This window comes from Diachasmimorpha longicaudata, chromosome 18 (assembly GCF_034640455.1).
Source record: "Diachasmimorpha longicaudata isolate KC_UGA_2023 chromosome 18, iyDiaLong2, whole genome shotgun sequence".
Classification (NCBI taxonomy): Eukaryota; Metazoa; Arthropoda; class Insecta; order Hymenoptera; family Braconidae; genus Diachasmimorpha; species Diachasmimorpha longicaudata.
In genome coordinates, this window is record NC_087242.1 from 1,483,063 (window position 1) to 1,555,151 (window position 72,089).

Consider the following 72,089-nt stretch of genomic DNA (forward strand, 5'->3'; position numbering starts at 1 on the left):
CTTTTTCTCGAACACAAATCGTTCCCACATAAACTTTGCGCATTACACTCGTGTAGTTCGACGAGACGAAGCTATTGCACGCGGTTTTCTCGGCCTACGACAATGTGTACTCAAGTTATATGCTATCATATCGAACCCGACTATCAACTTCTATGATTGAGTTTTTCGTGAGCAGTGGTCGCGAAGAAAACGATGTTGCGTCAGTTTCCTTGGTTATTCGACGTGCTGAAACCGAATATGATGCCAGATTTCGTCTAGGTGCAGCCAAAAAAAGTGATTCCCAAGATGTCGTAAAAACGCATATGTATAATCGACTTTTTCTCGAACACAAATCGTTCCCACATAAACTTTCCGCATTACACTCGTGTAGTTCGACGAGACGAAGCTATTGCACGCGGTTTTATCGGCCTACGACAATGTGTACGCAAGATATAAGCCATCATATCGAACCCCAATATCAACTTCTATGATTGAGTTTTTCGTGAGCAGTGGTCGCGAAGAAAACGATGTTGCGTGAGTTTCCGTGGTTATTCGAAGTGCTGAAACCGAATATGATGCCAGATTTCGTCTAGGTGCAGCCAAAAAAAAGTGATTCCCACGATGTCGTAAAAACGCATATGTATAATCGACTTTTTCTTGAACACAAATCGTTCCCACGATGTCGTATAAACGCATATGTATAATCGACTTTTTCTCGAACACAAATCGTTCCCACATAAACTTCCCGCATTGCACTCGTGTAGTTCAACGAGACGAAGCTATTGCACGCGGTTTTATCGGCCTACGACAATGTGTACTCAAGTTATATGCCATCATATCGAACCCGAATATCAACTTCTATGATTGAGTTTTTCGTGAGCAGTGGTCGCGAAGAAAACGATGTTGCATCAGTTTCCTTGGTTATTCGACGGGCTGAAACCGAATATGATGCCAGATTTCGTCTAGCTGCAGCCAAAAAAAAGTGATTCCCACGATGTCGTAAAAACGCATATGTATAATCGACTTTTTCTCGCACACAAATCGTTCCCACATAAACTTTGCGCATTGCACTCGTGTACTTCGACGAGACGAAGCTATTGCACGCGGTTTTATCGACCTACGACAATGTGTACTCAAGTTATATGCCATCATATCGAACCCGAATATCAACTTCTATGATTGAGTTTTTCGTGAGCAGTGGTCGCGAAGAAAACGATGTTGCATCAGTTTCCTTGGTTATTCGACGGGCTGAAACCGAATATGATGCCAGATTTCGTCTAACTGCAGCCAAAAAAAAGTGATTCCCACGATGTCGTAAAAACGCATATGTATAATCGACTTTTTCTCGCACACAAATCGTTCCCACATAAACTTTGCGCATTGCACTCGTGTACTTCGACGAGACGAAGCTATTGCACGCGGTTTTATCGACCTACGACAATGTGTACTCAAGTTATATGCCATCATATCGAATCCGAATATCAACTTCTATGATTGAGTTTTTCGTGAGCAGTGGACACGAAGAAAACGATGTTGCATCAGCTTCCTCGGTTATTGGACGTGCTGAAACCGAATATGATGCCAGATTTCGTCTAGGTGCAGCCAAAAAAAGTGATTCCCAAGATGTCGTAAAAACGCATATGTATAATCGACTTTTTCTCGAACACAAATCGTTCCCACATAAACTTTCCGCATTACACTCGTGTAGTTCGCAGAGACGAAGCTATTGCACGCGGTTTTATCGGCCTACGACAATGTGTACGCAAGATATAAGCCATCATATCGAACCCGACTATCAACTTCTATGATTTAGTTTTTCGTGAGCAGTGGTCGCGAAGAAAACGATGTTGCATCAGTTTCTTCGGTTATTGGACGAGCTGAAACCGACTATGATGCCAGATTTCGTCTAGGTGCAGCCAAAAAAAAGTGATTCCCACGATGTCGTAAAAACGCATATGTATAATCGACTTTTTCTTGAACACAAATCTTTCCCACGATGGCGTAAATACGCATATGTATAATCGACTTTTTCTCGAAGACATATCGTTCCCACACAAACTTCGCGCATTGCACTCGTGTAGTTCGACGAGACGAAGCTATTGCACGCGGTTTTCTCGGCCTACGACAATGTGTACGCAAGTTATAAGCCATCATATCGAACCCCAATATCAACTTCTATGATTGAGTTTTTCGTGAGCAGTGGTCGCGAAGAAAACGATGTTGCGTCAGTTTCCTTGGTTATTCGACGTGCTGAAACCGAATATGATGCCAGATTTCGTCTAGGTGCAGCCAAAAAAAAGTGATTCCCAAGATGTCGTAAAAACGCATATGTATAATCGACTTTTTCTCGAACACAAATCGTTCCCACATAAACTTTCCGCATTACACTCGTGTAGTTCGACGAGACGAAGCTATTGCACGCGGTTTTATCGGCCTACGACAATGTGTACGCAAGATATAAGCCATCATATCGAACCCCAATATCAACTTCTATGATTGAGTTTTTCGTGAGCAGTGGTCGCGAAGAAAACGTGGTTGCGTGAGTTTCCGTGGTTATTCGAAGTGCTGAAACCGAATATGATGCCAGATTTCGTCTAGGTGCAGCCAAAAAAAAGTGATTCCCACGATGTCGTAAAAACGCATATGTATAATCGACTTTTTCTTGAACACAAATCGTTCCCACGATGTCGTAAAAACGCATATGTATAATCGACTTTTTCTCGAACACAAATCGTTCCCACATAAACTTCCCGCATTGCACTCGTGTAGTTCAACGAGACGAAGCTATTGCACGCGGTTTTATCGGCCTACGACAATGTGTACTCAAGTTATATGCCATCATATCGAACCCGAATATCAACTTCTATGATTGAGTTTTTCGTGAGCAGTGGTCGCGAAGAAAGCGATGTTGCATCAGTTTCCTTGGTTATTCGACGGGCTGAAACCGAATATGATGCCAGATTTCGTCTAGCTGCAGCCAAAAAAAAGTGATTCCCACGATGTCGTAAAAACGCATATGTATAATCGACTTTTTCTCGCACACAAATCGTTCCCACATAAACTTTGCGCATTGCACTCGTGTACTTCGACGAGACGAAGCTATTGCACGCGGTTTTATCGACCTACGACAATGTGTACTCAAGTTATATGCCATCATATCGAATCCGAATATCAACTTCTATGATTGAGTTTTTCGTGAGCAGTGGTCGCGAAGAAAACGATGTTGCGTGAGTTTCCGTGGTTATTCGAAGTGCTGAAACCGAATATGATGCCAGATTTCGTCTAGGTGCAGCCAAAAAAAAGTGATTCCCACGATGTCGTAAAAACGCATATGTATAATCGACTTTTTCTTGAACACAAATCGTTCCCACGATGTCGTAAAAACGCATATGTATAATCGACTTTTTCTCGAACACAAATCGTTCCCACATAAACTTCCCGCATTGCACTCGTGTAGTTCAACGAGACGAAGCTATTGCACGCGGTTTTATCGGCCTACGACAATGTGTACTCAAGTTATATGCCATCATATCGAACCCGAATATCAACTTCTATGATTGAGTTTTTCGTGAGCAGTGGTCGCGAAGAAAACGATGTTGCATCAGTTTCCTTGGTTATTCGACGGGCTGAAACCGAATATGATGCCAGATTTCGTCTAGCTGCAGCCAAAAAAAAGTGATTGCCACGATGTCGTAAAAACGCATATGTATAATCGACTTTTTCTCGCACACAAATCGTTCCCACATAAACTTTGCGCATTGCACTCGTGTACTTCGACGAGACGAAGCTATTGCACGCGGTTTTATCGACCTACGACAATGTGTACTCAAGTTATATGCCATCATATCGAATCCGAATATCAACTTCTATGATTGAGTTTTTCGTGAGCAGTGGACACGAAGAAAACGATGTTGCATCAGCTTCCTCGGTTATTGGACGTGCTGAAACGGAATATGATGCCAGATTTCGTCTAGGTGCAGCCAAAAAAAAGTGATTCCCACGATGTCGTAAAAACGCATATGTATAATCGACTTTTTCTTGAACACAAATCTTTCCCACGATGGCGTAAATACGCATATGTATAATCGACTTTTTCTCGAAGACAAATCGTTCCCACACAAACTTCGCGCATTGCACTCGTGTAGTTCGACTAGACGAAGCTATTGCACGCGGTTTTCTCGGCCTACGACAATGTGTACGCAAGTTATAAGCCATCATATCGAACCCCAATATCAACTTCTATGATTGAGTTTTTCGTGAGCAGTGGTCGCGAAGAAAACGATGTTGCGTCAGTTTCCTTGGTTATTCGACGTGCTGAAACCGAATATGATGCCAGATTTCGTCTAGGTGCAGCCAAAAAAAAGTGATTCCCAAGATGTCGTAAAAACGCATATGTATAATCGACTTTTTCTCGAACACAAATCGTTCCCACATAAACTTTCCGCATTACACTCGTGTAGTTCGACGAGACGAAGCTATTGCACGCGGTTTTATCGGCCTACGACAATGTGTACGCAAGATATAAGCCATCATATCGAACCCCAATATCAACTTCTATGATTGAGTTTTTCGTGAGCAGTGGTCGCGAAGAAAACGATGTTGCGTGAGTTTCCGTGGTTATTCGAAGTGCTGAAACCGAATATGATGCCAGATTTCGTCTAGGTGCAGCCAAAAAAAAGTGATTCCCACGATGTCGTAAAAACGCATATGTATAATCGACTTTTTCTTGAACACAAATCGTTCCCACGATGTCGTAAAAACGCATATGTATAATCGACTTTTTCTCGAACACAAATCCTTCCCACATAAACTTCCCGCATTGCACTCGTGTAGTTCAACGAGACGAAGCTATTGCACGCGGTTTTATCGGCCTACGACAATGTGTACTCAAGTTATATGCCATCATATCGAACCCGAATATCAACTTCTATGATTGAGTTTTTCGTGAGCAGTGGTCGCGAAGAAAACGATGTTGCATCAGTTTCCTTGGTTATTCGACGGGCTGAAACCGAATATGATGCCAGATTTCGTCTAGCTGCAGCCAAAAAAAAGTGATTCCCACGATGTCGTAAAAACGCATATGTATAATCGACTTTTTCTCGCACACAAATCGTTCCCACATAATCTTTGCGCATTGCACTCGTGTACTTCGACGAGACGAAGCTATTGCACGCGGTTTTATCGACCTACGACAATGTGTACTCAAGTTATATGCCATCATATCGAATCCGAATATCAACTTCTATGATTGAGTTTTTCGTGAGCAGTGGACACGAAGAAAACGATGTTGCATCAGCTTCCTCGGTTATTGGACGTGCTGAAACGGAATATGATGCCAGATTTCGTCTAGGTGCAGCCAAAAAAAAGTGATTCCCACGATGTCGTAAAAACGCATATGTATAATCGACTTTTTCTCGAACACAAATCGTTCCCACGATGTCGTAAAAACGCATATGTCTAATCGACTTTTTCTCGAAGACAAATCGTTCCCACACAAACTTCGCGCATTGCACTCGTGTAGTTCGACGCGACGAAGCTATTGCACGCGGTTGTATCGGCCTACGACAATGTGTACGCAAGTTATCAGCCATCATATCGAACCCGAATATCAACTTCTATGATTGAGTTTTTCGTGAGCAGTGGTCACGAAGAAAACGATGTTGCATCAGCTTCCTCGGTTATTGGACGTGCTGAAACGGAATATGATGCCAGATTTCGTCTATGTGCAGCAAAAAAAAAGTGATTCCCACGATGGCGTAAAAACGCATATGTATAATCGACTTTTTCTCGAACACAAATCGTTCCCACATAAACTTTGCGCATTACACTCGTGTAGTTCGACGAGACGAAGCTATTGCACGCGGTTTGATCGGCCTACGACAATGTGTACGCAAGATATAAGCCATCATATCGAACCCCAATATCAACTTCTATGATTGAGTTTTTCGTGAGCAGTGGTCGCGAAGAAAACGATGTTGCGTGAGTTTCCGTGGTTATTCGAAGTGCTGAAACCGAATATGATGCCAGATTTCGTCTAGGTGCAGCCAAAAAAAGTGATTCCCACGATGTCGTAAAAACGCATATGTATAATCGACTTTTTCTTGAACACAAATCGTTCCCACGATGTCGTAAAAACGCATATGTATAATCGACTTTTTCTCGAAGACAAATCGTTTCCACACAAACTTCGCGCATTGCACTCGTGTAGTTCGACGAGACGAAGCTATTGCACGCGGTTTTCTCGGCCTACGACAATGTGTACTCAAGTTATATGCTATCATATCGAACCCGACTATCAACTTCTATGATTGAGTTTTTCGTGAGCAGTGGTCGCGAAGAAAACGATGTTGCGTCAGTTTCCTTGGTTATTCGACGTGCTGAAACCGAATATGATGCCAGATTTCGTCTAGGTGCAGCCAAAAAAAGTGATTCCCAAGATGTCGTAAAAACGCATATGTATAATCGACTTTTTCTCGAACACAAATCGTTCCCACATAAACTTTCCGCATTACACTCGTGTAGTTCGACGAGACGAAGCTATTGCACGCGGTTTTATCGGCCTACGACAATGTGTACGCAAGATATAAGCCATCATATCGAACCCCAATATCAACTTCTATGATTGAGTTTTTCGTGAGCAGTGGTCGCGAAGAAAACGATGTTGCGTGAGTTTCCGTGGTTATTCGAAGTGCTGAAACCGAATATGATGCCAGATTTCGTCTAGGTGCAGCCAAAAAAAAGTGATTCCCACGATGTCGTAAAAACGCATATGTATAATCGACTTTTTCTTGAACACAAATCGTTCCCACGATGTCGTATAAACGCATATGTATAATCGACTTTTTCTCGAACACAAATCGTTCCCACATAAACTTCCCGCATTGCACTCGTGTAGTTCAACGAGACGAAGCTATTGCACGCGGTTTTATCGGCCTACGACAATGTGTACTCAAGTTATATGCCATCATATCGAACCCGAATATCAACTTCTATGATTGAGTTTTTCGTGAGCAGTGGTCGCGAAGAAAACGATGTTGCATCAGTTTCCTTGGTTATTCGACGGGCTGAAACCGAATATGATGCCAGATTTCGTCTAGCTGCAGCCAAAAAAAAGTGATTCCCACGATGTCGTAAAAACGCATATGTATAATCGACTTTTTCTCGCACACAAATCGTTCCCACATAAACTTTGCGCATTGCACTCGTGTACTTCGACGAGACGAAGCTATTGCACGCGGTTTTATCGACCTACGACAATGTGTACTCAAGTTATATGCCATCATATCGAATCCGAATATCAACTTCTATGATTGAGTTTTTCGTGAGCAGTGGACACGAAGAAAACGATGTTGCATCAGCTTCCTCGGTTATTGGACGTGCTGAAACGGAATATGATGCCAGATTTCGTCTAGGTGCAGCCAAAAAAAAGTGATTCCCACGATGTCGTAAAAACGCATATGTATAATCGACTTTTTCTCGAACACAAATCGTTCCCACGATGTCGTAAAAACGCATATGTCTAATCGACTTTTTCTCGAAGACAAATCGTTCCCACACAAACTTCGCGCATTGCACTCGTGTAGTTCGACGCGACGAAGCTATTGCACGCGGTTGTATCGGCCTACGACAATGTGTACGCAAGTTATCAGCCATCATATCGAACCCGAATATCAACTTCTATGATTGAGTTTTTCGTGAGCAGTGGTCACGAAGAAAACGATGTTGCATCAGCTTCCTCGGTTATTGGACGTGCTGAAACGGAATATGATGCCAGATTTCGTCTATGTGCAGCAAAAAAAAAGTGATTCCCACGATGGCGTAAAAACGCATATGTATAATCGACTTTTCCTCGAACACAAATCGTTCCCACATAAACTTTGCGCATTGCACACGTGTAATTCGACGAGACGAAGCTATTACATGAGGTTTTATCGGCCTACGACAATGTGTACTCAAGTTATATGCTATCATATCGAACCCGACTATCAACTTCTATGATTGAGTTTTTCGTGAGCAGTGGTCGCGAAGAAAACGATGTTGCATCAGTTTCCTCGGTTATTGGACGAGCTGAAACCGAATATGATGCCAGATTTCGTCTAGGTGCAGCCAAAAAAAAGTGATTCCCACGATGTCGTAAAAACGCATATGTATAATCGACTTTTTCTTGAACACAAATCTTTCCCACGATGGCGTAAAAACGCATATGTATAATCGACTTTTTCTCGAAGACAAATCGTTCCCACACAAACTTCGCGCTTTGCACTCGTGTAGTTCGACGAGACGAAGCTATTGCACGCGGTTTTCTCGGCCTACGACAATGTGTACGCAAGTTATAAGCCATCATATCGAACCCCAATATCAACTTCTATGATTGAGTTTTTCGTGAGCAGTGGTCGCGAAGAAAACGATGTTGCGTCAGTTTCCTTGGTAATTCGACGTGCTGAAACCGAATATGATGCCAGATTTCGTCTAGGTGCAGCCAAAAAAAAGTGATTCCCAAGATGTCGTAAAAACGCATATGTATAATCGACTTTTTCTCGAACACAAATCGTTCCCACATAAACTTTCCGCATTACACTCGTGTAGTTCGACGAGACGAAGCTATTGCACGCGGTTTTATCGGCCTACGACAATGTGTACGCAAGATATAAGCCATCATATCGAACCCCAATATCAACTTCTATGATTGAGTTTTTCGTGAGCAGTGGTCGCGAAGAAAACGATGTTGCGTGAGTTTCCGTGGTTATTCGAAGTGCTGAAACCGAATATGATGCCAGATTTCGTCTAGGTGCAGCCAAAAAAAGTGATTCCCACGATGTCGTAAAAACGCATATGTATAATCGACTTTTTCTCGAACACAAATCGTTCCCACATAAACTTTGCGCATTGCACTCGTGTAGTTCGACGAGACGAAGCTATTACACGAGGTTTTATCGGCCTACGACAATGTGTACCCAAGTTATATGCTATCATATCGAACCCGACTATCAACTTCTATGATTGAGTTTTTCGTGAGCAGTGGTCGCGAAGAAAACGATGTTGCATCAGTTTCCTCGGTTATTGGACGAGCTGAAACCGAATATGATGCCAGATTTCGTCTAGCTGCAGCCAAAAAAAAGTGATTCCCACGATGTCGTAAAAACGCATATGTATAATCGACTTTTTCTTGAACACAAATCTTTCCCACGATGGCGTAAAAACGCATATGTATAATCGACTTTTTCTCGAAGACAAATCGTTCCCACACAAACTTCGCGCTTTGCACTCGTGTAGTTCGACGAGACGAAGCTATTGCACGCGGTTTTCTCGGCCTACGACAATGTGTACGCAAGTTATAAGCCATCATATCGAACCCCAATATCAACTTCTATGATTGAGTTTTTCGTGAGCAGTGGTCGCGAAGAAAACGATGTTGCGTCAGTTTCCTTGGTTATTCGACGTGCTGAAACCGAATATGATGCCAGATTTCGTCTAGGTGCAGCCAAAAAAAAGTGATTCCCAAGATGTCGTAAAAACGCATATGTATAATCGACTTTTTCTCGAACACAAATCGTTCCCACATAAACTTTCCGCATTACACTCGTGTAGTTCGACGAGACGAAGCTATTGCACGCGGTTTTATCGGCCTATGACAATGTGTACGCAAGATATAAGCCATCATATCGAACCCCAATATCAACTTCTATGATTGAGTTTTTCGTGAGCAGTGGTCGCGAAGAAAACGATGTTGCGTGAGTTTCCGTGGTTATTCGAAGTGCTGAAACCGAATATGATGCCAGATTTCGTCTAGGTGCAGCCAAAAAAAGTGATTCCCACGATGTCGTAAAAACGCATATGTATAATCGACTTTTTCTCGAACACAAATCGTTCCCACATAAACTTTGCGCATTGCACTCGTGTAGTTCGACGAGACGAAGCTATTACACGAGGTTTTATCGGCCTACGACAATGTGTACTCAAGTTATATGCTATCATATCGAACCCGACTATCAACTTCTATGATTGAGTTTTTCGTGAGCAGTGGTCGCGATGAAAACGATGTTGCATCAGTTTCCTCGGTTATTGGACGAGCTGAAACCGAATATGATGCCAGATTTCGTCTAGCTGCAGCCAAAAAAAAGTGATTCCCACGATGTCGTAAAAACGCATATGTATAATCGACTTTTTCTCGAACACAAATCGTTCCCACGATGTCGTAAAAACGCATATGTCTAATCGACTTTTTCTCGAAGACAAATCGTTCCCACACAAACTTCGCGCATTGCACTCGTGTAGTTCGACGCGACGAAGCTATTGAACGCGGTTGTATCGGCCTACGACAATGTGTACGCAAGTTATCAGCCATCATATCGAACCCCAATATCGACTTCTATGATTGAGTTTTTCGTGAGCAGTGGTCGCGAAGAAAACGATGTTGCGTCAGTTTCCGTGGTTATTCGACGTGCTGAAACCGAATATGATGCCAGATTTCGTCTAGGTGCAGCCAAAAAAAAGTGATTCCCACGATGTCGTAAAAACGCATATGTATAATCGACTTTTTCTTGAACACACATCGTTCCCACGATGTCGTAACAACGCATATGTATAATCGACTTTTTCTTGAACACACATCGTTCCCACGATGTCGTAAAAACGCATATGTATAATCGACTTTTTCTCGAACACAAATCGTTCCCACATACACTTTGCGCATTGCACTCGTGTAGTTCGATGCGACGAAGCTATTGCACGCGGTTTTATCGGCCTACGACAATGTGTACTCAAGTTATAAGCCATCATATCGAACCCGACTATCAACTTCTATGATTGAGTTTTTCGTGAGCAGTGGTCGCGAAGAAAACGATGTTGCATCAGTTTCCTCGGTTATTGGACGAGCTGAAACCGAATATGATGCCAGATTTTGTCTAGGTGCAGCCAAAAAAAAGTGATTCCCACGATGTCGTAAAAACGCATATGTATAATCGACTTTTTCTTGAACACAAATCGTTCCCACATACACTTTGCGCATTGCACTCGTGTAGTTCGATGCGACGAAGCTATTGCACGCGGTTTTATCGGCCTACGACAATGTGTACTCAAGTTATATGCCATCATATCGAACCCGAATATCAACTTCTATGATTGAGTTTTTCGTGAGCAGTGGTCGCGAAGAAAACGATGTTGCGTGAGTTTCCGTTGTTATTCGAAGTGCTGAAACCGAATATGATGCCAGATTTCGTCCAGGTGCAGCCAAAAAAAAGTGAGTCCCACGATGGCGTAAAAACGCATATGTATAATCGACTTTTTCTCGAAGACAAATCGTTCCCACACAAACTTCGCGCATTGCACTCGTGTAGTTCGACGCGACGAAGCTATTGCACGCGGTTGTATCGATCTACGACAATGTGTACGCAAGTTATCAGCCATCATATCGAACCCCAATATCGACTTCTATGATTGAGTTTTTCGTGAGCAGTGGTCGCGAAGAAAACGATGTTACGTCAGTTTCCGTGGTTATTCGACGTGCTGAAACCCAATATGATGCCAGATTTCGTCTAGGTGCAGCCAAAAAAAAGTGATTCCCACGATGTCGTAAAACGCATATGTGTATCGACTTTTTCTTGAACACACATCGTCCCACGATGTCGTAAAAACGCATATGTCTAATCGACTTTTTCTCGAAGACAAAACGTTCCCACACAAACTTCGCGCATTGCACGCGTGTAGTTCGACGAGACGAAGCTATTGCACGCGGTTTTATCGGCCTACGACAATGTGTACTCAAGTTATATGCCATCATATCGAACCCGAATATCAACTTCTATGATTGAGTTTTTCGTGAGCAGTGGTCAGGAAGAAAACGATGTTGCATCAGTTTCCTTGGTGATTCGACCTGCTGAAACCGAATATGATGCCAGATTTCGTCTAGGTGCAGCCAAAAAAAAGTGATTCCCACGATGTCGTAAAAACGCATATGTATAATCGACTTTTTCTTGAACACAAATCTTTCCCACGATGGCGTAAAAACGCATATGTATAATCGACTTTTTCTCGAAGACAAATCGTTCCCATACAAACTTCGCGCATTGCACTCGTGTAGTTCGACGAGACGAAGCTATTGCACGCGGTTTTCTCGGCCTACGACAATGTGTACGCAAGTTATAAGCCATCATATCGAACCCCAATATCAACTTCTATGATTGAGTTTTTCGTGAGCAGTGGTCGCGAAGAAAACGATGTTGCGTCAGTTTCCTTGGTTATTCGACGTGCTGAAACCGAATATGATGCCAGATTTCGTCTAGGTGCAGCCAAAAAAAAGTGATTCCGAAGATGTCGTAAAAACGCATATGTATAATCGACTTTTTCTCGAACACAAATCGTTCCCACATAAACTTTCCGCATTACACTCGTGTAGTTCGACGAGACGAAGCTATTGCACGCGGTTTTATCGGCCTACGACAATGTGTACGCAAGATATAAGCCATCATATCGAACCCGACTATCAACTTCTATGATTTAGTTTTTCGTGAGCAGTGGTCGCGAAGAAAACGATGTTGCATCAGTTTCCTCGGTTATTGGACGAGCTGAAACCGACTATGATGCCAGATTTCGTCTAGGTGCAGCCAAAAAAAAGTGATTCCCACGATGTCGTAAAAACGCATATGTATAATCGACTTTTTCTTGAACACAAATCGTTCCCACGATGTCGTAAAAACGCATATGTATAATCGACTTTTTCTTGAAGACAAATCGTTCCCACATAAACTTTGCGCATTGCACTCGTGTAGTTCGACGAGACGAAGCTATTGCACGCGGTTTTATCGGCCTACGACAATGTGTACTCAAGTTATATGCCATCATATCGAACCCGAATATCAACTTCTATGATTGAGTTTTTCGTGAGCAGTGGTCGCGAAGAAAACGATGTTGCGTCAGTTTCCGTGGTTATTCGACGTGCTGAAACCGAATATGAAGCCAGATTTCGTCTAGGTGCAGCCAAAAAAAAGTGATTCCCACGATGTCGTAAAAACGCATATGTATAATCGACTTTTTCTTGAACACACATCGTTCCCACGATGTCGTAACAACGCATATGTATAATCGACTTTTTCTTGAACACACATCGTTCCCACGATGTCGTAAAAACGCATATGTATAATCGACTTTTTCTCGAACACAAATCGTTCCCACATAAACTTTGCGCATTGCACTCGTGTAGTTCGACGAGACGAAGCTATTACACGAGGTTTTATCGGCCTACGACAATGTGTACCCAAGTTATATGCTATCATATCGAACCCGACTATCAACTTCTATGATTGAGTTTTTCGTGAGCAGTGGTCGCGAAGAAAACGATGTTGCATCAGTTTCCTCGGTTATTGGACGAGCTGAAACCGAATATGATGCCAGATTTTGTCTAGGTGCAGCCAAAAAAAAGTGATTCCCACGATGTCGTAAAAACGCATATGTATAATCGACTTTTTCTTGAACACAAATCGTTCCCACATACACTTTGCGCATTGCACTCGTGTAGTTCGATGCGACGAAGCTATTGCACGCGGTTTTATCGGCCTACGACAATGTGTACTCAAGTTATATGCCATCATATCGAACCCGAATATCAACTTCTATGATTGAGTTTTTCGTGAGCAGTGGTCGCGAAGAAAACGATGTTGCGTGAGTTTCCGTTGTTATTCGAAGTGCTGAAACCGAATATGATGCCAGATTTCGTCCAGGTGCAGCCAAAAAAAAGTGATTCCCACGATGGCGTAAAAACGCATATGTATAATCGACTTTTTCTCGAACACAAATCGTTCCCACATAAACTTTGCGCATTGCACTCGTGTAGTTCGACGAGACGAAGCTATTGCACGCGGTTTTATCGGCCTACGGGAATGTGTACTCAAGTTATATGCCATCATATCGAACCCGAATATCAACTTCTATGATTGAGTTTTTCGTGAGCAGTGGACACGAAGAAAACGATGTTGCATCAGCTTCCTCGGTTATTGGACGTGCTGACACGGAATATGATGCCAGATTTCGTCTAGCTGCAGCAAAAAAAAGTGATTCCCACGATGTCGTAAAAACACATATGTATAATCGACATTTTCTTGAACACAAATCGTTCCCACGATGTCGTAAAAACGCATATGTATAATCGACTTTTTCTCGAACACAAATCGTTCCCACACGAACTTCGCGCATTGCACTCGTGTAGTTCGGCGAGACGAGGCTATTGCAGGCGGTTTTATCGACCTACAACAATGTGTAGTCAAGTTATATGCCATCATATCGAAACCGAATATCAACTTCTATGATTGAGTTTTTCGTGAGCAGTGGTCGCGAAGAAAACGATGTTGCATCAGTTTCCTCGGTTATTGGACGAGCTGAAACCGAATATGATGCCAGATTTCGTCTAGGTGCAGCCAAAAAAAAGTGATTCCCACGATGTCGTAAAAACGCATATGTATAATCGACTTTTTCTTGAACACAAATCTTTCCCACGATGGCGTAAAAACGCATATGTATAATCGACTTTTTCTCGAAGACAAATCGTTCCCACACAAACTTCGCGCATTGCACTCGTGTAGTTCGACGAGACGAAGCTATTGCACGCGGTTTTCTCGGCCTACGACAATGTGTACGCAAGTTATAAGCCATCATATCGAACCCCAATATCAACTTCTATGATTGAGTTTTTCGTGAGCAGTGGTCGCGAAGAAAACGATGTTGCGTCAGTTTCCTTGGTTATTCGACGTGCTGAAACCGAATATGATGCCAGATTTCGTCTAGGTGCAGCCAAAAAAAAGTGATTCCCAAGATGTCGTAAAAACGCATATGTATAATCGACTTTTTCTCGAACACAAATCGTTCCCACATAAACTTTGCGCATTGCACTCGTGTAGTTCGACGAGACGAAGCTATTACACGAGGTTTTATCGGCCTACGACAATGTGTACTCAAGTTATATGCTATCATATCGAACCCGACTATCAACTTCTATGATTGAGTTTTTCGTGAGCAGTGGTCGCGAAGAAAACGATGTTGCATCAGTTTCCTCGGTTATTGGACGAGCTGAAACCGAATATGATGCCAGATTTCGTCTAGCTGCAGCCAAAAAAAAGTGATTCCCACGATGTCGTAAAAACGCATATGTATAATCGACTTTTTCTCGAACACAAATCGTTCCCACGATGTCGTAAAAACGCATATGTCTAATCGACTTTTTCTCGAAGACAAATCGTTCCCACACAAACTTCGCGCATTGCACTCGTGTAGTTCGACGCGACGAAGCTATTGCACGCGGTTGTATCGGCCTACGACAATGTGTACGCAAGTTATCAGCCATCATATCGAACCCGACTATCAACTTCTATGATTGAGTTTTTCGTGAGCAGTGGTCGCGAAGAAAACGATGTTGCATCAGTTTCCTCGGTTATTGGACGAGCTGAAACCGAATATGATGCCAGATTTTGTCTAGGTGCAGCCAAAAAAAAGTGATTCCCACGATGTCGTAAAAACGCATATGTATAATCGACTTTTTCTTGAACACAAATCGTTCCCACATACACTTTGCGCATTGCACTCGTGTAGTTCGATGCGACGAAGCTATTGCACGCGGTTTTATCGGCCTACGACAATGTGTACTCAAGTTATATGCCATCATATCGAACCCGAATATCAACTTCTATGATTGAGTTTTTCGTGAGCAGTGGTCGCGAAGAAAACGATGTTGCGTGAGTTTCCGTTGTTATTCGAAGTGCTGAAACCGAATATGATGCCAGATTTCGTCCAGGTGCAGCCAAAAAAAAGTGAGTCCCACGATGGCGTAAAAACGCATATGTATAATCGACTTTTTCTCGAAGACAAATCGTTCCCACACAAACTTCGCGCATTGCACTCGTGTAGTTCGACGCGACGAAGCTATTGCACGCGGTTGTATCGATCTACGACAATGTGTACGCAAGTTATCAGCCATCATATCGAACCCCAATATCGACTTCTATGATTGAGTTTTTCGTGAGCAGTGGTCGCGAAGAAAACGATGTTACGTCAGTTTCCGTGGTTATTCGACGTGCTGAAACCGAATATGAAGCCAGATTTCGTCTAGGTGCAGCCAAAAAAAAGTGATTCCCACGATGTCGTAAAAACGCATATGTATAATCGACTTTTTCTTGAACACACATCGTTCCCACGATGTCGTAACAACGCATATGTATAATCGACTTTTTCTTGAACACACATCGTTCCCACGATGTCGTAAAAACGCATATGTATAATCGACTTTTTCTCGAACACAAATCGTTCCCACATACACTTTGCGCATTGCACTCGTGTAGTTCGATGCGACGAAGCTATTGCACGCGGTTTTATCGGCCTACGACAATGTGTACTCAAGTTATAAGCCATCATATCGAACCCGACTATCAACTTCTATGATTGAGTTTTTCGTGAGCAGTGGTCGCGAAGAAAACGATGTTGCATCAGTTTCCTCGGTTATTGGACGAGCTGAAACCGAATATGATGCCAGATTTTGTCTAGGTGCAGCCAAAAAAAAGTGATTCCCACGATGTCGTAAAAACGCATATGTATAATCGACTTTTTCTTGAACACAAATCGTTCCCACATACACTTTGCGCATTGCACTCGTGTAGTTCGATGCGACGAAGCTATTGCACGCGGTTTTATCGGCCTACGACAATGTGTACTCAAGTTATATGCCATCATATCGAACCCGAATATCAACTTCTATGATTGAGTTTTTCCTGAGCAGTGGTCGCGAAGAAAACGATGTTGCGTGAGTTTCCGTTGTTATTCGAAGTGCTGAAACCGAATATGATGCCAGATTTCGTCCAGGTGCAGCCAAAAAAAAGTGATTCCCACGATGGCGTAAAAACGCATATGTATAATCGACTTTTTCTCGAAGACAAATCGTTCCCACACAAACTTCGCGCATTGCACTCGTGTAGTTCGACGCGACGAAGCTATTGCACGCGGTTGTATCGATCTACGACAATGTGTACGCAAGTTATCAGCCATCATATCGAACCCCAATATCGACTTCTATGATTGAGTTTTTCGTGAGCAGTGGTCGCGAAGAAAACGATGTTACGTCAGTTTCCGTGGTTATTCGACGTGCTGAAACCCAATATGATGCCAGATTTCGTCTAGGTGCAGCCAAAAAAAAGTGATTCCCACGATGTCGTAAAACGCATATGTATAATCGACTTTTTCTTGAACACAAATCTTTCCCACGATGGCGTAAAAACGCATATGTATAATCGACTTTTTCTCGAAGACAAATCGTTCCCACACAAACTTCGCGCATTGCACTCGTGTAGTTCGACGAGACGAAGCTATTGCACGCGGTTTTCTCGGCCTACGACAATGTGTACGCAAGTTATAAGCCATCATATCGAACCCCAATATCAACTTCTATGATTGAGTTTTTCGTGAGCAGTGGTCGCGAAGAAAACGATGTTGCGTCAGTTTCCTTGGTTATTCGACGTGCTGAAACCGAATATGATGCCAGATTTCGTCTAGGTGCAGCCAAAAAAAAGTGATTCCCAAGATGTCGTAAAAACGCATATGTATAATCGACTTTTTCTCGAACACAAATCGTTCCCACATAAACTTTCCGCATTACACTCGTGTAGTTCGACGAGACGAAGCTATTGCACGCGGTTTTATCGGCCTACGACAATGTGTACGCAAGATATAAGCCATCATATCGAACCCGACTATCAACTTCTATGATTTAGTTTTTCGTGAGCAGTGGTCGCGAAGAAAACGATGTTGCATCAGTTTCCTCGGTTATTGGACGAGCTGAAACCGACTATGATGCCAGATTTCGTCTAGGTGCAGCCAAAAAAAAGTGATTCCCACGATGTCGTAAAAACGCATATGTATAATCAACTTTTTCTTGAACACAAATCGTTCCCACGATGTCGTAAAAACGCATATGTATAATCGACTTTTTCTTGAAGACAAATCGTTCCCACATAAACTTTGCGCATTGCACTCGTGTAGTTCGACGAGACGAAGCTATTGCACGCGGTTTTATCGGCCTACGACAATGTGTACTCAAGTTATATGCCATCATATCGAACCCGAATATCAACTTCTATGATTGAGTTTTTCGTGAGCAGTGGTCGCGAAGAAAACGATGTTGCGTCAGTTTCCGTGGTTATTCGACGTGCTGAAACCGAATATGATGCCAGATTTCGTCTAGGTGCAGCCAAAAAAAAGTGATTCCCACGATGTCGTAAAAACGCATATGTATAATCGACTTTTTCTTGAACACACATCGTTCCCACGATGTCGTAACAACGCATATGTATAATCGACTTTTTCTCGAACACAAATCGTTCCCACACGAACTTCGCGCATTGCACTCGTGTAGTTCGGCGAGACGAGGCTATTGCAGGCGGTTTTATCGACCTACAACAATGTGTAGTCAAGTTATATGCCATCATATCGAAACCGAATATCAACTTCTATGATTGAGTTTTTCGTGAGCAGTGGTCGCGAAGAAAACGATGTTGCATCAGTTTCCTCGGTTATTGGACGAGCTGAAACCGAATATGATGCCAGATTTCGTCTAGGTGCAGCCAAAAAAAAGTGATTCCCACGATGTCGTAAAAACGCATATGTATAATCGACTTTTTCTTGAACACAAATCTTTCCCACGATGGCGTAAAAACGCATATGTATAATCGACTTTTTCTCGAAGACAAATCGTTCCCACACAAACTTCGCGCATTGCACTCGTGTAGTTCGACGAGACGAAGCTATTGCACGCGGTTTTCTCGGCCTACGACAATGTGTACGCAAGTTATAAGCCATCATATCGAACCCCAATATCAACTTCTATGATTGAGTTTTTCGTGAGCAGTGGTCGCGAAGAAAACGATGTTGCGTCAGTTTCCTTGGTTATTCGACGTGCTGAAACCGAATATGATGCCAGATTTCGTCTAGGTGCAGCGTAAAAAAAGTGATTCCCAAGATGTCGTAAAAACGCATATGTATAATCGACTTTTTCTCGAACACAAATCGTTCCCACATAAACTTTCCGCATTACACTCGTGTAGTTCGACGAGACGAAGCTATTGCACGCGGTTTTATCGGCCTACGACAATGTGTACGCAAGATATAAGCCGTCATATCGAACCCGACTATCAACTTCTATGATTGAGTTTTTCGTGAGCAGTGGTCGCGAAGAAAACGATGTTGCATCAGTTTCCTCGGTTATTGGACGAGCTGAAACCGAATATGATGCCAGATTTCGTCTAGGTGCAGCCAAAAAAAAGTGATTCCCACGATGTCGTAAAAACGCATATGTATAATCGACTTTTTCTTGAACACAAATCTTTCCCACGATGGCGTAAAAACGCATATGTATAATCGACTTTTTCTCGAAGACAAATCGTTCCCACACAAACTTCGCGCATTGCACTCGTGTAGTTCGACGAGACGAAGCTATTGCACGCGGTTTTCTCGGCCTACGACAATGTGTACGCAAGTTATAAGCCATCATATCGAACCCCAATATCAACTTCTATGATTGAGTTTTTCGTGAGCAGTGGTCGCGAAGAAAACGATGTTGCGTCAGTTTCCTTGGTTATTCGACGTGCTGAAACCGAATATGATGCCAGATTTCGTCTAGGTGCAGCCAAAAAAAAGTGATTTCCAAGATGTCGTAAAAACGCATATGTATAATCGACTTTTTCTCGAACACAAATCGTTCCCACATAAACTTTCCGCATTACACTCGTGTAGTTCGACGAGACGAAGCTATTGCACGCGGTTTTATCGGCCTACGACAATGTGTACGCAAGATATAAGCCATCATATCGAACCCGACTATCAACTTCTATGATTTAGTTTTTCGTGAGCAGTGGTCGCGAAGAAAACGATGTTGCATCAGTTTCCTCGGTTATTGGACGAGCTGAAACCGACTATGATGCCAGATTTCGTCTAGGTGCAGCCAAAAAAAAGTGATTCCCACGATGTCGTAAAAACGCATATGTATAATCGACTTTTTCTTGAACACAAATCGTTCCCACGATGTCGTAAAAACGCATATGTATAATCGACTTTTTCTCGAACACAAATCGTTCCCACATAAACTTTCCGCATTACACTCGTGTAGTTCGACGAGACGAAGCTATTGCACGCGGTTTTATCGGCCTACGACAATGTGTACGCAAGATATAAGCCATCATATCGAACCCGACTATCAACTTCTATGATTTAGTTTTTCGTGAGCAGTGGTCGCGAAGAAAACGATGTTGCATCAGTTTCCTTGGTTATTGGACGAGCTGAAACCGACTATGATGCCAGATTTCGTCTAGGTGCAGCCAAAAAAAAGTGATTCCCACGATGTCGTAAAAACGCATATGTATAATCGACTTTTTCTTGAACACAAATCGTTCCCACGATGTCGTAAAAACGCATATGTATAATCGACTTTTTCTCGAAGACAAATCGTTCCCACATAAACTTTGCGCATTGCACTCGTGTAGTTCGACGAGACGAAGCTATTGCACGCGGTTTTATCGGCCTACGACAATGTGTACTCAAGTTATATGCCATCATATCGAACCCGAATATCAACTTCTATGATTGAGTTTTTCGTGAGCAGTGGTCGCGAAGAAAACGATGTTGCGTCAGTTTCCGTGGTTATTCGACGTGCTGAAACCGAATATGATGCCAGATTTCGTCTAGGTGCAGCCAAAAAAAAGTGATTCCCACGATGTCGTAAAAACGCATATGTATAATCGACTATTTCTTGAACACACATCGTTCCCACGATGTCATAAAAACGCATACGTATAATCGACTTTTTCTCGAAGACAAATCGTTCCCACACAAACTTCGCGCATTGCACTCGTGTAGTTCGACGAGACGAAGCTATTGCACGCGGTTTTCTCGGCCTACGACAATGTGTACGCAAGATATAAGCCATCATATCGAACCCGACTATCAACTTCTATGATTTAGTTTTTCGTGAGCAGTGGTCGCGAAGAAAACGATGTTGCATCAGTTTCCTCGGTTATTGGACGAGCTGAAACCGACTATGATGCCAGATTTCGTCTAGGTGCAGCCAAAAAAAAGTGATTCCCACGATGTCGTAAAAACGCATATGTATAATCGACTTTTTCTTGAACACAAATCGTTCCCACGATGTCGTAAAAACGCATATGTATAATCGACTTTTTCTCGAAGACAAATCGTTCCCACATAAACTTTGCGCATTGCACTCGTGTAGGTCGACGAGACGAAGCTATTGCACGCGGTTTTATCGGCCTACGACAATGTGTACTCAAGTTATATGCCATCATATCGAACCCGAATATCAACTTCTATGATTGAGTTTTTCGTGAGCAGTGGTCAGGATGAAAACGATGTTGCATCAGTTTCCTTGGTGATTCGACGTGCTGAAACCGAATATGATGCCAGATTTCGTCTAGGTGCAGCCAAAAAAAAGTGATTCCCACGATGTCGTAAAAACGCATATGTATAATCGACTTTTTCTTGAACACACATCGTTCCCACGATGTCGTAACAACGCATATGTATAATCGACTTTTTCTTGAACACACATCGTTTCCACGATGTCGTAAAAACGCATATGTATAATCGACTTTTTCTTGAACACAAATCGTTCCCACATAATCTTTGCGCATTGCACTCGTGTAGTTCGACGAGACGAAGCTATTACACGAGGTTTTATCGGCCTACGACAATGTGTACTCAAGTTATATGCTATCATATCGAACCCGACTATCAACTTCTATGATTGAGTTTTTCGTGAGCAGTGGTCGCGAAGAAAACGATGTTGCATCAGTTTCCTCGGTTATTGGACGAGCTGAAACCGAATATGATGCCAGATTTCGTCTAGGTGCAGCCAAAAAAAAGTGATTCCCACGATGTCGTAAAAACGCATATGTATAATCGACTTTTTCTTGAACACAAATCTTTCCCACCATGGCGTAAAAACGCATATGTATAATCGACTTTTTCTCGAAGACAAATCGTTCCCACACAAACTTCGCGCATTGCACTCGTGTAGTTCGACGAGACGAAGCTATTGCACGCGGTTTTCTCGGCCTACGACAATGTGTACGCAAGTTATAAGCCATCATATCGAACCCCAATATCAACTTATATGATTGAGTTTTTCGTGAGCAGTGGTCGCGAAGAAAACGATGTTGCGTCAGTTTCCTTGGTTATTCGACGTGCTGAAACCGAATATGATGCCAGATTTCGTCTAGGTGCAGCCAAAAAAAAGTGATTCCCAAGATGTCGTAAAAACGCATATGTATAATCGACTTTTTCTCGAACACAAATCGTTCCCACATAAACTTTCCGCATTACACTCGTGTAGTTCGACGAGACGAAGCTATTGCACGCGGTTGTATCGGCCTACGACAATGTGTACGCAAGATATAAGCAATCATATCGAACCCGACTATCAACTTCTATGATTTAGTTTTTCGTGAGCAGTGGTCGCGAAGAAAACGATGTTGCATCAGTTTCCTCGGTTATTGGACGAGCTGAAACCGACTATGATGCCAGATTTCGTCTAGGTGCAGCCAAAAAAAAGTGATTCCCACGATGTCGTAAAAACGCATATGTATAATCGACTTTTTCTTGAACACACATCGTTCCCACGATGTCGTAACAACGCATATGTATAATCGACTTTTTCTTGAACACACATCGTTCCCACGATGTCGTAAAAACGCATATGTATAATCGACTTTTTCTCGAACACAAATCGTTCCCACATAAACTTTGCGCATTGCACTCGGGTAGTTCGACGAGACGAAGCTATTACACGAGGTTTTATCGGCCTACGACAATGTGTACCCAAGTTATATGCTATCATATCGAACCCGACTATCAACTTCTATGATTGAGTTTTTCGTGAGCAGTGGTCGCGAAGAAAACGATGTTGCATCAGTTTCCTCGGTTATTGGACGAGCTGAAACCGAATATGATGCCAGATTTTGTCTAGGTGCAGCCAAAAAAAAGTGATTCCCACGATGTCGTAAAAACGCATATGTATAATCGACTTTTTCTTGAACACAAATCGTTCCCACGATGGCTTAAAAACGCATATGTATAATCGACTTTTTCTCGAACACAAATCGTTCCCACGATGTCGTAAAAACGCATATGTCTAATCGACTTTTTCTCGAAGACAAATCGTTCCCACACAAACTTCGCGCATTGCACTCGTGTAGTTCGACGAGACGAAGCTATTGCACGCGGTTTTATCGGCCTACGACAATGTGTACTCAAGTTATATGCCATCATATCGAACCCGAATATCAACTTCTATGATTGAGTTTTTCGTGAGCAGTGGTCACGAAGAAAACGATGTTGCATCAGCTTCCTCGGTTATTGGACGTGCTGAAACGGAATATGATGCCAGATTTCGTCTATGTGCAGCCAAAAAAAGTGATTCCCACGATGGCGTAAAAATGCATATGTATAATCGACTTTTTCTCGAAGACAAATCGTTCCCACATACACTTTGCGCATTGCACACGTGTAATTCGACGAGAAGAAGCTATTTCACGCGGTTTTATCGGCCTACGACAATATGTACTCAAGTTATATGCCATCATATCGAACCCGAATATCAACTTCTATGATTGAGTTTTTCGTGAGCAGTGGTCAGGAAGAAAACGATGTTGCATCAGTTTCCTTGGTGATTCGACGTGCTGAAACCGAATATGATGCCAGATTTCGTCTAGGTGCAGCCAAAAAAAAGTGATTCCCACGATGTCGTAAAAACGCATATGTATAATCGACTTTTTCTCGAAGACAAATCGCTCCCACACGAACTTGGCACATTGCACTCGAGTAGTTCGACGAGACGAAGCTATTGCACGCGGTTTTATCGGCCTACGACAATGTGTACTCAAGTTATATGCCATCATATCGAACCCGAATATCAACTTCTATGATTGAGTTTTTCGTGAGCAGTGGTCGCGAAGAAAACGATGTTGCATCAGTTTCCTTGGTTATTCGACGGGCTGAAACCGAATATGATGCCAAATTTCGTCTAGGTGCAGCCAAAAAAAAGTGATTCCCACGATGTCGTAAAAACGCATATGTATAATCGACTTATTCTCGAACACAAATCGTTCCACATAAACTTCGCGCATTGCACTCGTGTAGTTCGACGCGACGAAGCTATTGCACGCGGTTGTATCGGCCTACGACAATGTGTACTCAAGTTATATGCCATCATATCGAACCCGAATATCAACTCCTATGATTGAGTTTTTCGTGAGCAGTGCTCGGGAAGAAAACGATGTTGCATCAGTCTCCTTGGTTATTCGACGTGCCGAAACCGAATATGATGCCAGATTTCGTCTAGGTGCAGCCAAAAAAAAGTGATTCCCACGATGTCGTAAAAACGCATATGTATAATCGACTTTTTCTCGAACACAAATCGTTCCCACATACACTTTGCGCATTGCACTCGTGTAGTTCGATGCGACGAAGCTATTGCACGCGGTTTTATCGGCCTACGACAATGTGTACTCAAGTTATATGCCATCATATCGAACCCGAATATCAACTTCTATGATTGAGTTTTTCGTGAGCAGTGGACACGAAGAAAACGATGTTGCATCAGCTTCCTCGGTTATTGGACGTGCTGAAACGGAATATGATGCCAGATTTCGTCTAGGTGCAGCCAAAAAAAAGTGATTCCCACGATGTCGTAAAAACGCATATGTATAATCGACTTTTTCTCGAAGACAAATCGTTCCCACATACACTTTCCGCATTGCACACGTGTAATTCGACGAGACGAAGCTATTTCACGCGGTTTTATCGGCCTACGACAATATGTACTCAAGTTATATGCCATCATATCGAACCCGAATATCAACTTCTATGATTGAGTTTTTCGTGAGCAGTGGTCAGGAAGAAAACGATGTTGCATCAGTTTCCTTGGTGATTCGACGTGCTGAAACCGAATATGATGCCAGATTTCGTCTAGGTGCAGCCAAAAAAAAGTGATTCCCACGATGTCGTAAAAACGCATATGTATAATCGACTTTTTCTCGAAGACAAATCGCTCCCACACGAACTTGGCGAATTGCACTCGAGTAGTTCGACGAGACGAAGCTATTGCACGCGGTTTTATCGGCCTACGACAATGTGTACTCAAGTTATATGCCATCATATCGAACCCGAATATCAACTTCTATGATTGAGTTTTTCGTGGGCAGTGGACACGAAGAAAACGATGTTGCATCAGTTTCCTCGGTTATTGGACGAGCTGAAACCGAATATGATGCCAGATTTCGTCTAGGTGCAGCCAAAAACAAGTGATTCCCACGATGTCGTAAAAACGCATATGTATAATCGACTTTTTCTCGAAGACAAATCGCTCCCACACGAACTTGGCACATTGCACTCGAGTAGTTCGACGAGACGAAGCTATTGCACGCGGTTTTATCGGCCTACGACAATGTGTACTCAAGTTATATGCCATCATATCGAACCCGAATATCAACTTCTATGATTGAGTTTTTCGTGAGCAGTGGTCGCGAAGAAAACGATGTTGCATCAGTTTCCTTGGTTATTCGACGGGCTGAAACCGAATATGATGCCAGATTTCGTCTAGGTGCAGCCAAAAAAAAGTGATTCCCACGATGTCGTAAAAACGCATATGTATAATCGACTTTTTCTCGAAGACAAATCGCTCCCACACGAACTTGGCACATTGCACTCGAGTAGTTCGACGAGACGAAGCTATTGCACGCGGTTTTATCGGCCTACGACAATGTGTACTCAAGTTATATGCCATCATATCGAACCCGCATATCAACTTCTATGATTGAGTTTTTCGTGAGCAGTGGACACGAAGAAAACGATGTTGCATCAGCTTCCTCGGTTATTGGACGTGCTGAAACGGAATATGATGCCAGATTTCGTCTAGGTGCAGCCAAAAAAAAGCGATTCCCACGATGTCGTAAAAACGCATATGTATAATCGACTTTTTCTCGAAGACAAATCGTTCCCACATACACTTTGCGCATTGCACACGTGTAATTCGACGAGACGAACCTATTTCACGCGGTTTTATCGGCCTACGACAATATGTACTCAAGTTATATGCCATCATATCGAACCCGAATATCAACTTCTATGATTGAGTTTTTCGTGAGCAGTGGTCAGGAAGAAAACGATGTTGCATCAGTTTCCTTGGTGATTCGACGTGCTGAAACCGACTATGATGCCAGATTTCGTCTAGGTGCAGCCAAAAAAAGTGATTCCCACGATGTCGTAAAAACGCATATGTATAATCGACTTTTTCTTGAACACAAATCGTTCCCACGATGTCGTAAAAACGCATATGTATAATCGACTTTTTCTTGAAGACAAATCGTTCCCACATAAACTTTGCGCATTGCACTCGTGTAGTTCGATGCGACGAAGCTATTACACGAGGTTTTATCGGCCTACGACAATGTGTACCCAAGTTATATGCTATCATATCGAACCCGACTATCAACTTCTATGATTGAGTTTTTCGTGAGCAGTGGTCGCGAAGAAAACGATGTTGCATCAGTTTCCTCGGTTATTGGACGAGCTGAAACCGAATATGATGCCAGATTTTGTCTAGGTGCAGCCAAAAAAAAGTGATTCCCACGATGTCGTAAAAACGCATATGTATAATCGACTTTTTCTTGAACACAAATCGTTCCCACATACACTTTGCGCATTGCACTCGTGTAGTTCGATGCGACGAACCTATTGCACGCGGTTTTATCGGCCTACGACAATGTGTACTCAAGTTATATGCCATCATATCGAACCCGAATATCAACTTCTATGATTGAGTTTTTCGTGAGCAGTGGTCGCGAAGAAAACGATGTTGCGTGAGTTTCCGTTGTTATTCGAAGTGCTGAAACCGAATATGATGCCAGATTTCGTCCAGGTGCAGCCAAAAAAAAGTGATTCCCACGATGGCGTAAAAACGCATATGTATAATCGACTTTTTCTCGAACACAAATCGTTCCCACATAAACTTTGCGCATTGCACTCGTGTAGTTCGACGAGACGAAGCTATTGCACGCGGTTTTATCGGCCTACGACAATGTGTACTCAAGTTATATGCCATCATATCGAACCCGAATATCAACTTCTATGATTGAGTTTTTCGTGAGCAGTGGTCGCGAAGAAAACGATGTTGCATCAGTTTCCTTGGTTATTCGACGGGCTGAAACCGAATATGATGCCAGATTTCGTCTAGGTGCAGCCAAAAAAAAGTGATTCCCACGATGTCGTAAAAACGCATATGTATAATCGACTTTTTCTCGAAGACAAATCGCTCCCACACGAACTTGGCACATTGCACTCGAGTAGTTCGACGAGACGAAGCTATTGCACGCGGTTTTATCGGCCTACGACAATGTGTACTCAAGTTATATGCCATCATATCGAACCCGCATATCAACTTCTATGATTGAGTTTTTCGTGAGCAGTGGACACGAAGAAAACGATGTTGCATCAGCTTCCTCGGTTATTGGACGTGCTGAAACGGAATATGATGCCAGATTTCGTCTAGGTGCAGCCAAAAAAAGCGATTCCCACGATGTCGTAAAAACGCATATGTATAATCGACTTCTTCTCGAAGACAAATCGTTCCCACATACACTTTGCGCATTGCACACGTGTAATTCGACGAGACGAACCTATTTCACGCGGTTTTATCGGCCTACGACAATATGTACTCAAGTTATATGCCATCATATCGAACCCGAATATCAACTTCTATGATTGAGTTTTTCGTGAGCAGTGGACACGAAGAAAACGATGTTGCATCAGCTTCCTCGGTTATTGGACGTGCTGAAACGGAATATGATGCCAGATTTCGTCTAGGTGCAGCCAAAAAAAAGTGATTCCCACGATGTCGTAAAAACGCATATGTATAATCGACTTTTTCTCGAACACAAATCGTTCCCACGATGTCGTAAAAACGCATATGTCTAATCGACTTTTTCTCGAAGACAAATCGTTCCCACACAAACTTCGCGCATTGCACTCGTGTAGTTCGACGAGACGAAGCTATTGCACGCGGTTTTATCGGCCTACGACAATGTGTACTCAAGTTATATGCCATCATATCGAACCCGAATATCAACTTCTATGATTGAGTTTTTCGTGAGCAGTGGTCACGAAGAAAACGATGTTGCATCAGCTTCCTCGGTTATTGGACGTGCTGAAACGGAATATGATGCCAGATTTCGTCTATGTGCAGCCAAAAAAAGTGATTCCCACGATGGCGTAAAAATGCATATGTATAATCGACTTTTTGTCGAAGACAAATCGTTCCCACATACACTTTGCGCATTGCACACGTGTAATTCGACGAGAAGAAGCTATTTCACGCGGTTTTATCGGCCTACGACAATATGTACTCAAGTTATATGCCATCATATCGAACCCGAATATCAACTTCTATGATTGAGTTTTTCGTGAGCAGTGGTCAGGAAGAAAACGATGTTGCATCAGTTTCCTTGGTGATTCGACGTGCTGAAACCGAATATGATGCCAGATTTCGTCTAGGTGCAGCCAAAAAAAAGTGATTCCCACGATGTCGTAAAAACGCATATGTATAATCGACTTTTTCTCGAAGACAAATCGCTCCCACACGAACTTGGCACATTGCACTCGAGTAGTTCGACGAGACGAAGCTATTGCACGCGGTTTTATCGGCCTACGACAATGTGTACTCAAGTTATATGCCATCATATCGAACCCGAATATCAACTTCTATGATTGAGTTTTTCGTGAGCAGTGGTCGCGAAGAAAACGATGTTGCATCAGTTTCCTTGGTTATTCGACGGGCTGAAACCGAATATGATGCCAAATTTCGTCTAGGTGCAGCCAAAAAAAAGTGATTCCCACGATGTCGTAAAAACGCATATGTATAATCGACTTATTCTCGAACACAAATCGTTCCACATAAACTTCGCGCATTGCACTCGTGTAGTTCGACGCGACGAAGCTATTGCACGCGGTTGTATCGGCCTACGACAATGTGTACTCAAGTTATATGCCATCATATCGAACCCGAATATCAACTCCTATGATTGAGTTTTTCGTGAGCAGTGCTCGGGAAGAAAACGATGTTGCATCAGTCTCCTTGGTTATTCGACGTGCCGAAACCGAATATGATGCCAGATTTCGTCTAGGTGCAGCCAAAAAAAAGTGATTCCCACGATGTCGTAAAAACGCATATGTATAATCGACTTTTTCTCGAACACAAATCGTTCCCACATACACTTTGCGCATTGCACTCGTGTAGTTCGATGCGACGAAGCTATTGCACGCGGTTTTATCGGCCTACGACAATGTGTACTCAAGTTATATGCCATCATATCGAACCCGAATATCAACTTCTATGATTGAGTTTTTCGTGAGCAGTGGACACGAAGAAAACGATGTTGCATCAGCTTCCTCGGTTATTGGACGTGCTGAAACGGAATATGATGCCAGATTTCGTCTAGGTGCAGCCAAAAAAAAGTGATTCCCACGATGTCGTAAAAACGCATATGTATAATCGACTTTTTCTCGAAGACAAATCGTTCCCACATACACTTTCCGCATTGCACACGTGTAATTCGACGAGACGAAGCTATTTCACGCGGTTTTATCGGCCTACGACAATATGTACTCAAGTTATATGCCATCATATCGAACCCGAATATCAACTTCTATGATTGAGTTTTTCGTGAGCAGTGGTCAGGAAGAAAACGATGTTGCATCAGTTTCCTTGGTGATTCGACGTGCTGAAACCGAATATGATGCCAGATTTCGTCTAGGTGCAGCCAAAAAAAAGTGATTCCCACGATGTCGTAAAAACGCATATGTATAATCGACTTTTTCTCGAAGACAAATCGCTCCCACACGAACTTGGCGAATTGCACTCGAGTAGTTCGACGAGACGAAGCTATTGCACGCGGTTTTATCGGCCTACGACAATGTGTACTCAAGTTATATGCCATCATATCGAACCCGAATATCAACTTCTATGATTGAGTTTTTCGTGGGCAGTGGACACGAAGAAAACGATGTTGCATCAGTTTCCTCGGTTATTGGACGAGCTGAAACCGAATATGATGCCAGATTTCGTCTAGGTGCAGCCAAAAACAAGTGATTCCCACGATGTCGTAAAAACGCATATGTATAATCGACTTTTTCTCGAAGACAAATCGCTCCCACACGAACTTGGCACATTGCACTCGAGTAGTTCGACGAGACGAAGCTATTGCACGCGGTTTTATCGGCCTACGACAATGTGTACTCAAGTTATATGCCATCATATCGAACCCGAATATCAACTTCTATGATTGAGTTTTTCGTGAGCAGTGGTCGCGAAGAAAACGATGTTGCATCAGTTTCCTTGGTTATTCGACGGGCTGAAACCGAATATGATGCCAGATTTCGTCTAGGTGCAGCCAAAAAAAAGTGATTCCCACGATGTCGTAAAAACGCATATGTATAATCGACTTTTTCTCGAAGACAAATCGCTCCCACACGAACTTGGCACATTGCACTCGAGTAGTTCGACGAGACGAAGCTATTGCACGCGGTTTTATCGGCCTACGACAATGTGTACTCAAGTTATATGCCATCATATCGAACCCGCATATCAACTTCTATGATTGAGTTTTTCGTGAGCAGTGGACACGAAGAAAACGATGTTGCATCAGCTTCCTCGGTTATTGGACGTGCTGAAACGGAATATGATGCCAGATTTCGTCTAGGTGCAGCCAAAAAAAAGCGATTCCCACGATGTCGTAAAAACGCATATGTATAATCGACTTTTTCTCGAAGACAAATCGTTCCCACATACACTTTGCGCATTGCACACGTGTAATTCGACGAGACGAACCTATTTCACGCGGTTTTATCGGCCTACGACAATATGTACTCAAGTTATATGCCATCATATCGAACCCGAATATCAACTTCTATGATTGAGTTTTTCGTGAGCAGTGGTCAGGAAGAAAACGATGTTGCATCAGTTTCCTTGGTGATTCGACGTGCTGAAACCGACTATGATGCCAGATTTCGTCTAGGTGCAGCCAAAAAAAAGTGATTCCCACGATGTCGTAAAAACGCATATGTATAATTGACTTTTTCTTGAACACAAATCGTTCCCACGATGTCGTAAAAACGCATATGTATAATCGACTTTTTCTTGAAGACAAATCGTTCCCACATAAACTTTGCGCATTGCACTCGTGTAGTTCGATGCGACGAAGCTATTACACGAGGTTTTATCGGCCTACGACAATGTGTACCCAAGTTATATGCTATCATATCGAACCCGACTATCAACTTCTATGATTGAGTTTTTCGTGAGCAGTGGTCGCGAAGAAAACGATGTTGCATCAGTTTCCTCGGTTATTGGACGAGCTGAAACCGAATATGATGCCAGATTTTGTCTAGGTGCAGCCAAAAAAAAGTGATTCCCACGATGTCGTAAAAACGCATATGTATAATCGACTTTTTCTTGAACACAAATCGTTCCCACATACACTTTGCGCATTGCACTCGTGTAGTTCGATGCGACGAACCTATTGCACGCGGTTTTATCGGCCTACGACAATGTGTACTCAAGTTATATGCCATCATATCGAACCCGAATATCAACTTCTATGATTGAGTTTTTCGTGAGCAGTGGTCGCGAAGAAAACGATGTTGCGTGAGTTTCCGTTGTTATTCGAAGTGCTGAAACCGAATATGATGCCAGATTTCGTCCAGGTGCAGCCAAAAAAAAGTGATTCCCACGATGGCGTAAAAACGCATATGTATAATCGACTTTTTCTCGAACACAAATCGTTCCCACATAAACTTTGCGCATTGCACTCGTGTAGTTCGACGAGACGAAGCTATTGCACGCGGTTTTATCGGCCTACGACAATGTGTACTCAAGTTATATGCCATCATATCGAACCCGAATATCAACTTCTATGATTGAGTTTTTCGTGAGCAGTGGTCGCGAAGAAAACGATGTTGCATCAGTTTCCTTGGTTATTCGACGGGCTGAAACCGAATATGATGCCAGATTTCGTCTAGGTGCAGCCAAAAAAAAGTGATTCCCACGATGTCGTAAAAACGCATATGTATAATCGACTTTTTCTCGAAGACAAATCGCTCCCACACGAACTTGGCACATTGCACTCGAGTAGTTCGACGAGACGAAGCTATTGCACGCGGTTTTATCGGCCTACGACAATGTGTACTCAAGTTATATGCCATCATATCGAACCCGCATATCAACTTCTATGATTGAGTTTTTCGTGAGCAGTGGACACGAAGAAAACGATGTTGCATCAGCTTCCTCGGTTATTGGACGTGCTGAAACGGAATATGATGCCAGATTTCGTCTAGGTGCAGCCAAAAAAAAGCGATTCCCACGATGTCGTAAAAACGCATATGTATAATCGACTTCTTCTCGAAGACAAATCGTTCCCACATACACTTTGCGCATTGCACACGTGTAATTCGACGAGACGAACCTATTTCACGCGGTTTTATCGGCCTACGACAATATGTACTCAAGTTATATGCCATCATATCGAACCCGAATATCAACTTCTATGATTGAGTTTTTCGTGAGCAGTGGTCGCGAAGAAAACGATGTTGCGTGAGTTTCCGTTGTTATTCGAAGTGCTGAAACCGAATATGATGCCAGATTTCGTCCAGGTGCAGCCAAAAAAAAGTGATTCCCACGATGGCGTAAAAACGCATATGTATAATCGACTTTTTCTCGAACACAAATCGTTCCCACATAAACTTTGCGCATTGCACTCGTGTAGTTCGACGAGACGAAGCTATTGCACGCGGTTTTATCGGCCTACGACAATGTGTACTCAAGTTATATGCCATCATATCGAACCCGAATATCAACTTCTATGATTGAGTTTTTCGTGAGCAGTGGTCGCGAAGAAAACGATGTTGCGTCAGTTTCCGTGGTTATTCGACGTGCTGAAACCGAATATGATGCCAGATTTCGTCTAGGTGCAGCCAAAAAAAAGCGATTCCCACGATGTCGTAAAAACGCATATGTATAATCGACTTTTTCTTGAACACACATCGTTCCCACGATGTCGTAACAACGCATATGTATAATCGACTTTTTCTTGAACACACATCGTTCCCACGATGTCGTAAAAACGCATATGTATAATCGACTTTTTCTCGAACACAAATCGTTCCCACATACACTTTGCGCATTGCACTCGTGTAGTTCGACGAGACGAAGCTATTGCACGTGGTTTTATCGGCCTACGACAATGTGCACTCAAGTTATATGCCATCATATCGAACCCGAATATCAACTTCTATGATTGAGTTTTTCGTGAGCAGTGGTCGCGAAGAAAACGATGTTGCATCAGTTTCCTTGGTTATTCGACGTGCTGAAACCGAATATGATGCCAGATTTCGTCTAGGTGCAGCCAAAAAAAAGTGATTCCCACGATGTCGTAAAAACGCATATGTATAATCGACTTTTTCTCGCACACAAATCGTTCGCACATAAACTTTGCGCATTGCACTCGTGTACTTCGACGAGACGAAGCTATTGCACGCGGTTTTATCGACCTACGACAATGTGTACTCAAGTTATATGCCATCATATCGAACCCGCATATCAACTTCTATGATTGAGTTTTTCGTGAGCAGTGGTCACGAAGAAAACGATGTTGCATCAGCTTCCTCGGTTATTGGACGTGCTGAAACGGAATATGATGCCAGATTTCGTCTATGTGCAGCCAAAAAAAGTGATTCCCACGATGGCGTAAAAATGCATATGTATAATCGACTTTTTCTCGAAGACAAATCGTTCCCACATACACTTTGCGCATTGCACACGTGTAATTCGACGAGACGAAGTTATTTCACGCGGTTTTATCGGCCTACGACAATATGTACTCAAGTTATATGCCATCATATCGAACCCGAATATCAACTTCTATGATTGAGTTTTTCGTGAGCAGTGGTCAGGAAGAAAACGATGTTGCATCAGTTTCCTTGGTGATTCGACGTGCTGAAACCGAATATGATGCCAGATTTCGTCTAGGTACAGCCAAAAAAAAGTGATTCCCACGATGTCGTAAAAACGCATATGTATAATCGACTTTTTCTCGAAGACAAATCGCTCCCACACGAACTTGGCACATTGCACTCGAGTAGTTCGACGAGACGAAGCTATTGCACGCGGTTTTATCGGCCTACGACAATGTGTACTCAAGTTATATGCCATCATATCGACCCCGAATATCAACTTCTATGATTGAGTTTTTCGTGAGCAGTGGTCGCGAAGAAAACGATGTTGCATCAGTTTCCTTGGTTATTCGACGGGCTGAAACCGAATATGATGCCAAATTCCGTCTAGGTGAAGCCAAAAAAAAGTGATTCCCACGATGTCGTAAAAACGCATATGTATAATCGACTTATTCTCGAACACAAATCGTTCCACATAAACTTCGCGCATTGCACTCGTGTAGTTCGACGCGACGAAGCTATTGCACGCGGTTGTATCGGCCTACGACAATGTGTACTCAAGTTATATGCCATCATATCGAACCCGAATATCAACTCCTATGATTGAGTTTTTCGTGAGCAGTGCTCGGGAAGAAAACGATGTTGCATCAGTCTCCTTGGTTATTCGACGTGCCGAAACCGAATATGATGCCAGATTTCGTCTAGGTGCAGCCAAAAAAAAGTGATTCCCACGATGTCGTAAAAACGCATATGTATAATCGACTTTTTCTCGAACACAAATCGTTCCCACATACACTTTGCGAATTGCACACGTGTAATTCGACGAGACGAAGCTGTTTCACGCGGTTTTATCGGCCTACGACAATATGTACTCAAGTTATATGCCATCATATCGAACCCGAATATCAACTTCTATGATTGAGTTTTTCGTGAGCAGTGGTCAGGAAGAAAACGATGTTGCATCAGTTTCCTTGGTGATTCGACGTGCTGAAACCGAATATGATGCCAGATTTCGTCTAGGTGCAGCCAAAAAAAAGTGATTCCCACGATGTCGTAAAAACGCATATGTATAATCGACTTTTTCTCGAAGACAAATCGCTCCCACACGAACTTGGCGAATTGCACTCGAGTAGTTCGACGAGACGAAGCTATTGCACGCGGTTTTATCGGCCTACGACAATGTGTACTCAAGTTATATGCCATCATATCGAACCCGAATATCAACTTCTATGATTGAGTTTTTCGTGGGCAGTGGACACGAAGAAAACGATGTTGCATCAGCTTCCTCGGTTATTGGACGTGCTGAAACGGAATATGATGCCAGATTTCGTCTAGGTGCAGCCAAAAAAAAGTGATTCCCACGATGTCGTAAAAACGCATATGTATAATCGACTTTTTCTCGAAGACAAATCGCTCCCACACGAACTTGGCGAATTGCACTCGAGTAGTTCGACGAGACGAAGCTATTGCACGCGGTTTTATCGGCCTACGACAATGTGTACTCAAGTTATATGCCATCATATCGAACCCGAATATCAACTTCTATGATTGAGTTTTTCGTGAGCAGTGGTCGCGAAGAAAACGATGTTGCATCAGTTTCCTTGGTTATTCGACGGGCTGAAACCGAATATGATGCCAAATTTCGTCTAGGTGCAGCCCAAAAAAAGTGATTCCCACGATGTCGTAAAAACGCATATGTATAATCGACTTTTTCTCGAAGACAAATCGCTCCCACACGAACTTGGCACATTGCACTCGAGTAGTTCGACGAGACGAAGCTATTGCACGCGGTTTTATCGGCCTACGACAATGTGTACTCAAGTTATATGCCATCATATCGAACCCGAATATCAACTTCTATGATTGAGTTTTTCGTGAGCAGTGGTCGCGAAGAAAACGATGTTGCATCAGTTTCCTTGGTTATTCGACGGGCTGAAACCGAATATGATGCCAAATTTCGTCTAGGTGCAGCCAAAAAAAAGTGATTCCCACGATGTCGTAAAAACGCATATGTATAATCGACTTATTCTCGAACACAAATCGTTCCACATAAACTTCGCGCATTGCACTCGTGTAGTTCGACGCGACGAAGCTATTGCACGCGGTTGTATCGGCCTACGACAATGTGTACTCTAGTTATATGCCATCATATCGAACCCGAATATCAACTCCTATGATTGAGTTTTTCGTGAGCAGTGCTCGGGAAGAAAACGATGTTGCATCAGTCTCCTTGGTTATTCGACGTGCCGAAACCGAATATGATGCCAGATTTCGTCTAGGTGCAGCCAAAAAAAAGTGATTCCCACGATGTCGTAAAAACGCATATGTATAATCGACTTTTTCTCGAACACAAATCGTTCCCACATACACTTTGCGCATTGCACTCGTGTAGTTCGATGCGACGAAGCTATTGCACGCGGTTTTATCGGCCTACGACAATGTGTACTCAAGTTATATGCCATCATATCGAACCCGAATATCAACTTCTATGATTGAGTTTTTCGTGAGCAGTGGACACGAAGAAAACGATGTTGCATCAGCTTCCTCGGTTATTGGACGTGCTGAAACGGAATATGATGCCAGATTTCGTCTAGGTGCAGCCAAAAAAAAGTGATTCCCACGATGTCGTAAAAACGCATATGTATTGTAACGAGATTTTTCCTCGGGGTTGAGAAAAACCCGTTAACTGCCCTTTCCCCTGGATTCGCAAGCAACATTTGTTGGGCGCCAGCCGTCCTTTTTACCGGGGGACGACAAACCGGAGTCTCAATAAACTAGCTCTTAACGTAAACCAAAATTCACAAAACTAAAAACACATAGCTTTGCTTACGAATCCATGGGAAGACCTTGAATACCCGCGCTGCTCAGGGGGTCGGTTGTGGAGAGAGGGCGTAGTCCGGATGGAGGTGGTTCGTCGGACTTTCATCCGCAAAAAAAAATAACAAAACCCCTAAAAGTTTGAACAAATAAATTTAATTATTACCTTTGGTAGTATTCCAATTAGTTCTAATACATTATTTTAATAATTAACCATAACCAGAAACAAAGGAAACTATTATCTTTAAAGAATCTTAAATAACCATAAGTGATACATCATAATCTCTTTTAAATACATATGAGTCCGCCGAGAGAGATAACGCAAAAGACGAGGCTCGAAATTTCTAAATTTTAGCGTAATTAACCCTTTGAATTGTTTTACTCTCTGAATCGCTCAGAGCAAATCCCTACTTCTAATTAAATAATTGACAAATCCCTATAAACGAAACGGATATCGCGGAAATCTCCTCCACCCATCGGGAGGCAACATAATTCTCTAAATTCCTCTAAATTATCTCAGAGGATTAAAATTCTCGTGATGATTCCTTATGGGTATCACTCACGCATCGCGATCACCTTCCTAGCTAATCGCCCCGCATTCGATCAACACTGATCACTCGCACCACGATACGTACCCTTCGGTGCCCTAACCGACACTTCTTCTATCAAAATCCCTACCGTACACTTCAGAGTCCAAAACCGAACTCTTTCTTCCTCTCTGTCGAAAACTCTACTGCGATTTTTCTATTCAAAAATCCAATTGACATTCTACCCCAAAATCTGTGCCGTTTGACACCATTGTCTTTGGGCGATTCCCTCTCCGCCTCCCCTCGCCCAAGGGAGACGGCAAGAACTCTCTCCGCTTCCCCCTCGCCCAGGGAAGTGGCATATTTCCATTAACACAGATCTTATTCTCTAAAAATCATATGAGTTAACTTTAACGGCATCGAGATGAGGAGTTAATTAAAAATAAAATCGCAAATATTCTTTTTACTTCTAACCTAACTATTAATGATGCAATCTCACCTGTGGCTCGTTACCCACGTGTTCTATTGTCGACCGGCGACGACCCGCAAAAATCCAACGGATAACCTCCCTGACCTTATTTCTCGACCCAAACTTGTTGCTTTTGGCCTCCAGGGTGTCTCCTTAAATTGAGGTGGCGTCGACGAGGAGTTTGCACTATTCAAATGTACTCAGATGTTATTTAGTTTTGCACTTCTATATTTAGCGTCCGTCACACGTGTTTTCCGACAATGGAATAATCGCAATGGGCGAGCTGCGGTCGCACTCGGCACTAATGGCGCTGGCGTCTCCGTGTCAACCGGAGGCACGCGCGCCAACCGCATTCGAAATTCAAATGGGGTTACTCTACCCTCCTAGCATCTCTGGATCGGGAGATGATTCTTTATTATTAGTTTTCTCTTTATCCTTAAACATTCTGTCCACGGAACGCGATTAGATCCTTCTGGTTGTTTTCTCGAGGATCAGAGGAAAGTGGGAACCCTAAATTTTGCCCTAAAACCTAACTTTTCATTATTTATTTAATATTCAGCCTTTTGGCTATCCTAGGGGTTACTAGGGCTGCTCTAGGCCCCTAGGTCTGCCACCCTAAACCCAAAACGTATTTCCCCCTCCCTCTTGATCCCTAAATCGAGCGGTAGTTTCACGTACTCCTATACAGATCCAAAAAAATCTAAACGGGGGGAGTGATCCTCAGGGAATTCCACGTAGCTCGGTAAATTTGGCTCATAACCGGGAATTCCCTTCGGTCCCCGCATCCCTAATGTTTCCGATCCTCCTAACTCCTACTACCCCTTTCTCTATAATTCTCGGGTTTTTACCCGCATGATCTGGGGAGTTATTCTCCCGATTACTCTAATTTCCCTATTTTCTTTATCCTAACTTATATCTGAGCCTCTCTCGCTCTCTCTCTCTCTCGACGTACTCACCCCCTTCTGGATATTTTCCTTGGATCCCGGGATGTTTTAAGGAATTCTTGAAAATTCCTTACACCCCCTTCCCATGACAGGATCCGGTCGGTCTCGATACTGCGTTGGGGTGATATCTCGGCGTCCTTGATCGTGGCTTCTCGCGTCAGGATCTCTCCGAAGATTTGAACCCACGACCTGTTCAAGAGTCTCATACTCTATCACAGTCTCCAAACTTAGGGGTCTCCAGTTGTTCTCCATAATCTAATCTTTGGACTCATTTTCTCAGTCTTATTCGAGAGTCTCTTACGTTCTCCTGGTCTCCCGTTTATGTAAAGTCTCCGGGAAGTTTCAGGCCGACTAATACGTATGTCGGATATAATTTTCCTAATGTTAATCAGTCTTGATTCTCCTTATCACAATTCCAAATACTGATAGTCAAGGTAACTATAAGGCACTCCTATCACAACGTCGTGCTGATGTCTCTCGTATCAGCTACGCAGTATTTCCTTTATTGTTCTCCCTTTCGGGCACTTCTCGACGTTCAAACCGTATGGTTTCATCCACTGGGTGGTTTTTTTTTTTTTTTTGTTCTTCGAATGACCTCTCTCGTCGGATTCATTTCCTAATCCGAGGTCAAAACATAATTTTTATTATCGACGGCTTCCTCTCGATGTTCTCCACAGTGGGCATTCTGCTGGGATCAACATAGTGATTCCTCAATTTCTCTCATTTCTGGTTGAGCAGGTCCCAAGGGTATTGCCTGTATTTTCTCCCCAGGTATGGGCACGGTCTACTCAAACGGTCACTTTTAGGTTCGTTTCTCCCCGTAGGGCATGGTTAGTTATTCCGAACCTAAATTCCACTCTCTGTGGTCCTCTCATCCTCCGGATGAGCATTCAATGGCCTGATCCATCTTCTGGGGTGGGCTGGCTAAGGAGGTTGGTCTTCAGAAACTTCACTAATCCTTCCGGATCCCTCATCGCGATTTGCCGTAGCGCGTCGTCAGTTCTTAGGCTGGCGAAGGGATCAGTAGGGTGTGAGGTTGTGGCTTCAGGAGTTGTTGGGGTTGGGGCACGACTCTCCAAGGGTGGATCATCGATAAGGGATGCCCAGTTTATTGTCCCTTCATCGGTTGATGTGGATGTTCTAGCAGGTGGTCTGCTCATGGAGTGGTCAAAGTTCTCCACGGCCATGGGTTTGGAAGTAGCCTCTGTGGTGGTGGAGTTTCGAGCTCGCTGAAGTCTCGTGGAGAGGGATTGTCGTTGACTCGGGGTACTTGTTGTCATGTTACCCACTCGAGTTTCCGTTGTGGAGCAACTCGGCCCTCCTTGCGACGGGTTCTTGGGAACCGTGGCTCGGTCTCTGGGTGGGTTGTTGGACCTCGTGGGCGTAGGGATCTCGGCTGGTGATGCCCCTAGACGAGTCAGTCTCTTCCTAGCCTCATCATGACGTGGGTCTTTGCGAGGGCAGGCGTAGGTGTCAACGCCCCAAGCTCCACACACGGTGCAGAAGAGGTGAGTGGAAGTGCTTGGACAATTGGGCCAACCATGTCCTCGCTCTCGACATCTGTGGCAGCGCACGGCCTTCTTGGTGGTCGGGTATGGCCTTGCTCGGGGACTCTCCGTTGAGTCGGTCTCCATGGGTGTGGGTTCTCTGAGTAGAGGGATACTCTCGAGGGAAGGTTCTTCTGATGGTGATGGGAGGTTTCCCAAGGCTCGAGATGAAGGTGCGTCCTCCAGAATGTCTTCCTGAGCATGCAGCTCCAGGACATCCACTGGCGTCTCCTCCTCGACCATGTCGAATGGAGGCAATTTGAAAGACCTAGCTTGTTGGTGAGTAGGTCCTATGGGCTCCTCCGATGGGTTAGCAGGTATCGGGGCACAGGTAGGTTCAAGGGATGGGTTAGGTGAGTTGTCTTCTGGGACAGGAGGTTGGGAATTGGGGGCGGGTGAGCTCTCAAGTGTACTGGGTGTGGTACCTCGAGCAGGGTCTTTAGGGTTAGGACCGTTTATGAATAGCTCCACTCTAGGTGGCAAGATTGATGGTTGGGGCAGTGCAGGTTCTTTGACTGGATCCACGTGGTCCAAGGGTGGATCGTCCTGACTAGGAACCAGGTTTGGTTCGTGTTGAGGTCCAGGAGCTTGGATCTCCTCGCAGCAAGTTGGAATCTCCTCCATGGGGAATGGAGGCATTTGTCTGGGAGGGTGCTCTGGCAACTGGTTCAACAAAGAGGTGGCCAAGGTGTTGAGGGCACTTATAAATCCAGGGTTTTGCCTGTCCAGAGCCCAAATCTCCTGACGGTATGCTGTGAGTGGGGACCACATTAGGGCTGCTGCCTCTGAAGGTTCCCCTTTGGGGGTTTCAACTGAAGTCTCTGTAGTAATTACAGGGACTTCCATCTCCTGCTTCGTCACGTCAGTCTCCGCAGCAGCGGCATTCAGAGTCTCCGCCGAGGCGGCAATCATTTCTCGCTCTCCGTCCTTCGAGTTCATAGTGGATGGCTGTGGAAAGAAATATTTTGACGGAGAGATCACGTTTTATCAGATGAACAAGTGATTATATATATCGGTTTTTAATAATAGTTCCTCATCTCGAATACCTCATCGTCTTTCAAGCAATATACTTAGCTTTACTCCAGAGGAGATAGGTAAGGTTTAAGATCTTGCACCGATACTTCCCCGTTTTGCTTCCCTGTTAGGTCCACTAGTTGATAGCGGGTCCTCGAAATTTTCCGGGAGATGACGTATGGGCCTTCAAATGGGGGTACAAGCGCAGCAGAAAAATGCTTGGCCGCATTTGACAGAGGGTGGGAACGTCGTACCACTAATTCCCCTTCCTCGAACTCGCGGTCCCGTCGCCTCAGATTGTAGTAGTGGGCTTGCCGCGCATGGGCTTCGTTGATGGCATGGATTAAGGTTTTGCGGAGTGTCTTCAACCTTCTCATGCGATCCACCCACTCAGCTGTTTCTCTTGGTTCAATAACCAAGCCTTGCTCCGTCTGCCGTCGTAGTGATATGGCGGCCAGGGGTTCTCGTGCAAAATTGGCGAACGCTGGAGTCACTTGTAGGGACTCGTGGAACGCAGTGTTGTACGCAAATCTGAACTCATGGAGATGTGAGTCCCAGGTACGTTGATCGCTGTCGACAAATGCTCGTAGCATCATCTTCAGCACTCGGTTCACCCGTTCTACTGGATTGGCTTGTGGATGATAAGGGGGAGATGTCTGGTGTTCCATCCCCGTTAGTTTAGCCAATGCTCGTATTTCTTTATTCACAAACTCCGTACCATTGTCTGTGAATAACACACGGGGAGTACCCCAACGAGAAATGATGACATCCTCGATGTGTCCCCGAGTAGCTTTCCCGGTGGCTTTCCGCATCGGTATTACCTCGATCCATTTCGTAAATAGATCTTGAAGAACCAACACGTAGCGATAACCGGCTCGGCTGGCCGCCAATGGACCCATTACATCCACTGCGACAGTAGTCCATGGTTCCTGGACAATCCGATGTCCCATGTGTCCACCCGGGGTGGCATTCTCAGCTTTACATCTCTGGCAGGTGTCGCAATGGCTAACGTAATTAACCACATCGCGCAACATATAAGGCCAGTAGTATTGCTGCATAAGACGTCTATAGGTCTTGTCAACTCCTAGGTGACCGGCCTGGGGCAATTCGTGGCATTGACCAATCGCTTGACGTCGAAGTTCTCGTGGAATAACTAATTTCCAGGCATTCAGATCCTCCATCTCCACTGAGACGAAGTCTGTGGGCCGATGTGTGTATAGGTGTCCATACTCTAGCTTCCAGTCGGGGAAATGTTCTGGTAGCCGTTGTGCTTGTCTGTACTTCTTGTTGTACCACTCATCCTTGCTTTCCCCAAGGCGTTGGATCGTCTCACTGTCCGCACTTTCTCCTTCTGGAGCTCGGGACAGAGCATCGGGCACGTGATGAAGGGCCCCTTTCCTATGGATGATTGAAAAATCGTATTCCATCATGCTAAGAGCCCAACGAGCTAATCGTCCCGAGGGGTTCTTCAGGTTGTGTAACCATCGAAGGCTACTGTGGTCGGTGATGACCGTGAAGGTATAACCTTCTAGGTAACACCGGAACTTCATAATCGACCACAACACGGCCAGACATTCTAGCTCTGTTACTGTATGCTTCTTTTCAGCAGCTGATAGAGCGCGGCTGGCGTAGGCGATCACTCGTTCTTCTCCGTCAATCACCTGCGTGAGTACGGCACCAAGACCTACTGTACTAGCGTCTGTCCAGTACTTCCCCCAAGTATCGTAGGTGGTCGTCGAAGGTACGGGATACAATAATAATGTCGTCTAAATAGACGAATACATTCGGGTAAAGTCCTTGGCCAAGTAATCGGTCCAACATCCGCTGGAAGGTGGCCGGCGCGTTCGTAAGCCCATACGGCATGCGCGTGAAGTGGTATAGTCCTCTTCCAGATGCGACAAAAGCCGTAATTTCCTGGGATTCCGGATCCAGAGGTACTTGAAAATACGCTTGGCTCAAGTCCAGCGTCGTAATATAATGGGCGTGGCGCAGCTCGTCCAGGATACCGACCATGTTGGGTATCGGATACGCATCCTTTTTGGTAACCGCGTTGACCTTGCGGAAATCGATACAGAATCGATACTTGCCATTGGGTTTCCGAATCATCACTACTGGGCTTGACCAGTCACTCTTGGATGGAACGATAATACCGTTCTCCAGCATTGTATCTACTTCCTTCCAGATGATCTCGCGAATCGCTGGACTCACGGGATACGGTCTTTGTTTCAAGGGAGTAGCATCTCCTACATCAATGCTGTGAGACGTCAGGGACGTGACACCAGGTTGGTCTGAGGATTTTGGGAGGTATTTCCCCAAAAACTCCTCCAGTTGTTCTTCCTGCGATTTATCCAGAAGTCGCAGGCCATTGCAAACGACGACTCTTATCGCTGATTCCGAAGGAATGAATTTGAAACGTTCCTCGGGGCTCTCGCGATAATGCCATGATCTATCGAAGAAATCGATCACCAGTTTTGCTCCCACCAGAAAGTCCATCCCTAGGATGAAGTCCTCCGATAAGGTGGGCAGGATTAGCACGTCTAGGCGGGTTGCTCGACCTCCGAGTTCCACCTGACATGTCGACCTGTGTCGAATGCGTTCTATCTGGCTTCCAGCCAAGATCACTCGTCTTTCGGGCACCTCATATGATGTTATGTGAGCCTTCTCAAACAGTCTCAGTCCAGCGGCTCCCGCAAAACTGCATGTAGCTCCCGAGTCGATAAGGGCTCGTACTCGGAATCCGCTGATAATGATCTCGACATGAAATGCGAGAGGTCGATCATTCTCCATACTGTGGACAGCCACCATTTCCTCCGGAAAAGGCTCCGGCACGGTCAATAAGAGGGGTTCTCTCACCACCGATCTCCTGGACTTACTACCCATCCAGGCATAGAGCTAGTAGCGCAAGGTAAGAGGGGGTAGTACTCCCTCTACTCTGCGACCCCATTTATCAAGCGACAAATTCTAGAATTTTCTTTCTCCAAAATTGTCCTCAATTATATTTCAAAATAATCTATTCTCCAAATACCAACGGAATTCGGCATCGAAATCGTAATCACCTGAGGAATGCGAAAACACGAGATGTTTACAATATCCAAAATCGCACGATAATCCTTCGGAATTTCATCGGGATTAACTAGGGATTATCCAAGTTTCAAATTCCATAAATTCTTCTACGATATTTCGTAATTTTCTAAATTCAAAGTTTCTCTCTCACAATATTACCGATAACCTTTATGAAAATCTGCGCATGTGCGCCATCGTCGTCACTTATGTCCCTAATATCTTTCTCTATCATTGCAAAAATAGAGAACATAAAATCGAAAATTATTACCCCGTAATCAAAAAAAAGAAAAGTCCAACGAACGGGGCCCCACGTTGGGCGCCACTGTAACGAGATTTTTCCTCGGGGTTGAGAAAAACCCGTTAACTGCCCTTTCCCCTGGATTCGCAAGCAACATTTGTTGGGCGCCAGCCGTCCTTTTTACCGGGGGACGACAAACCGGAGTCTCAATAAACTAGCTCTTAACGTAAACCAAAATTCACAAAACTAAAAACACATAGCTTTGCTTACGAATCCATGGGAAGACCTTGAATACCCGCGCTGCTCAGGGGGTCGGTTGTGGAGAGAGGGCGTAGTCCGGATGGAGGTGGTTCGTCGGACTTTCATCCGCAAAAAAAAATAACAAAACCCCTAAAACTTTGAACAAATAAATTTAATTATTACCTTTGGTAGTATTCCAATTAGTTCTAATACATTATTTTAATAATTAACCATAACCAGAAACAAAGGAAACTATTATCTTTAAAGAATCTTAAATAACCATAAGTGATACATCATAATCTCTTTTAAATACATATGAGTCCGCCGAGAGAGATAACGCAAAAGACGAGGCTCGAAATTTCTAAATTTTAGCGTAATTAACCCTTTGAATTGTTTTACTCTCTGAATCGCTCAGAGCAAATCCCTACTTCTAATTAAATAATTGACAAATCCCTATAAACGAAACGGATATCGCGGAAATCTCCTCCACCCATCGGGAGGCAACATAATTCTCTAAATTCCTCTAAATTATCTCAGAGGATTAAAATTCTCGTGATGATTCCTTATGGGTATCACTCACGCATCGCGATCACCTTCCTAGCTAATCGCCCCGCATTCGATCAACACTGATCACTCGCACCACGATACGTACCCTTCGGTGCCCTAACCGACACTTCTTCTATCAAAATCCCTACCGTACACTTCAGAGTCCAAAACCGAACTCTTTCTTCCTCTCTGTCGAAAACTCTACTGCGATTTTTCTATTCAAAAATCCAATTGACATTCTACCCCAAAATCTGTGCCGTTTGACACCATTGTCTTTGGGCGATTCCCTCTCCGCCTCCCCTCGCCCAAGGGAGACGGCAAGAACTCTCTCCGCTTCCCCCTCGCCCAGGGAAGTGGCATATTTCCATTAACACAGATCTTATTCTCTAAAAATCATATGAGTTAACTTTAACGGCATCGAGATGAGGAGTTAATTAAAAATAAAATCGCAAATATTCTTTTTACTTCTAACCTAACTATTAATGATGCAATCTCACCTGTGGCTCGTTACCCACGTGTTCTATTGTCGACCGGCGACGACCCGCAAAAATCCAACGGATAACCTCCCTGACCTTATTTCTCGACCCAAACTTGTTGCTTTTGGCCTCCAGGGTGTCTCCTTAAATTGAGGTGGCGTCGACGAGGAGTTTGCACTATTCAAATGTACTCAGATGTTATTTAGTTTTGCACTTCTATATTTAGCGTCCGTCACACGTGTTTTCCGACAATGGAATAATCGCAATGGGCGAGCTGCGGTCGCACTCGGCACTAATGGCGCTGGCGTCTCCGTGTCAACCGGAGGCACGCGCGCCAACCGCATTCGAAATTCAAATGGGGTTACTCTACCCTCCTAGCATCTCTGGATCGGGAGATGATTCTTTATTATTAGTTTTCTCTTTATCCTTAAACATTCTGTCCACGGAACGCGATTAGATCCTTCTGGTTGTTTTCTCGAGGATCAGAGGAAAGTGGGAACCCTAAATTTTGCCCTAAAACCTAACTTTTCATTATTTATTTAATATTCAGCCTTTTGGCTATCCTAGGGGTTACTAGGGCTGCTCTAGGCCCCTAGGTCTGCCACCCTAAACCCAAAACGTATTTCCCCCTCCCTCTTGATCCCTAAATCGAGCGGTAGTTTCACGTACTCCTATACAGATCCAAAAAAATCTAAACGGGGGGAGTGATCCTCAGGGAATTCCACGTAGCTCGGTAAATTTGGCTCATAACCGGGAATTCCCTTCGGTCCCCGCATCCCTAATGTTTCCGATCCTCCTAACTCCTACTACCCCTTTCTCTATAATTCTCGGGTTTTTACCCGCATGATCTGGGGAGTTATTCTCCCGATTACTCTAATTTCCCTATTTTCTTTATCCTAACTTATATCTGAGCCTCTCTCGCTCTCTCTCTCTCTCGACGTACTCACCCCCTTCTGGATATTTTCCTTGGATCCCGGGATGTTTTAAGGAATTCTTGAAAATTCCTTACAGTATAATCGACTTTTTCTCGAAGACAAATCGTTCCCACATACACTTTCCGCATTGCACACGTGTAATTCGACGAGACGAAGCTATTTCACGCGGTTTTATCGGCCTACGACAATATGTACTCAAGTTATATGCCATCATATCGAACCCGAATATCAACTTCTATGATTGAGTTTTTCGTGAGCAGTGGTCAGGAAGAAAACGATGTTGCATCAGTTTCCTTGGTGATTCGACGTGCTGAAACCGAATATGATGCCAGATTTCGTCTAGGTGCAGCCAAAAAAAAGTGATTCCCACGATGTCGTAAAAACGCATATGTATAATCGACTTTTTCTCGAAGACAAATCGCTCCCACACGAACTTGGCGAATTGCACTCGAGTAGTTCGATGAGACGAAGCTATTGCACGCGGTTTTATCGGCCTACGACAATGTGTACTCAAGTTATATGCCATCATATCGAACCCGAATATCAACTTCTATGATTGAGTTTTTCGTGGGCAGTGGACACGAAGAAAACGATGTTGCATCAGCTTCCTCGGTTATTGGACGTGCTGAAACGCAATATGATGCCAGATTTCGTCTATGTGCAGCCAAAAAAAAGTGATTCCCACGATGGCGTAAAAACGCATATGTATAATCGACTTTTTCTCGAAGACAAATCGTTCCCACATACACTTTGCGCATTGCACACGTGTAATTCGACGAGACGAAGCTATTTCACGCGGTTTTATCGGCCTACGACAATATGTACTCAAGTTATATGCCATCATATCGAACCCGAATATCAACTTCTATGATTGAGTTTTTCGTGAGCAGTGGTCAGGAAGAAAACGATGTTGCATCAGTTTCCTTGGTGATTCGACGTGCTGAAACCGAATATGATGCCAGATTTCGTCTAGGTGCAGCCAAAAAAAAGTGATTCCCACGATGTCGTAAAAACGCATATGTATAATCGACTTTTTCTCGAAGACAAATCGCTCCCACACGAACTTGGCACATTGCACTCGAGTAGTTCGACGAGACGAAGCTATTGCACGCGGTTTTATCGGCCTAAGACAATGTGTACTCAAATTATATGCCATCATATCGAACCCGAATATCAACTTCTATGATTGAGTTTTTCGTGAGCAGTGGTCGCGAAGAAAACGATGTTGCATCAGTTTCCTTGGTTATTCGACGGGCTGAAACCGAATATGATGCCAAATTTCGTCTAGGTGCAGCCAAAAAAAAGTGATTCCCACGATGTCGTAAAAACGCATATGTATAATCGACTTATTCTCGAACACAAATCGTTCCACATAAACTTCGCGCATTGCACTCGTGTAGTTCGACGCGACGAAGCTATTGCACGCGGTTGTATCGGCCTACGACAATGTGTACTCAAGTTATATGCCATCATATCGAACCCGAATATCAACTCCTATGATTGAGTTTTTCGTGAGCAGTGCTCGGGAAGAAAACGATGTTGCATCAGTCTCCTTGGTTATTCGACGTGCCGAAACCGAATGTGATGCCAGATTTCGTCTAGGTGCAGCCAAAAAAAAGTGATTCCCACGATGTCGTAAAAACGCATATGTATAATCGACTTTTTCTCGAACACAAATCGTTCCCACGATGTCGTAAAAACGCATATGTCTAATCGACTTTTTCTCGAAGACAAATCGTTCCCACACAAACTTCGCGCATTGCACTCGTGTAGTTCGATGAGACGAAGCTATTGCACGCGGTTTTATCGGCCTATGACAATGTGTACTCAAGTTATATGCCATCATATCGAACCCGACTATCAACTTCTATGATTGAGTTTTTCGTGAGCAGTGGTCGCGAAGAAAACGATGTTGCATCAGTTTCCTCGGTTATTGGACGAGCTGAAACCGAATATGATGCCAGATTTCGTCTAGGTGCAGCCAAAAACAAGTGATTCCCACGATGTCGTAAAAACGCATATGTATAATCGACTTTTTCTCGAAGACAAATCGCTCCCACACGAACTTGGCACATTGCACTCGAGTAGTTCGACGAGACGAAGCTATTGCACGCGGTTTTATCGGCCTACGACAATGTGTACTCAAGTTATATGCCATCATATCGAACCCGAATATCAACTTCTATGATTGAGTTTTTCGTGAGCAGTGGTCGCGAAGAAAACGATGTTGCTACAGTTTCCTTGGTTATTCGACGGGCTGAAACCGAATATGATGCCAGATTTCGTCTAGGTGCAGCCAAAAAAAAGTGATTCCCACGATGTCGTAAAAACGCATATGTATAATCGACTTTTTCTCGAAGACAAATCGCTCCCACACGAACTTGGCACATTGCACTCGAGTAGTTCGACGAGACGAAGCTATTGCACGCGGTTTTATCGGCCTAAGACAATGTGTACTCAAATTATATGCCATCATATCGAACCCGAATATCAACTTCTATGATTGAGTTTTTCGTGAGCAGTGGTCGCGAAGAAAACGATGTTGCATCAGTTTCCTTGGTTATTCGACGGGCTGAAACCGAATATGATGCCAAATTTCGTCTAGGTGCAGCCAAAAAAAAGTGATTCCCACGATGTCGTAAAAACGCATATGTATAATCGACTTATTCTCGAACACAAATCGTTCCACATAAACTTCGCGCATTGCACTCGTGTAGTTCGACGCGACGAAGCTATTGCACGCGGTTGTATCGGCCTACGACAATGTGTACTCAAGTTATATGCCATCATATCGAACCCGAATATCAACTCCTATGATTGAGTTTTTCGTGAGCAGTGCTCGGGAAGAAAACGATGTTGCATCAGTCTCCTTGGTTATTCGACGTGCCGAAACCGAATGTGATGCCAGATTTCGTGTAGGTGCAGCCAAAAAAAAGTGATTCCCACGATGTCGTAAAAACGCATATGTATAATCGACTTTTTCTCGAACACAAATCGTTCCCACGATGTCGTAAAAACGCATATGTCTAATCGACTTTTTCTCGAAGACAAATCGTTCCCACACAAACTTCGCGCATTGCACTCGTGTAATTCGATGAGACGAAGCTATTGCACGCGGTTTTATCGGCCTATGACAATGTGTACTCAAGTTATATGCCATCATATCGAACCCGACTATCAACTTCTATGATTGAGTTTTTCGTGAGCAGTGGTCGCGAAGAAAACGATGTTGCATCAGTTTCCTCGGTTATTGGACGAGCTGAAACCGAATATGATGCCAGATTTCGTCTAGGTGCAGCCAAAAACAAGTGATTCCCACGATGTCGTAAAAACGCATATGTATAATCGACTTTTTCTCGAAGACAAATCGCTCCCACACGAACTTGGCACATTGCACTCGAGTAGTTCGACGAGACGAAGCTATTGCACGCGGTTTTATCGGCCTACGACAATGTGTACTCAAGTTATATGCCATCATATCGAACCCGAATATCAACTTCTATGATTGAGTTTTTCGTGAGCAGTGGTCGCGAAGAAAACGATGTTGCATCAGTTTCCTTGGTTATTCGACGGGCTGAAACCGAATATGATGCCAGATTTCGTCTAGGTGCAGCCAAAAAAAAGTGATTCCCACGATGTCGTAAAAACGCATATGTATAATCGACTTTTTCTCGAAGACAAATCGCTCCCACACGAACTTGGCACATTGCACTCGAGTAGTTCGACGAGACGAAGCTATTGCACGCGGTTTTATCGGCCTACGACAATGTGTACTCAAGTTATATGCCATCATATCGAACCGGCATATCAACTTCTATGATTGAGTTTTTCGTGAGCAGTGGACACGAAGAAAACGATGTTGCATCAGCTTCCTCGGTTATTGGACGTGCTGAAACGGAATATGATGCCAGATTTCGTCTAGGTGCAGCCAAAAAAAAGTGATTCCCACGATGTCGTAAAAACGCATATGTATAATCGACTTTTTCTCGAACACAAATCGTTCCCACGATGTCGTAAAAACGCATATGTCTAATCGACTTTTTCTCGAAGACAAATCGTTCCCACACAAACTTCGCGCATTGCACTCGTGTAGTTCGACGAGACGAAGCTATTGCACGCGGTTTTATCGGCCTACGACAATGTGTACTCAAGTTATATGCCATCATATCGAACCCGAATATCAACTTCTATGATTGAGTTTTTCGTGAGCAGTGGTCACGAAGAAAACGATGTTGCACCAGCTTCCTCGGTTATTGGACGTGCTGAAACGGAATATGATGCCAGATTTCGTCTATGTGCAGCCAAAAAAAGTGATTCCCACGATGGCGTAAAAATGCATATGTATAATCGACTTTTTCTCGAAGACAAATCGTTCCCACATACACTTTGCGCATTGCACACGTGTAATTCGACGAGACGAACCTATTTCACGCGGTTTTATCGGCCTACGACAATATGTACTCAAGTTATATGCCATCATATCGAACCCGAATATCAACTTCTATGATTGAGTTTTTCGTGAGCAGTGGTCGCGAAGAAAACGATGTTGCGTGAGTTTCCGTTGTTATTCGAAGTGCTGAAACCGAATATGATGCCAGATTTCGTCCAGGTGCAGCCAAAAAAAAGTGATTCCCACGATGGCGTAAAAACGCATATGTATAATCGACTTTTTCTCGAACACAAATCGTTCCCACATAAACTTTGCGCATTGCACTCGTGTAGTTCGACGAGACGAAGCTATTGCACGCGGTTTTATCGGCCTACGGGAATGTGTACTCAAGTTATATGCCATCATATCGAACCCGAATATCAACTTCTATGATTGAGTTTTTCGTGAGCAGTGGACACGAAGAAAACGATGTTGCATCAGCTTCCTCGGTTATTGGACGTGCTGACACGGAATATGATGCCAGATTTCGTCTAGCTGCAGCAAAAAAAAGTGATTCCCACGATGTCGTAAAAACACATATGTATAATCGACATTTTCTTGAACACAAATCGTTCCCACGATGTCGTAAAAACGCATATGTATAATCGACTTTTTCTCGAACACAAATCGTTCCCACACGAACTTCGCGCATTGCACTCGTGTAGTTCGGCGAGACGAGGCTATTGCACGCGGTTTTATCGGCCTACGACAATGTGTACTCAAGTTATATGCCATCATATCGAACCCGAATATCAACTTCTATGATTGAGTTTTTCGTGAGCAGTGGTCAGGAAGAAAACGATGTTGCATCAGTTTCCTTGGTGATTCGACGTGCTGAAACCGACTATGATGCCAGATTTCGTCTAGGTGCAGCCAAAAAAAAGTGATTCCCACGATGTCGTAAAAACGCATATGTATAATCGACTTTTTCTTGAACACAAATCGTTCCCACGATGTCGTAAAAACGCATATGTATAATCGACTTTTTCTTGAAGACAAATCGTTCCCACATAAACTTTGCGCATTGCACTCGTGTAGTTCGATGCGACGAAGCTATTACACGAGGTTTTATCGGCCTACGACAATGTGTACCCAAGTTATATGCTATCATATCGAACCCGACTATCAACTTCTATGATTGAGTTTTTCGTGAGCAGTGGTCGCGAAGAAAACGATGTTGCATCAGTTTCCTCGGTTATTGGACGAGCTGAAACCGAATATGATGCCAGATTTTGTCTAGGTGCAGCCAAAAAAAAGTGATTCCCACGATGTCGTAAAAACGCATATGTATAATCGACTTTTTCTTGAACACAAATCGTTCCCACATACACTTTGCGCATTGCACTCGTGTAGTTCGATGCGACGAACCTATTGCACGCGGTTTTATCGGCCTACGACAATGTGTACTCAAGTTATATGCCATCATATCGAACCCGAATATCAACTTCTATGATTGAGTTTTTCGTGAGCAGTGGTCGCGAAGAAAACGATGTTGCGTGAGTTTCCGTTGTTATTCGAAGTGCTGAAACCGAATATGATGCCAGATTTCGTCCAGGTGCAGCCAAAAAAAAGTGATTCCCACGATGGCGTAAAAACGCATATGTATAATCGACTTTTTCTCGAACACAAATCGTTCCCACATAAACTTTGCGCATTGCACTCGTGTAGTTCGACGAGACGAAGCTATTGCACGCGGTTTTATCGGCCTACGACAATGTGTACTCAAGTTATATGCCATCATATCGAACCCGAATATCAACTTCTATGATTGAGTTTTTCGTGAGCAGTGGTCGCGAAGAAAACGATGTTGCATCAGTTTCCTTGGTTATTCGACGGGCTGAAACCGAATATGATGCCAGATTTCGTCTAGGTGCAGCCAAAAAAAAGTGATTCCCACGATGTCGTAAAAACGCATATGTATAATCGACTTTTTCTCGAAGACAAATCGCTCCCACACGAACTTGGCACATTGCACTCGAGTAGTTCGACGAGACGAAGCTATTGCACGCGGTTTTATCGGCCTACGACAATGTGTACTCAAGTTATATGCCATCATATCGAACCCGCATATCAACTTCTATGATTGAGTTTTTCGTGAGCAGTGGACACGAAGAAAACGATGTTGCATCAGCTTCCTCGGTTATTGGACGTGCTGAAACGGAATATGATGCCAGATTTCGTCCAGGTGCAGCCAAAAAAAAGTGATTCCCACGATGGCGTAAAAACGCATATGTATAATCGACTTTTTCTCGAACACAAATCGTTCCCACATAAACTTTGCGCATTGCACTCGTGTAGTTCGACGAGACGAAGCTATTGCACGCGGTTTTATCGGCCTACGACAATGTGTACTCAAGTTATATGCCATCATATCGAACCCGAATATCAACTTCTATGATTGAGTTTTTCGTGAGCAGTGGTCGCGAAGAAAACGATGTTGCGTCAGTTTCCGTGGTTATTCGACGTGCTGAAACCGAATATGATGCCAGATTTCGTCTAGGTGCAGCCAAAAAAAAGTGATTCCCACGATGTCGTAAAAACGCATATGTATAATCGACTTTTTCTTGAACACACATCGTTCCCACGATGTCGTAACAACGCATATGTATAATCGACTTTTTCTTGAACACACATCGTTCCCACGATGTCGTAAAAACGCATATGTCTAATCGACTTTTTCTCGAAGACAAATCGTTCCCACACAAACTTCGCGCATTGCACTCGTGTAGTTCGACGAGACGAAGCTATTGCACGCGGTTTTATCGGCCTACGACAATGTGTACTCAAGTTATATGCCATCATATCGAACCCGAATATCAACTTCTATGATTGAGTTTTTCGTGAGCAGTGGTCACGAAGAAAACGATGTTGCATCAGCTTCCTCGGTTATTGGACGTGCTGAAACGGAATATGATGCCAGATTTCGTCTATGTGCAGCCAAAAAAAGTGATTCCCACGATGGCGTAAAAATGCATATGTATAATCGACTTTTTCTCGAAGACAAATCGTTCCCACATACACTTTGCGCATTGCACACGTGTAATTCGACGAGACGAAGTTATTTCACGCGGTTTTATCGGCCTACGACAATATGTACTCAAGTTATATGCCATCATATCGAACCCGAATATCAACTTCTATGATTGAGTTTTTCGTGAGCAGTGGTCAGGAAGAAAACGATGTTGCATCAGTTTCCTTGGTGATTCGACGTGCTGAAACCGAATATGATGCCAGATTTCGTCTAGGTGCAGCCAAAAAAAAGTGATTCCCACGATGTCGTAAAAACGCATATGTATAATCGACTTTTTCTCGAAGACAAATCGCTCCCACACGAACTTGGCACATTGCACTCGAGTAGTTCGACGAGACGAAGCTATTGCACGCGGTTTTATCGGCCTAAGACAATGTGTACTCAAATTATATGCCATCATATCGAACCCGAATATCAACTTCTATGATTGAGTTTTTCGTGAGCAGTGGTCGCGAAGAAAACGATGTTGCATCAGTTTCCTTGGTTATTCGACGGGCTGAAACCGAATATGATGCCAAATTTCGTCTAGGTGCAGCCAAAAAAAAGTGATTCCCACGATGTCGTAAAAACGCATATGTATAATCGACTTATTCTCGAACACAAATCGTTCCACATAAACTTCGCGCATTGCACTCGTGTAGTTCGACGCGACGAAGCTATTGCACGCGGTTGTATCGGCCTACGACAATGTGTACTCAAGTTATATGCCATCATATCGAACCCGAATATCAACTCCTATGATTGAGTTTTTCGTGAGCAGTGCTCGGGAAGAAAACGATGTTGCATCAGTCTCCTTGGTTATTCGACGTGCCGAAACCGAATGTGATGCCAGATTTCGTCTAGGTGCAGCCAAAAAAAAGTGATTCCCACGATGTCGTAAAAACGCATATGTATAATCGACTTTTTCTCGAACACAAATCGTTCCCACGATGTCGTAAAAACGCATATGTCTAATCGACTTTTTCTCGAAGACAAATCGTTCCCACACAAACTTCGCGCATTGCACTCGTGTAGTTCGATGAGACGAAGCTATTGCACGCGGTTTTATCGGCCTATGACAATGTGTACTCAAGTTATATGCCATCATATCGAACCCGACTATCAACTTCTATGATTGAGTTTTTCGTGAGCAGTGGTCGCGAAGAAAACGATGTTGCATCAGTTTCCTCGGTTATTGGACGAGCTGAAACCGAATATGATGCCAGATTTCGTCTAGGTGCAGCCAAAAACAAGTGATTCCCACGATGTCGTAAAAACGCATATGTATAATCGACTTTTTCTCGAAGACAAATCGCTCCCACACGAACTTGGCACATTGCACTCGAGTAGTTCGACGAGACGAAGCTATTGCACGCGGTTTTATCGGCCTACGACAATGTGTACTCAAGTTATATGCCATCATATCGAACCCGAATATCAACTTCTATGATTGAGTTTTTCGTGAGCAGTGGTCGCGAAGAAAACGATGTTGCATCAGTTTCCTTGGTTATTCGACGGGCTGAAACCGAATATGATGCCAGATTTCGTCTAGGTGCAGCCAAAAAAAAGTGATTCCCACGATGTCGTAAAAACGCATATGTATAATCGACTTTTTCTCGAAGACAAATCGCTCCCACACGAACTTGGCACATTGCACTCGAGTAGTTCGACGAGACGAAGCTATTGCACGCGGTTTTATCGGCCTAAGACAATGTGTACTCAAATTATATGCCATCATATCGAACCCGAATATCAACTTCTATGATTGAGTTTTTCGTGAGCAGTGGTCGCGAAGAAAACGATGTTGCATCAGTTTCCTTGGTTATTCGACGGGCTGAAACCGAATATGATGCCAAATTTCGTCTAGGTGCAGCCAAAAAAAAGTGATTCCCACGATGTCGTAAAAACGCATATGTATAATCGACTTATTCTCGAACACAAATCGTTCCACATAAACTTCGCGCATTGCACTCGTGTAGTTCGACGCGACGAAGCTATTGCACGCGGTTGTATCGGCCTACGACAATGTGTACTCAAGTTATATGCCATCATATCGAACCCGAATATCAACTCCTATGATTGAGTTTTTCGTGAGCAGTGCTCGGGAAGAAAACGATGTTGCATCAGTCTCCTTGGTTATTCGACGTGCCGAAACCGAATGTGATGCCAGATTTCGTCTAGGTGCAGCCAAAAAAAAGTGATTCCCACGATGTCGTAAAAACGCATATGTATAATCGACTTTTTCTCGAACACAAATCGTTCCCACGATGTCGTAAAAACGCATATGTCTAATCGACTTTTTCTCGAAGACAAATCGTTCCCACACAAACTTCGCGCATTGCACTCGTGTAGTTCGATGAGACGAAGCTATTGCACGCGGTTTTATCGGCCTATGACAATGTGTACTCAAGTTATATGCCATCATATCGAACCCGACTATCAACTTCTATGATTGAGTTTTTCGTGAGCAGTGGTCGCGAAGAAAACGATGTTGCATCAGTTTCCTCGGTTATTGGACGAGCTGAAACCGAATATGATGCCAGATTTCGTCTAGGTGCAGCCAAAAACAAGTGATTCCCACGATGTCGTAAAAACGCATATGTATAATCGACTTTTTCTCGAAGACAAATCGCTCCCACACGAACTTGGCACATTGCACTCGAGTAGTTCGACGAGACGAAGCTATTGCACGCGGTTTTATCGGCCTACGACAATGTGTACTCAAGTTATATGCCATCATATCGAACCCGAATATCAACTTCTATGATTGAGTTTTTCGTGAGCAGTGGTCGCGAAGAAAACGATGTTGCATCAGTTTCCTTGGTTATTCGACGGGCTGAAACCGAATATGATGCCAGATTTCGTCTAGGTGCAGCCAAAAAAAAGTGATTCCCACGATGTCGTAAAAACGCATATGTATAATCGACTTTTTCTCGAAGACAAATCGCTCCCACACGAACTTGGCACATTGCACTCGAGTAGTTCGACGAGACGAAGCTATTGCACGCGGTTTTATCGGCCTACGACAATGTGTACTCAAGTTATATGCCATCATATCGAACCGGCATATCAACTTCTATGATTGAGTTTTTCGTGAGCAGTGGACACGAAGAAAACGATGTTGCATCAGCTTCCTCGGTTATTGGACGTGCTGAAACGGAATATGATGCCAGATTTCGTCTAGGTGCAGCCAAAAAAAAGTGATTCCCACGATGTCGTAAAAACGCATATGTATAATCGACTTTTTCTCGAACACAAATCGTTCCCACGATGTCGTAAAAACGCATATGTCTAATCGACTTTTTCTCGAAGACAAATCGTTCCCACACAAACTTCGCGCATTGCACTCGTGTAGTTCGACGAGACGAAGCTATTGCACGCGGTTTTATCGGCCTACGACAATGTGTACTCAAGTTATATGCCATCATATCGAACCCGAATATCAACTTCTATGATTGAGTTTTTCGTGAGCAGTGGTCACGAAGAAAACGATGTTGCACCAGCTTCCTCGGTTATTGGACGTGCTGAAACGGAATATGATGCCAGATTTCGTCTATGTGCAGCCAAAAAAAGTGATTCCCACGATGGCGTAAAAATGCATATGTATAATCGACTTTTTCTCGAAGACAAATCGTTCCCACATACACTTTGCGCATTGCACACGTGTAATTCGACGAGACGAACCTATTTCACGCGGTTTTATCGGCCTACGACAATATGTACTCAAGTTATATGCCATCATATCGAACCCGAATATCAACTTCTATGATTGAGTTTTTCGTGAGCAGTGGTCGCGAAGAAAACGATGTTGCGTGAGTTTCCGTTGTTATTCGAAGTGCTGAAACCGAATATGATGCCAGATTTCGTCCAGGTGCAGCCAAAAAAAAGTGATTCCCACGATGGCGTAAAAACGCATATGTATAATCGACTTTTTCTCGAACACAAATCGTTCCCACATAAACTTTGCGCATTGCACTCGTGTAGTTCGACGAGACGAAGCTATTGCACGCGGTTTTATCGGCCTACGACAATGTGTACTCAAGTTATATGCCATCATATCGAACCCGAATATCAACTTCTATGATTGAGTTTTTCGTGAGCAGTGGTCGCGAAGAAAACGATGTTGCGTCAGTTTCCGTGGTTATTCGACGTGCTGAAACCGAATATGATGCCAGATTTCGTCTAGGTGCAGCCAAAAAAAAGTGATTCCCACGATGTCGTAAAAACGCATATGTATAATCGACTTTTTCTTGAACACACATCGTTCCCACGATGTCGTAACAACGCATATGTATAATCGACTTTTTCTTGAACACACATCGTTCCCACGATGTCGTAAAAACGCATATGTATAATCGACTTTTTCTCGAACACAAATCGTTCCCACATAAACTTTGCGCATTGCACTCGGGTAGTTCGACGAGACGAAGCTATTACACGAGGTTTTATCGGCCTACGACAATGTGTACCCAAGTTATATGCTATCATATCGAACCCGACTATCAACTTCTATGATTGAGTTTTTCGTGAGCAGTGGTCGCGAAGAAAACGATGTTGCATCAGTTTCCTCGGTTATTGGACGAGCTGAAACCGAATATGATGCCAGATTTTGTCTAGGTGCAGCCAAAAAAAAGTGATTCCCACGATGTCGTAAAAACGCATATGTATAATCGACTTTTTCTTGAACACAAATCGTTCCCACGATGGCTTAAAAACGCATATGTATAATCGACTTTTTCTTGAACACAAATCGTTCCCACGATGTCGTAAAAACGCATATGTATAATCGACTTTTTCTCGAACACAAATCGTTCCCACATACACTTTGCGCATTGCACTCGTGTAGTTCGACGAGACGAAGCTATTGCACGCGGTTTTATCGGCCTACGACAATGTGCACTCAAGTTATATGCCATCATATCGAACCCGAATATCAACTTCTATGATTGAGTTTTTCGTGAGCAGTGGTCGCGAAGAAAACGATGTTGCATCAGTTTCCTTGGTTATTCGACGTGCTGAAACCGAATATGATGCCAGATTTCGTCTAGGTGCAGCCAAAAAAAAGTGATTCCCACGATGTCGTAAAAACGCATATGTATAATCGACTTTTTCTCGAAGACAAATCGCTCCCACACGAACTTGGCACATTGCACTCGAGTAGTTCGACGAGACGAAGCTATTGCACGCGGTTTTATCGGCCTACGACAATGTGTACTCAAGTTATATGCCATCATATCGAACCCGAATATCAACTTCTATGATTGAGTTTTTCGTGAGCAGTGGTCGCGAAGAAAACGATGTTGCATCAGTTTCCTTGGTTATTCGACGGGCTGAAACCGAATATGATGCCAAATTTCGTCTAGGTGCAGCCAAAAAAAAGTGATTCCCACGATGTCGTAAAAACGCATATGTATAATCGACTTATTCTCGAACACAAATCGTTCCACATAAACTTCGCGCATTGCACTCGTGTAGTTCGACGCGACGAAGCTATTGCACGCGGTTGTATCGGCCTACGACAATGTGTACTCAAGTTATATGCCATCATATCGAACCCGAATATCAACTCCTATGATTGAGTTTTTCGTGAGCAGTGCTCGGGAAGAAAACGATGTTGCATCAGTCTCCTTGGTTATTCGACGTGCCGAAACCGAATATGATGCCAGATTTCGTCTAGGTGCAGCCAAAAAAAAGTGATTCCCACGATGTCGTAAAAACGCATATGTATAATCGACTTTTTCTCGAACACAAATCGTTCCCACATACACTTTGCGCATTGCACTCGTGTAGTTCGATGCGACGAAGCTATTGCACGCGGTTTTATCGGCCTACGACAATGTGTACTCAAGTTATATGCCATCATATCGAACCCGAATATCAACTTCTATGATTGAGTTTTTCGTGAGCAGTGGACACGAAGAAAACGATGTTGCATCAGCTTCCTCGGTTATTGGACGTGCTGAAACGGAATATGATGCCAGATTTCGTCTAGGTGCAGCCAAAAAAAAGTGATTCCCACGATGTCGTAAAAACGCATATGTATTGTAACGAGATTTTTCCTCGGGGTTGAGAAAAACCCGTTAACTGCCCTTTCCCCTGGATTCGCAAGCAACATTTGTTGGGCGCCAGCCGTCCTTTTTACCGGGGGACGACAAACCGGAGTCTCAATAAACTAGCTCTTAACGTAAACCAAAATTCACAAAACTAAAAACACATAGCTTTGCTTACGAATCCATGGGAAGACCTTGAATACCCGCGCTGCTCAGGGGGTCGGTTGTGGAGAGAGGGCGTAGTCCGGATGGAGGTGGTTCGTCGGACTTTCATCCGCAAAAAAAAATAACAAAACCCCTAAAACTTTGAACAAATAAATTTAATTATTACCTTTGGTAGTATTCCAATTAGTTCTAATACATTATTTTAATAATTAACCATAACCAGAAACAAAGGAAACTATTATCTTTAAAGAATCTTAAATAACCATAAGTGATACATCATAATCTCTTTTAAATACATATGAGTCCGCCGAGAGAGATAACGCAAAAGACGAGGCTCGAAATTTCTAAATTTTAGCGTAATTAACCCTTTGAATTGTTTTACTCTCTGAATCGCTCAGAGCAAATCCCTACTTCTAATTAAATAATTGACAAATCCCTATAAACGAAACGGATATCGCGGAAATCTCCTCCACCCATCGGGAGGCAACATAATTCTCTAAATTCCTCTAAATTATCTCAGAGGATTAAAATTCTCGTGATGATTCCTTATGGGTATCACTCACGCATCGCGATCACCTTCCTAGCTAATCGCCCCGCATTCGATCAACACTGATCACTCGCACCACGATACGTACCCTTCGGTGCCCTAACCGACACTTCTTCTATCAAAATCCCTACCGTACACTTCAGAGTCCAAAACCGAACTCTTTCTTCCTCTCTGTCGAAAACTCTACTGCGATTTTTCTATTCAAAAATCCAATTGACATTCTACCCCAAAATCTGTGCCGTTTGACACCATTGTCTTTGGGCGATTCCCTCTCCGCCTCCCCTCGCCCAAGGGAGACGGCAAGAACTCTCTCCGCTTCCCCCTCGCCCAGGGAAGTGGCATATTTCCATTAACACAGATCTTATTCTCTAAAAATCATATGAGTTAACTTTAACGGCATCGAGATGAGGAGTTAATTAAAAATAAAATCGCAAATATTCTTTTTACTTCTAACCTAACTATTAATGATGCAATCTCACCTGTGGCTCGTTACCCACGTGTTCTATTGTCGACCGGCGACGACCCGCAAAAATCCAACGGATAACCTCCCTGACCTTATTTCTCGACCCAAACTTGTTGCTTTTGGCCTCCAGGGTGTCTCCTTAAATTGAGGTGGCGTCGACGAGGAGTTTGCACTATTCAAATGTACTCAGATGTTATTTAGTTTTGCACTTCTATATTTAGCGTCCGTCACACGTGTTTTCCGACAATGGAATAATCGCAATGGGCGAGCTGCGGTCGCACTCGGCACTAATGGCGCTGGCGTCTCCGTGTCAACCGGAGGCACGCGCGCCAACCGCATTCGAAATTCAAATGGGGTTACTCTACCCTCCTAGCATCTCTGGATCGGGAGATGATTCTTTATTATTAGTTTTCTCTTTATCCTTGAACATTCTGTCCACGGAACGCGATTAGATCCTTCTGGTTGTTTTCTCGAGGATCAGAGGAAAGTGGGAACCCTAAATTTTGCCCTAAAACCTAACTTTTCATTATTTATTTAATATTCAGCCTTTTGGCTATCCTAGGGGTTACTAGGGCTGCTCTAGGCCCCTAGGTCTGCCACCCTAAACCCAAAACGTATTTCCCCCTCCCTCTTGATCCCTAAATCGAGCGGTAGTTTCACGTACTCCTATACAGATCCAAAAAAATCTAAACGGGGGGAGTGATCCTCAGGGAATTCCACGTAGCTCGGTAAATTTGGCTCATAACCGGGAATTCCCTTCGGTCCCCGCATCCCTAATGTTTCCGATCCTCCTAACTCCTACTACCCCTTTCTCTATAATTCTCGGGTTTTTACCCGCATGATCTGGGGAGTTATTCTCCCGATTACTCTAATTTCCCTATTTTCTTTATCCTAACTTATATCTGAGCCTCTCTCGCTCTCTCTCTCTCTCGACGTACTCACCCCCTTCTGGATATTTTCCTTGGATCCCGGGATGTTTTAAGGAATTCTTGAAAATTCCTTACAGTATAATCGACTTTTTCTCGAAGACAAATCGTTCCCACATACACTTTCCGCATTGCACACGTGTAATTCGACGAGACGAAGCTATTTCACGCGGTTTTATCGGCCTACGACAATATGTACTCAAGTTATATGCATTCATATCGAACCCGAATATCAACTTCTATGATTGAGTTTTTCGTGAGCAGTGGTCAGGAAGAAAACGATGTTGCATCAGTTTCCTTGGTGATTCGACGTGCTGAAACCGAATATGATGCCAGATTTCGTCTAGGTGCAGCCAAAAAAAAGTGATTCCCACGATGTCGTAAAAACGCATATGTATAATCGACTTTTTCTCGAAGACAAATCGCTCCCACACGAACTTGGCGAATTGCACTCGAGTAGTTCGACGAGACGAAGCTATTGCACGCGGTTTTATCGGCCTACGACAATGTGTACTCAAGTTATATGCCATCATATCGAACCCGAATATCAACTTCTATGATTGAGTTTTTCGTGGGCAGTGGACACGAAGAAAACGATGTTGCATCAGCTTCCTCGGTTATTGGACGTGCTGAAACGGAATATGATGCCAGATTTCGTCTATGTGCAGCCAAAAAAAAGTGATTCCCACGATGGCGTAAAAACGCATATGTATAATCGACTTTTTCTCGAAGACAAATCGTTCCCACATACACTTTGCGCATTGCACACGTGTAATTCGACGAGACGAAGCTATTTCACGCGGTTTTATCGGCCTACGACAATATGTACTCAAGTTATATGCCATCATATCGAACCCGAATATCAACTTCTATGATTGAGTTTTTCGTGAGCAGTGGTCAGGAAGAAAACGATGTTGCATCAGTTTCCTTGGTGATTCGACGTGCTGAAACCGAATATGATGCCAGATTTCGTCTAGGTGCAGCCAAAAAAAAGTGATTCCCACGATGTCGTAAAAACGCATATGTATAATCGACTTTTTCTCGAAGACAAATCGCTCCCACACGAACTTGGCACATTGCACTCGAGTAGTTCGACGAGACGAAGCTATTGCACGCGGTTTTATCGGCCTAAGACAATGTGTACTCAAATTATATGCCATCATATCGAACCCGAATATCAACTTCTATGATTGAGTTTTTCGTGAGCAGTGGTCGCGAAGAAAACGATGTTGCATCAGTTTCCTTGGTTATTCGACGGGCTGAAACCGAATATGATGCCAAATTTCGTCTAGGTGCAGCCAAAAAAAAGTGATTCCCACGATGTCGTAAAAACGCATATGTATAATCGACTTATTCTCGAACACAAATCGTTCCACATAAACTTCGCGCATTGCACTCGTGTAGTTCGACGCGACGAAGCTATTGCACGCGGTTTTATCGGCCTACGACAATGTGTACTCAAGTTATATGCCATCATATCGAACCGGCATATCAACTTCTATGATTGAGTTTTTCGTGAGCAGTGGACACGAAGAAAACGATGTTGCATCAGCTTCCTCGGTTATTGGACGTGCTGAAACGGAATATGATGCCAGATTTCGTCTAGGTGCAGCCAAAAAAAAGTGATTCCCACGATGTCGTAAAAACGCATATGTATAATCGACTTTTTCTCGAACACAAATCGTTCCCACGATGTCGTTAAAACGCATATGTCTAATCGACTTTTTCTCGAAGACAAATCGTTCCCACACAAACTTCGCGCATTGCACTCGTGTAGTTCGATGAGACGAAGCTATTGCACGCGGTTTTATCGGCCTATGACAATGTGTACTCAAGTTATATGCCATCATATCGAACCCGACTATCAACTTCTATGATTGAGTTTTTCGTGAGCAGTGGTCGCGAAGAAAACGATGTTGCATCAGTTTCCTCGGTTATTGGACGAGCTGAAACCGAATATGATGCCAGATTTCGTCTAGGTGCAGCCAAAAACAAGTGATTCCCACGATGTCGTAAAAACGCATATGTATAATCGACTTTTTCTCGAAGACAAATCGCTCCCACACGAACTTGGCACATTGCACTCGAGTAGTTCGACGAGACGAAGCTATTGCACGCGGTTTTATCGGCCTACGACAATGTGTACTCAAGTTATATGCCATCATATCGAACCCGAATATCAACTTCTATGATTGAGTTTTTCGTGAGCAGTGGTCGCGAAGAAAACGATGTTGCATCAGTTTCCTTGGTTATTCGACGGGCTGAAACCGAATATGATGCCAGATTTCGTCTAGGTGCAGCCAAAAAAAAGTGATTCCCACGATGTCGTAAAAACGCATATGTATAATCGACTTTTTCTCGAAGACAAATCGCTCCCACACGAACTTGGCACATTGCACTCGAGTAGTTCGACGAGACGAAGCTATTGCACGCGGTTTTATCGGCCTACGACAATGTGTACTCAAGTTATATGCCATCATATCGAACCCGAATATCAACTTCTATGATTGAGTTTTTCGTGAGCAGTGGTCACGAAGAAAACGATGTTGCACCAGCTTCCTCGGTTATTGGACGTGCTGAAACGGAATATGATGCCAGATTTCGTCTATGTGCAGCCAAAAAAAGTGATTCCCACGATGGCGTAAAAATGCATATGTATAATCGACTTTTTCTCGAAGACAAATCGTTCCCACATACACTTTGCGCATTGCACACGTGTAATTCGACGAGACGAACCTATTTCACGCGGTTTTATCGGCCTACGACAATATGTACTCAAGTTATATGCCATCATATCGAACCCGAATATCAACTTCTATGATTGAGTTTTTCGTGAGCAGTGGTCAGGAAGAAAACGATGTTGCATCAGTTTCCTTGGTGATTCGACGTGCTGAAACCGACTATGATGCCAGATTTCGTCTAGGTGCAGCCAAAAAAAAGTGATTCCCACGATGTCGTAAAAACGCATATGTATAATCGACTTTTTCTTGAACACAAATCGTTCCCACGATGTCGTAAAAACGCATATGTATAATCGACTTTTTCTTGAAGACAAATCGTTCCCACATAAACTTTGCGCATTGCACTCGTGTAGTTCGATGCGACGAAGCTATTACACGAGGTTTTATCGGCCTACGACAATGTGTACCCAAGTTATATGCTATCATATCGAACCCGACTATCAACTTCTATGATTGAGTTTTTCGTGAGCAGTGGTCGCGAAGAAAACGATTTTGCATCAGTTTCCTCGGTTATTGGACGAGCTGAAACCGAATATGATGCCAGATTTTGTCTAGGTGCAGCCAAAAAAAAGTGATTCCCACGATGTCGTAAAAACGCATATGTATAATCGACTTTTTCTTGAACACAAATCGTTCCCACATACACTTTGCGCATTGCACTCGTGTAGTTCGATGCGACGAAGCTATTGCACGCGGTTTTATCGGCCTACGACAATGTGTACTCAAGTTATATGCCATCATATCGAACCCGAATATCAACTTCTATGATTGAGTTTTTCGTGGGCAGTGGTCGCGAAGAAAACGATGTTGCGTGAGTTTCCGTTGTTATTCGAAGTGCTGAAACCGAATATGATGCCAGATTTCGTCCAGGTGCAGCCAAAAAAAAGTGATTCCCACGATGGCGTAAAAACGCATATGTATAATCGACTTTTTCTCGAACACAAATCGTTCCCACATAAACTTTGCGCATTGCACTCGTGTAGTTCGACGAGACGAAGCTATTGCACGCGGTTTTATCGGCCTACGGGAATGTGTACTCAAGTTATATGCCATCATATCGAACCCGAATATCAACTTCTATGATTGAGTTTTTCGTGAGCAGTGGACACGAAGAAAACGATGTTGCATCAGCTTCCTCGGTTATTGGACGTGCTGACACGGAATATGATGCCAGATTTCGTCTAGCTGCAGCAAAAAAAAGTGATTCCCACGATGTCGTAAAAACACATATGTATAATCGACATTTTCTTGAACACAAATCGTTCCCACGATGTCGTAAAAACGCATATGTATAATCGACTTTTTCTCGAACACAAATCGTTCCCACACGAACTTCGCGCATTGCACTCGTGTAGTTCGGCGAGACGAGGCTATTGCACGCGGTTTTATCGGCCTACGACAATGTGTACTCAAGTTATATGCCATCATATCGAACCCGAATATCAACTTCTATGATTGAGTTTTTCGTGAGCAGTGGTCGCGAAGAAAACGATGTTGCGTCAGTTTCCGTGGTTATTCGACGTGCTGAAACCGAATATGATGCCAGATTTCGTCTAGGTGCAGCCAAAAAAAAGTGATTCCCACGATGTCGTAAAAACGCATATGTATAATCGACTTTTTCTTGAACACACATCGTTCCCACGATGTCGTAACAACGCGTATGTATAATCGACTTTTTCTTGAACACACATCGTTCCCACGATGTCGTAAAAACGCATATGTATAATCGACTTTTTCTCGAACACAAATCGTTCCCACATAAACTTTGCGCATTGCACTCGTGTAGTTCGACGAGACGAAGCTATTACACGAGGTTTTATCGGCCTACGACAATGTGTACTCAAGTTATATGCTATCATATCGAACCCGACTATCAACTTCTATGATTGAGTTTTTCGTGAGCAGTGGTCGCGAAGAAAACGATGTTGCATCAGTTTCCTCGGTTATTGGACGAGCTGAAACCGAATATGATGCCAGATTTCGTCTAGGTGCAGCCAAAAAAAAGTGATTCCCACGATGTCGTAAAAACACATATGTATAATCGACTTTTTCTTGAACACAAATCTTTCCCACGATGGCGTAAAAACGCATATGTATAATCGACTTTTTCTCGAAGACAAATCGTTCCCACACAAACTTCGCGCATTGCACTCGTGTAGTTCGACGAGACGAAGCTATTACACGCGGTTTTCTCGGCCTACGACAATGTGTACGCAAGTTATAAGCCATCATATCGAACCCCAATATCAACTTCTATGATTGAGTTTTTCGTGAGCAGTGGTCGCGAAGAAAACGATGTTGCGTCAGTTTCCTTGGTTATTCGACGTGCTGAAACCGAATATGATGCCAGATTTCGTCTAGGTGCAGCCAAAAAAAAGTGATTCCCAAGATGTCGTAAAAACGCATATGTATAATCGACTTTTTCTCGAACACAAATCGTTCCCACATAAACTTTTCGCATTACACTCGTGTAGTTCGACGAGACGAAGCTATTGCACGCGGTTTTATCGGCCTACGACAATGTGTACGCAAGATATAAGCCGTCATATCGAACCCGACTATCAACTTCTATGATTTAGTTTTTCGTGAGCAGTGGTCGCGAAGAAAACGATGTTGCATCAGTTTCCTTGGTTATTCGACGGGCTGAAACCGAATATGATGCCAAATTTCGTCTAGGTGCAGCCAAAAAAAAGTGATTCCCACGATGTCGTAAAAACGCATATGTATAATCGACTTATTCTCGAACACAAATCGTTCCACATAAACTTCGCGCATTGCACTCGTGTAGTTCGACGCGACGAAGCTATTGCACGCGGTTGTATCGGCCTACGACAATGTGTACTCAAGTTATATGCCATCATATCGAACCCGAATATCAACTCCTATGATTGAGTTTTTCGTGAGCAGTGCTCGGGAAGAAAACGATGTTGCATCAGTCTCCTTGGTTATTCGACGTGCCGAAACCGAATGTGATGCCAGATTTCGTCTAGGTGCAGCCAAAAAAAAGTGATTCCCACGATGTCGTAAAAACGCATATGTATAATCGACTTTTTCTCGAACACAAATCGTTCCCACGATGTCGTAAAAACGCATATGTCTAATCGACTTTTTCTCGAAGACAAATCGTTCCCACACAAACTTCGCGCATTGCACTCGTGTAGTTCGATGAGACGAAGCTGTTGCACGCGGTTTTATCGGCCTATGACAATGTGTACTCAAGTTATATGCCATCATATCGAACCCGACTATCAACTTCTATGATTGAGTTTTTCGTGAGCAGTGGTCGCGAAGAAAACGATGTTGCATCAGCTTCCTCGGTTATTGGACGTGCTGAAACGGAATATGATGCCAGATTTCGTCTATGTGCAGCCAAAAAAAAGTGATTCCCACGATGGCGTAAAAACGCATATGTATAATCGACTTTTTCTCGAAGACAAATCGTTCCCACATACACTTTCCGCATTGCACACGTGTAATTCGACGAGACGAAGCTATTTCACGCGCTTTTATCGGCCTACGACAATATGTACTCAAGTTATATGCCATCATATCGAACCCGAATATCAACTTCTATGATTGAGTTTTTCGTGAGCAGCGGTCAGGAAGAAAACGATGTTGCATCAGTTTCCTTGGTGATTCGACGTGCTGAAACCGAATATGATGCCAGATTTCGTCTAGGTGCAGCCAAAAAAAAGTGATTCCCACGATGTCGTAAAAACGCATATGTATAATCGACTTTTTCTTGAACACAAATCTTTCCCACGATGGCGTAAAAACGCATATGTATAATCGACTTTTTCTCGAAGACAAATCGTTCCCACACAAACTTCGCGCATTGCACTCGTGTAGTTCGACGAGACGAAGCTATTGCACGCGGTTTTCTCGGCCTACGACAATGTGTACGCAAGATATAAGCCATCATATCGAACCCGACTATCAACTTCTATGATTTAGTTTTTCGTGAGCAGTGGTCGCGAAGAAAACGATGTTGCATCAGTTTCCTCGGTTATTGGACGAGCTGAAACCGACTATGATGCCAGATTTCGTCTAGGTGCAGCCAAAAAAAAGTGATTCCCACGATGTCGTAAAAACGCATATGTATAATCGACTTTTTCTTGAACACAAATCGTTCCCACGATGTCGTAAAAACGCATTTGTATAATCGACTTTTTCTCGAAGACTAATCGTTCCCACATAAACTTTGCGCATTGCACTCGTGTAGTTCGACGAGTCGAAGCTATTGCACGCGGTTTTATCGGCCTACGACAATGTGTACTCAAGTTATATGCCATCATATCGAACCCGAATATCAACTTCTATGATTGAGTTTTTCGTGAGCAGTGGTCAGGAAGAAAACGATGTTGCATCAGTTTCCTTGGTGATTCGACGTGCTGAAACCGAATATGATGCCAGATTTCGTCTAGGTGCAGCCAAAAAAAAGTGATTCCCACGATGTCGTAAAAACGCATATGTATAATCGACTTTTTCTTGAACACACATCGTTCCCACGATGTCGTAACAACGCATATGTATAATCGACTTTTTCTTGAACACACATCGTTTCCACGATGTCGTAAAAACGCATATGTATAATCGACTTTTTCTCGAACACAAATCGTTCCCACATAAACTTTGCGCATTGCACTCGTGTAGTTCGACGAGACGAAGCTATTACACGAGGTTTTATCGGCCTACGACAATGTGTACTCAAGTTATATGCTATCATATCGAACCCGACTATCAACTTCTATGATTGAGTTTTTCGTGAGCAGTGGTCGCGAAGAAAACGATGTTGCATCAGTTTCCTCGGTTATTGGACGAGCTGAAACCGAATATGATGCCAGATTTCGTCTAGGTGCAGCCAAAAAAAAGTGATTCCCACGATGTCGTAAAAACGCATATGTATAATCGACTTTTTCTTGAACACAAATCTTTCCCACGATGGCGTAAAAACGCATATGTATAATCGACTTTTTCTCGAAGACAAATCGTTCCCACACAAACTTCGCGCATTGCACTCGTGTAGTTCGACGAGACGAAGCTATTGCACGCGGTTTTCTCGGCCTACGACAATGTGTACGCAAGTTATAAGCCATCATATCGAACCCCAATATCAACTTCTATGATTGAGTTTTTCGTGAGCAGTGGTCGCGAAGAAAACGATGTTGCGTCAGTTTCCTTGGTTATTCGACGTGCTGAAACCGAATATGATGCCAGATTTCGTCTAGGTGCAGCCAAAAAAAAGTGATTCCCAAGATGTCGTAAAAACGCATATGTATAATCGACTTTTTCTCGAACACAAATCGTTCCCACATAAACTTTCCGCATTACACTCGTGTAGTTCGACGAGACGAAGCTATTGCACGCGGTTTTATCGGCCTACGACAATGTGTACGCAAGATATAAGCCGTCATATCGAACCCGACTATCAACTTCTATGATTTAGTTTTTCGTGAGCAGTGGTCGCGAAGAAAACGATGTTGCATCAGTTTCCTTGGTTATTCGACGGGCTGAAACCGAATATGATGCCAAATTTCGTCTAGGTGCAGCCAAAAAAAAGTGATTCCCACGATGTCGTAAAAACGCATATGTATAATCGACTTATTCTCGAACACAAATCGTTCCACATAAACTTCGCGCATTGCACTCGTGTAGTTCGACGCGACGAAGCTATTGCACGCGGTTGTATCGGCCTACGACAATGTGTACTCAAGTTATATGCCATCATATCGAACCCGAATATCAACTCCTATGATTGAGTTTTTCGTGAGCAGTGCTCGGGAAGAAAACGATGTTGCATCAGTCTCCTTGGTTATTCGACGTGCCGAAACCGAATGTGATGCCAGATTTCGTCTAGGTGCAGCCAAAAAAAAGTGATTCCCACGATGTCGTAAAAACGCATATGTATAATCGACTTTTTCTCGAACACAAATCGTTCCCACGATGTCGTAAAAACGCATATGTCTAATCGACTTTTTCTCGAAGACAAATCGTTCCCACACAAACTTCGCGCATTGCACTCGTGTAGTTCGATGAGACGAAGCTATTGCACGCGGTTTTATCGGCCTATGACAATGTGTACTCAAGTTATATGCCATCATATCGAACCCGACTATCAACTTCTATGATTGAGTTTTTCGTGAGCAGTGGTCGCGAAGAAAACGATGTTGCATCAGTTTCCTTGGTGATTCGACGTGCTGAAACCGAATATGATGCCAGATTTCGTCTAGGTGCAGCCAAAAAAAAGTGATTCCCACGATGTCGTAAAAACGCATATGTATAATCGACTTTTTCTTGAACACAAATCTTTCCCACGATGGCGTAAAAACGCATATGTATAATCGACTTTTTCTCGAAGACAAATCGTTCCCACACAAACTTCGCGCATTGCACTCGTGTAGTTCGACGAGACGAAGCTATTGCACGCGGTTTTCTCGGCCTACGACAATGTGTACGCAAGATATAAGCCATCATATCGAACCCGACTATCAACTTCTATGATTTAGTTTTTCGTGAGCAGTGGTCGCGAAGAAAACGATGTTGCATCAGTTTCCTCGGTTATTGGACGAGCTGAAACCGACTATGATGCCAGATTTCGTCTAGGTGCAGCCAAAAAAAAGTGATTCCCACGATGTCGTAAAAACGCATATGTATAATCGACTTTTTCTTGAACACAAATCGTTCCCACGATGTCGTAAAAACGCATTTGTATAATCGACTTTTTCTCGAAGACTAATCGTTCCCACATAAACTTTGCGCATTGCACTCGTGTAGTTCGATGAGACGAAGCTATTGCACGCGGTTTTATCGGCCTATGACAATGTGTACTCAAGTTATATGCCATCATATCGAACCCGACTATCAACTTCTATGATTGAGTTTTTCGTGAGCAGTGGTCGCGAAGAAAACGATGTTGCATCAGTTT